The following is a 72,089-nucleotide window of genomic DNA, read 5'->3' as shown; positions in this document are numbered from 1 at the left end:
AACTGAAAAGGGGTCTGTCGTATCTTGCATTCTCTACCAAGAAATGACGCCATAATGCTATTTCAGGCCTCGTATTCAACGTCTGCGTAAGAACGGAAGATGAATGAAGATAAGAATAAATGGGGGGAATAGTAATGAGGGTAAACGAGGGAGAAAGCGGAAGAATTCGAGGTAAGGCGAGCAAGCACGCAATGCATGATGGGACACGTAAGATGCGTGATAATTGTGAATCGCGTGCGACGTGGCAACACTGTACACGTGCGCAAGACAGCCATCGAAACAAATTTCGTGTTGGGTTTTCCAGCTTCATGTCAATGTTGCACTTAGAAAATTATTTCGTTACATTATTAAATTAATGTTGATCCGTATAATTGTTACAAACAGAGTGTGAATATTTTTTTTTATTTTGACAGGGCCGTACTGCTAAAATTTACCCTAAAATTACAGGCGTGCAGACAGGGGCGCAAAAAGGGGCATTGCCCCCTCTAATACTCACACTTACAAATTAGTGCATGGGAATCTCATCACGGTTATAAAAAAAAATATATTATGCTCTTAAACAACATTTAAGCATTTTCAAGCAGACAAAAGTTCCAAGCAACTACGGAAAGGGGAGGGGGGTGCATTATTTCCTATATAATTGAACGTTTTCACTTACTCCTCTAGTAAATTTCTATTTATTAACACTCGCACATACTTTATTCGTTAGCTATGTTACTTCTATGTGTCCGCAGAATAAATTGCCCATACAATGAAAATGAATAAATTATGTGTAGTTGTTTTGAATCAGCACGAAACCATGTATGTTTACATTTAATTACTCTCTGAAACACGGAGAGAGGAAATAAAGTTGGGAGCAGAAAACATTGGTGCCACGGAAGTTGGAATTTTTTTAAAACAGTGATTTGCGATTTGTCCGGACACACTCTACATGCTTCGTGTCCATGAAATATAACAGTCAGATGGAATTAAGTTGTTTTTTTCCCCGACTGAACTTTCATCAAGGCTTTTGACCCCCCCCCCCTTACCCCCTAATCAGAGGGGTCTGCGCACGCCTATGCCTAGAGTTTACACTATTCTACCGTTAAAGTTTAACAGTCTGTGTGTTAATTTATAAAAATGGGACAGAAACCTTTTTTCGTAAGCGAATACGTCACACGCTGTACGGTGGGATGCACAAGTATTGCTCGGCAAATTGTCCATGACTATTTTCATTAATTTTTCTCTTGTACTGTATCCTACAGGCTTTTAAGGAATATATTTTTTAAGTATGCTGGTGTACAGGTTGTCAGAAGATTGCTTGGCATTTTCTTTCAATTCTTTAAGCTGTCACTGGGTAAAACAAAGAGAATAAACATGGATGTGCAATTTGCATCCCACTGTACTATAACTAGAATGAGAAGTAAGCACACACTTATACACGTTATGCATGTAGGCCTACAGTACAGAAGTGTTGGTCTGCAAATTGTCCATGACATTTTTTTTCTGTTGCACAATAAACATGATAATGGACAATTTGCTTGGTAATTGTGATGCATCACACTCTACGGCATTGAGACAAGTAAGGAATTTTAATATTTCATGTTGCATAAGTAGAGATAATGATTATAAATTGCAGTTCTGTGCACCGTAAATATGTTGTTGTTTTCTAAATAAATCATTAAGATTTCTCTAATTGCGGTTAACTATGTAATAGCCGTTAATAATTGTAAAAAGGCCATCGTCATTTATTGAGACGCGAATAAACGCGGCAACAGAACTCAACAGACTCGTTTCCGGCGTCTCACTGGGCGAAAACCGTTAAGGTAACTTGCAGACTTCTGGCACGGAAATTCCCGCCTCGGTTCATCGCGCTTCCCTGTAGTGGACGTTACATCATTTGATTTCAATAGAAGCAGACGACAGAAGTTCTGTTGCTTTCTGTTGCCACGTTTCCCCGCGTCTCAGTGGGCGTCAAGCTTTAGTCCATAATTTCTCGAGCCGCAGATGGCGCAATGGTAACGTCATCTCCTTCTAATCAAGGGGTCCCGGGTTCGATACCTGGTGGAGGCACATTGTAGTGTGGATCCCACTTTAAACTGTAGGTCCAATCCCGATTAGCTTTCCGTGCGTAAAGTGGACAACAAAAATTAGAAAACCCCACATCTCCTCTCCAGTCATTCCTACAGTGTACGTCACTAGTTAATTTGGGGCTAACAAGGTCACTGACCATTTTGTTTACGAGTCACTGTTGTTTGTCCACTTCAAGAACGAAGTCAGTGTAAACAAATATTCGTGGTTTCTGAGCAATCCTATTGGTTGTTCGAATGGCAGTTGTGCAGGAATCTTGCGCGCAGGAATGTAGTGCACGTGATGAAACCATAACTCAAAGGAGTTGCTACTATATTGAAGTGAGATATTATATACGTATATATGTATGTATGTATTATCAGCTGCACAGCTACGATCAATATATTCATGGGCAAAATAACACCAGAATTAACACATACTTTAGCGCAAGGACATGGCCGTAGCTTATGATCTAACTTGGGGAGGGGGGGGAGGGCAGAGTCGAACCTGAAGCGTTAATTTTGGAGGGCAGAATCGAAAAATTGTCCGTCCCATAAAAATAGCAATGCAGGATTATTTGCTGAATAACTGTCACATTTTCGAAATCACAAATATTACTCTTCGTTGCTTTGCCCCCCAAGTCTCATGAGCTTAACAAAAATAAATGTTAACAAACCTGAAAATTTTGGAAAAAGTAAATTCCCCCGATGTCCCCCTAAGTATTGCCTATGCGCCAGGATATTTGTGCGGTTGGAAAATATACGAATCAAATGCTTCCAACAGATATCAACAAGCGACACTAGCGCCACTGCTCGCAGGCAAGAAATACAAACAATGGCGATGGAACTATCTGTCAGAAGTAACGTGCTTTTGAATGAACTGGCGGTGTTGTTAAAATGGATGATGAATCTTTTTGCGAACAAATGTTTCCCGAGCAAGTATCACAAACTCGTGAAGATACGCATGTACGTAGAATTAAAGAAAGAAAGCGTTAAACATTGCAGGCTTGTGATCTCGCGTGTACAGACGCCCTTGCTTTTATTTGCGTCCCGCTCGCCGCTCATAAATTTTGAAACGGATGCTCCATTTCATATTCTGATGAGCCAATGTTTGCATATCTGGGTTCGAGTTGGTAGTGTGCATAAATTTAAAACGCCAACTTGGAGTGTACAGCCATTCAGACATGCTAAAATTACCACCTGTGATATGAGGTCATTTTTTAGGGCACAGGTCAGCTGAAAAAAAGTAACCCTATGCGAAGGCCGTGTTCGTAGATATCAAATATCAGCATCTGAGAAGCTGTAACACATGGTGAAATTACCGTCAACTAGAGCGCCAGTGTGTCACCGTAAAAAACACTAACTGCAAAAACAACAGACACCATAAGCAAAGAGAAAGCAACGCCTCAACGTTCTTCGCCTTTCATTTGTTTGTAATTGGTGCCCTTCAGTAGCAGTAATCTAAACCCTGTTGTTACGTGAATATCAACTTTCATGAACTTTAGAATAAATTATTTGCCAGTTTAGTATCACCCTGTACACGTCAAGACAATAGTGAGTGATTTACAAAAGTTCTAAAATACATTTGAAATTATTTGAAGTCATTTGCGTATACACACGTGCAAGTCTATCTATGGGTGACAAACAATCGAAAATGAATAATCGATATTCATTTAACGTTCGATACTTCGAAAGGAAACTGATACCACGCTGATCGATTTCTCAGAAATTGTTGCAGACGATAAGACAAAATTGTATTAGGCTATCACGTAATCCATTGACATAAAAACCAAACAGACGGACAGTTTGCTCAGGTATCTGTAAGCCATGAACTTTCGATTTGCCACATATGTGTAGTTTAAACCTGTTGCACTAGCGTACATAGGATATTTTCGGAAGGGGTGCTGTAATTGTAAAAGTGTATATCAAATATTTTTCCATTTTTTAATTGTATACAATTAACTGTAAAGAAAAACAATTGACCACTTTAATTAATGTTTAAGTGGAAGAGAAGGCATTAATGGCTTAACTTCGCCATATAAACCAAGTCGTAAATAAATAAATAGCTACGTTCTAGGTACGGGCGGGATAGACAATAAAATATTTCATATACAATTTTTGACCTTCGTTTTAAAAGGTTGTAAAAAATACAAAAATGTAATTGGGGGCCATTTTAAGGAGAGTTTGAATTTACGACTGGTTTTTCCAGAGTTCTTTATTGCATTCTATTGAGAATTTTGTTTTTCTTAAAATTTTGGGAGCGGCTGTTGCCCCATAAGCTCTTCCTTGTTTACGCCAGTGCAGCAGTTGTACAGTACACGCAACCCCGACCTTTTCAACATTTGCATGCCTTGGGCAATTGTGATGTAATCGAACTCTGTGCCGAGTCGTATGGCTTTCTGAGAGAATGACATAATCCAAACTACTGAAGTACAATTAAGTAGTTTGAAAAATGTGATAATCTCGGTCAGTTCGTGTGTTTTTCAGTCTACCAAAAATGCAAACAACTTCTAGTTATCGTCGCATTCCTTTTTTGTCACAATTATACTTCTCTCCTTTTTTAAAATGGTGCGAGGCCTTTCAACAGGCATGACTATTGAATCTAATATCTCTTAATAAAGTTTTATCTCTCTAGCTCCGCTAGTTTTCAAAATATCGATGGTTAACACGGGCAAAACATTGATTAAGAGTCTCGAAAAAAGGTCGCGATATTACAGTCTGTGATACTTTTCACCGAACATTGCACACAGACCTTAGATATCGACCACTTATCAATTCTTAAACAGAATCAAGAAAAGCTTGACGACAAGGTAGATGAGTTACGTAACAGCTTGTCGATGGCATTGAGCTAATTACAAAGGTTTTGCACGTATCCTAGACAACGGAACACTAAAAGAAATCAATTTGAAGCTCGTCTCTAAATGGATTTAACGTGTGCTACTCTGCGTTCGAAAGGTTGAACTGTGGGCATTACTTTTATAACCTGGTCAAATAAGATAGAAAAAGGTTCAATTGACTTCTATTGGTGTTTTGTATTCCAATTCGAATTCCACTACCAAAACGACACACTTATTGAATATCTTAACATATTGGAGCCGTTAATAAACAAACTCTTGAGGATAAATGGTTAAGGTAAAGGTACGCCTGTTTGGGTGTACTGTACGTATGGTTAAACGTCAGTAATGAACTTCCAAACAATATTATTTCTGGAAAAGATGTTTGTATTAATTCTGGAAAACATGTCTGTATACTCTTATTAAATCGAGTTTTACCGAAGTTACCATCACACAATTTTAGAATTTAATAAAAATTCTACCGTGAAAGGGGCAGTAAATTAATTCCTTTAAAACGGGTTCACATTGTTGAAAAATAAAAGATTGCTTGAGATGGTGTTATTGAGCATTAGTTTAAATCTGGTTCAGCTTATTGAAGATGTGGGACAAAAAAAGGTAACCAAAGTCCTGTGTCGTTTCCATGTTTCGGTTACCTTCTTATTTTTGCCCCACTGTGTACTTGTATTCGTGTATTATAATATAGGTCTGGTCGTGTGTATGTGCACAAATACGCGATCAATGTGGAGGCACATTGCATTGTGGTTCGGATCCACTTTAAACTAAATGTCAAGTTCCGATTAGCCTAACTGAACATAAAAGTGGATCCAAAACAAGCGCTGACACACATACATGTAACGTTCTTCTTGGTCTTAACTTCACTTCTAAATTGATAAGGGAGCATTCTCGATGATGTAGTGGCTACGCTGTTGCCTTTTAATCAATACTGGCTCGATACCTGGTGGATCCCATCAGTTCAGTCCCGATTAACCTATCTGTACATAAGTGGACTGAAAGGAATAACATACTACAGTCCCACAGAATTAACTTGAGACAAATGGCTGCCGGCGCCGCTGCAGGAGTACCAACTTTCAACGAACGCTCGACTCTCACACGAATCACGGTCAATCAGCTGACAACGGGAGATGGGAGATTTAAAAAATAATGACATTGTGTAACGGAAATATCACTGTATTAAGAGGACATGCTAAGAAAATTATAAGCATTATAAGTATTCTATCTTACACAATAAATGGATAAACAGTTTATTCTTTACCTTTAATAAAAAATCAGAAAGAAAGCTCTATGCACTGCCACTTCGCTTGCTTCACCAGTCACTGCACGTGAGTCCTTTCAACAGTTGGTAACATTTCGCGCGCCCGAACATTAGAGTTTCCGTTGGCCCGTTACAGCGGGAAGTCCCCCGCTCTAGCCAATTCGAGCGCGGTTGCATCACTCACAGAGCGGTCATTTCTCTCAAGTTAATTCTACGGGACTGTACGTTGCATTTCCTTCCCGGTGGCAAAAACAACACAATGACGCGATTAAAAGAAGTAATACATTTCCTGTACTCTGGCCCTTAGCCGTTGCAAATTCAGACCTCACAGAGGGATACAAAAGTATACGTACTGTTGTTACTAGGAAATAATGTGTAATCGTATACTTATTTTGCAACTCCCTGTATATTATGGGGGTATAACGACACCAGCAATGATATGAATCACTACGAGTAGGTTCAGCCTCCTTAAATAAAATCCTAGGTACACTACTGCCTTGCACAGATCACAGTTATTTTACAAAGAAAGGATAAATGGCCGATAAAATTATGGAATTTGTCGCAGCACATAACATCGATTTGTGAAAAATGCGCTATAAACACAGTTTTACAATTCTGATAGTGTAGCTAGTTGAATATACCAAAATATACCTACGTATAGATAATATTTTAACCTCGTTCGCATAAAATTATCAACACCAGCCAACGGTAGCACGAATAAGATTATATCTTTTAAAAAACCTTGCCAAGTTGGTTGACTTTAAAAGTGATGGGGAAAGTTGGTGTTGTACGACTATTCATATCTCGAATGAAAAACGTGCATGTGAAACTAAGGTCACGGTACGTTGACTATCAAAAACAGATCGAGATTCTTTTTGACGAAGATATTGATCCAATTTCACTGGATTTTTGTGCAAAACCATATTCATTAAGCAAAACTTGGCTTTATAATATGGTTCTTCTTAACTTCAGCCTTACCGAGTCTAATCCTTGTTGTGTGCTCCTACCTGACGCTGGGTGGGCGTTTGTATAGTTTGTTTTGTAGTATTTAAGTGTAAAGTAAACCTCGAGTTTTCGTTTGTAGTTGGAGCCTACTTCCATGCTCCTTCCAGCCGCGTGCGCTTGCAGCAGCCGATGCAATGTTCTTCTGTCTCTTAAGTCATTGGTTGAAGTAGATGCGGCCATCTTACGCAGACAAACTTAAGCTCCGCCCACTGGCTTCAAAAGGAAAGCAAGGAGTGATACGAGACTGCAGGCACCTGGTCAAAACAATCCATGAAATCAGATAAATCAGATTAGTTGCTTAATAAGCACCAGCGTCCTACAAACTCGTAACAAAACGTTATTTTCCTTTGGCGCAGAGTCACGGTCGAGTGTCCGATTTGCCCCAGGGCGGGCTCTAGGCTAAGTGATTCAAGTCAGTGAGAATGAAATAAATTACGTAACGCACAGAACAACCGGCTGGATAATTTGTCACTAGTCCAAAGAATGTAAATGAAAAATGAAAAAATCAGTTCAGAATAATGTAAAGCTAACATTATTTGTTTGTCGGCCAGAAGATGGCAGCTCTGTGTACATTCAAAATCAGAGTTTTCAGTTCAGTAATTATACAAATACTGCTAACCAGTTCAAAAATTTTAATGTAGTTTTCAACGCTTTTATTGGGAACTGGAAATTTCTTGATATGTATTTATACGTATGAAGAAAGAAGAAAACTGAAATCGAACCTCACAGTATAATCGAAAAGTTCAATATTAAAATACACGGAAGGAATATGGAATAATATATTTTAATAATTTTTTCGATCAAATATGAATCGTGGAAAGTAATTCCAAGGAACATGTTGAACAGGTATAGTACTAATGATAATACTAGCGCAAGTTATCAAAAGTTTTCTGCCTTGATAGCTTGTGCTACGGCCGCCATTTTCCATATTTAGAAAAGAAATGGCATGCAAAACAGGTATAAGGAACTCAGAACTTATCGCAAGAATTTTAAATACTGTATGTTGCTTAGCGTCACTAGAACTACTTTCGTTGCTAACTTTCATGTTTCTTTGGGCCTAACTTCCATTTTATGCTGGACCGAGTGCTAAAGGACCACACGTATTTTCTACTCAAGTTGGTAACACTGACGTAAAATCCCTTGTCGCGTTGCGTGCTGGGAGAACCAGGTCACGAGTGTGCTGCCATCTATCTTCGCAATTAGCGTGCAATCTATCCAGAGAACACAGCGTGCGGTGATTCAGCACCCTAGCATTCTCGGATCCACGGAAGTATTATCCGAGCAATCTGTTACGTACAATTTTTCATCTTCTATCTTTGTCTACGTTCTTACCTTTTTTATGTTTCGGGTGCATAGTTATCACAAGACAAAATCTCATTGGAAAAAAAGTGCATGTTGAAAAAAATGCAAATCTCCTAAGCTACAAATCACTGAAGTCATAATTTTTCTTGGAACTGATCCTAGCCGTTGGTCATGGTTCCATTTATGACATTTTGAAAGCCTTGAAAAAGTTTCTTAAAAAAGTTAAAAACTACAGAAAATAGGGACTGGTGTACTTCAGCCATTGGCCGTTTTTTTACTTCGCTTCTTGTGCCACTTTTGGCTAATTTGCGAAGATGTAGATGAGTGAAGATATGATGAAATTGATGAATGGACACTCACAAACATCCATGCCCAGGCCAGGATCTGAACCCGGGACCCCTGGCGTCGTGGCCGTTTAAGTCTTTGGAAATAAAAACCGATGCGCTTTCAAGCAGAGTTGTTAAAGTGTCCAGGAATTTTAAATACATTCAATTCCGGTCCAAGAGAGAAAATCAGCAAGCGTAAATAGGTTCTGGACCGTAAGGAACCTTTTAATGTTTAAACTATTTCAATTCGGTCCAGGAATCTTCTTTCCGGGTGAATTTAAATACGGTCCAGGAACCTTTTTTTCGGATCGATTTGAATATGGTCCAGGAACCTTTTTCCAACGAGAACAAGCAACTAGGACCGAATTTAAATTGTCCGAGAAAAAAGTTCCGGTCCTGTTGCGGAACCCAATAGACCCCATTACAATTTTTGGATTACTGGACCTTAAACAACCCTGCATTCAAGTAAGGCACACAGCCCTGTGAATTTCATACAGTTGAATTGAGATTATTACTATGAAAGATTCAGCAAAAATTGATCTACCACCTAACCTCAACAGACGGGAAAATAGTGCAATAGAGATGGTACCAATGCCGAGACAATTGATTGATTGATTTTATTTTACTTCGCGTTTTGTGCCTCTTGGCTAATTTGCGAAGATGGGGATGAGTGATGAAATTGATGAATGGACATTCACAAACAAACAAGCCCGAGCGGAATTCGAACCCGGGACCCTTGGCGTCGCAGCGCAATGTGCTAACCACTAGGCCACAGGGTCCGGCTCATGCCGAGACAAAAACGAGATCCGATCCGACACTTGGGAGACTTACCGACACGAGACCGAGACTAGGTGCACCAGGCAATCGTCCCTCTTTCAACACTAAATCATTTTTTTTCTTTATTATCCGACTTCTCGAGACATAATATGCTATTAGTTATGCTATTGTGCATAAGTTAGCTATTCGCAACGAAATAGCGGCAATTCCGAATGAAATGCTCGTGAGGGCGACGTCCAACTTAAAAGTAAGGCTACATGAATGTGTAAGGAATAGAGGTCATCATTTATCGGACACAATTTTCAAAACAAAGAAAAATTAATGTAAGCACTGAAAATGGCAATTATTTTTGTAGCAATTTTGATTATTAAACCTTGCATTATATTAATTGTTTTCTTTATAAACACATTTCAAAACCGTCAGCTTTTTCTGCCGGTCCCTGTATATTCAGGTTAAAATTTCGTATTTGGAAGTCTCGTGTCGTCGAAACGTGGCGTCAAATAGATTATTATCATGGAAAGTTGTTTGTATTAATCATCTCTATACGCTGTGAACATTTGTGAGTTGACATGCTGTGCATTGTGTTTGTACAAGATGTTTCAAAAAAGGTAATTGAACATAGTTTGAGTGTTGAGTTTGTTACCTTTTTTCTAAATCACCCTGTATTATACTATTAGAGACTCGAGCCTAGACCGAGATTTACCCTTCGAGATGAAGACGATGCAGAGAACGAGAGAGGCACTCGAGACGAGACGGACACATAGCTAAATCTCGTCTCATCTCGACTCAGTATCATCCAAAGCAATAAATGAGTTCACAACAAAAACTGCGTTGAATTAAAGAGAAGATTTATAAAAATACCACACAAGGAAGTCATAAAACTATTTAATATCTGTTATTTAGCGTCGCTTTTCTGACACTTCTGGCTAATAGCGACGATGGGGATGAATGATGATTTTCCCCTCACCTCTCCAAGAGTATTAAAGTGAAACCTGTGGTAAACGGGCACTTTATCAAACTGACATCTGCTTAATTTTAAATAGTTCCATGTCCAGTGACTTAGAGTTGAAAAACATGTTAATTTCTCTGAATTAAACAGAAACTGTCTAACGCGGAAACGAAAATCAAAAGAAGACTTTATAGGAAAATTTCCAATGTTCCGCAACGCACTCTTCAGAAAAATGTATCTCTGTTTTTTCCAGTTTCCGAGTTAATGATCTGTCCATTACCTACAAAATTCAGGTCAGGTGTCTCGCATATGGAGGTCACCTGAATTAACCAGTCAGCTGCACCTGTGTTGAAATTCAGCTTCAAATCAATTGCTTTTCCTATCTGGAAATTTTACTCAAGAAGGAAGCTGGGCCTACATTTTTGTGCATACTCTAGACCGGCAGTTGAAATAATGGCTACGAAGACAGGAGTTGTGCTCTGTCACAAGAGTAAAAGTGATTCATGTGAATGAGCGAGGCAAATTCTGTTAAACAGATCGTTAAAACTCAAGTGTACGATTATAAAGAAAACGGAAATTTTGAAACTGTATGAAAACTGTGCTAATGTAAAAATTAAAAAGAGAACGCAAACGACAACATTATGGGAGTGGTTTGTCTGTGACAGGGCGAAAAATCACCGCTTGTCGGATTCTGTTGCAGGAATATGCTCAAAATGTCGCTCAAAACCTGGCGAAGATTGAATTCAAAGCATCTAACGGATAACTGGAGAGTTTAAGTAATGGCTTACTTAACTACCCTCCATAACGGTACGTATTTAATTTCAGCTCAATTTTTATACATTGTACCTGCATTAAACGGAAACATGGCTTAAGCGAAGAAATGTCTTGGTCCCTTCCAATTCCGTTAAAGGCAGGTTTCACTGTACGTTTATTTTCCATAATTAATTTACTGTACGACAGATATAAATTGCATGTTACTACCCCTCTTGCAACGTTTATATTATTCATGACAATTAGCGCCATCATGCCGTCTAGTATGTAATTACAAGGTAATCATTGTAGTTCAACGTGCAGCTTTACGTAACGGAATATCTATTCATAATCCAACAATAAACTCGATGCTTTAATTATAAAAATAATTGTGAGCACCTAAAGTTGAGTTGCAATTCGTTAGTACTAATAAATATCTTGGTTTAAACAGATAACAAATGATTATTAATAGGGCAAGCTACGGGCAGGGACATTTGAAAGCATCCATCCACCCCGCGTGGCAATCAGACGCCTTACCGACTGGACCATCGCGGCTGTCTTAAAGCTGCATAACGAGACAAAATACGTATATTCTCCGTAAGGAGACAACAGAGTTTTGTTGTAGAGGAACGAACGCACGTTAGACAAAACCGATGTAATTCTTTACTGTGGTTGCACTGCAGTTTGTTTGCCTGCGAGTATTAAAAACAGGGCTAAAATAGGAGAAAAGCAACGCTTGCGCCAATCGGTGAAGGGGATCCGATAGAGGGTTTCCTACAATTTTGCGATAATATAAATACTCCATTTAAGGACAAAGCGTGTGGCAATCAGGTATCTTCCGTTCTCATTGTGACTCGTACTAATGTACAGCCTCAAATGTGCATTAATTGAAAATTCAAGCACTTTACATTGAAAACCACAGATTACCAACAACTTTCTCCTCTTTCCAGTTTTCACTACAGAACTAATAAAGTTTTCCTATGATGCTTGACTTTTGGATCACCCTGTATATACACTAGTCACAAAAAGTTTGGAATATTGTTACATTAGGTTGATTGGTTGATTTGGTGTTTTAAGTTCACTTTATGCACAGTAAGGCTAATCGGGACTGGACCTACAGTTTAAAGTGGTATCCGAGGATCCGAACCTCTATGTGCCTCCACCGGGTATCGAACCCGGGACCCCTTGATTACAAAGCGACGACGCTAATACTGCGCCATCGGGGAGACGTCTGTTACATTAGGCACAACACGTTTAGAATATTATTATATTAGGCACGGTCGCATATGTCGGCGAAAAGACGACAACATCCACCAGACAGATACCATGTGTTGTTGAATTCCAAGGCCGTGTCTAGCACCTATTGTCTAAGGTAACAATATTCCAAACTTTTTGTGAGGAGTGTATATATTCTAGCTAACATAATTATCACCCATTTTCGGGATGGCGATATTTGTGTAGAAGCATTGGGGGCGATTGGGTTCCAAAACTGGGAGGGGGGGACAAAGTGCCAAAACTGGGGTGGCAAGTAAAGTTAACTTCCCATTGGTAGATGAGGTTTAGCATAGTGCTGGGGCAAAAGTGGCAAAAAGTAGGGGTCTGCCCCCCTCGCCCCCCCTAATCGCTGCCACTGTGTAGAGGAATAAATGAAAATGGGGGGTAGCGAGAGATTTAAATCACAGAACCACTGGTACGCCTATCCGTTCTCAAGATGCATACCTGTTTTTGTTGCGGAAGTAAGTTGTGATTACTCAACACTTCAAACAAAATTGACTACATTACAATCTTTTCAGATCGGTTTAGGTGCTTAGTTTACAAATTGCAGTACATGTCAATTCAGATCCGACTGTCTAGGCTGGTGCTTTTCCACCCGGATGAGGCAAGTAATGGAATTCGTAACGTTTGCATTCCAATCGAATGAGAATCCTGTCTCTTTCATATGCCCCTCGTTTCGTACCTGCCTCGTATAATCACCGATCATTCAGCAATATGAAATATATTGATTGTATTATGACTAATATTACATAATCATTTTTATATCAACGACCTGGCCCCTACTGCAAAATTTTCTGGTCTAAAAGGGGAATTCTAATTGAGAAGAACAATTATTGCCTCTCCCCCAAAAAAACTTAGCTATCTACTATGTTCAATGAAAATGACGCCAGGAAGACTATCGATCTTTACTCTTAGGAAAGTACACTATTTACATTGTGTTACTACTCCACAATGTTGTAGGAAGATGCATTGTGATTGTTTAGTGTCCCATAGTCAATTGTGCATTTTAGTTGAAGTCATAGGCATCGATTTAAGGGGGAGGGGGGTAAGGCACTTTATGTTTCGCAAAATTTCTCAAGAAGGCTGTGTGCCTGTGTGTGTGCGATGGCAATCTCGCACCTCCCTCATCAGCGCTACGATGACAGGGGTATCGGGTTCGAATCCCTACCTGGTCATTAGTGTTCTTTGTGAGTGTCCCTTCATCAAATTCATCCGATCATCACTCATCCTAATTGTCGCGATTAGCGAAAAGTGAATAAGCGATACTAAATATCAAAAAGCAAATTAAATCGCACCCACGAAATTTATTTACAGCTGCGCTAAGGGTTGGGAACTTCACACGCCATTCAGTCCGAACCCAACTGGCTGGGCCAGTACGCCCCTGAGTCCGTCATTACCAGGAGCCATGAAGTAATCATTGCCATCATCATCAGTGCACCAAGAAATGGATAAATCTGCCTAGACCAAATTTGGGTTTGCATCTTTTATAATGTCGCACGGAGCAACCTGTATGATCTTCTGTTCTGGCCAATGTTTTAAGTCATAAATTAGCCATCGGGCGATGAACATGTGTTCGGCTCATGAATTGAACATGTCGCGTGAATGACCCGGTTACAGTCGTGGTTTTGAGTCTCGGTTCGGCGTTCCAAGACTCGGCGGCAGTGTTGCCAATCGTTTTCTGGAGATATCTCCATGTGCGGCGGAAGAAATTTTGTTCGAGTGCAAGCTGTCTCTTTGCCGCCTCCTTCCTTTCGTGAAGACCGGAAGGTTTATCCTGGGACCCCCGCCACTAGGCGGTCTGTTTTCTGTTGGAAGACCTTGCCAGCCGTCATGTGAGTGGTTCCAACCACTACGAGGCGCGTTGGAGGCTGTAGGCTATAAGGGAAAGGTTTAACGGGCCCTACCCATGCCATTGCTTTAGTAAAATTTTGCAATAGTTATAATATAATAATATCAACAATTAATCATTTCATTATATTACTTGGAAGAACTGAAAAAATATTCACAGTTTTTTTTATAATAGATCGTAACATATTCTTAAATTACAATAATATTATTTTGTTCATAATCTAAGCATGTTTCAGCCGGCCCCCGTGGCGGAATGATTAGCACATCGCGCTACGACGCGAGGGGTCCCGGGTTCGAATACCGGCCTGGACACCCTGTTTGTGAGTGTCCATTTATCAATTTCATCATACCATCTTCACTCATCCCCATCTTCGCAAGGCCGAAAAAAATCCGAATATAGATCACCCCCCCCGAGAATCGAACCCGGGTCTCCCGCGTGAAAACCAGATGTCCTCTTACTAGACTGTTGCTAGTAGTCGGTGGACTTTATAAAATTCCCCCTGTGAAAAGTTATCTTCCTGCAGTTGGAAACACTGCCGGGCAGCCAAGTTTAGTAATCGATGGAGAAAAGGAGGGAGAAATGCAGCAACCGTTGCGGAGCCAGTGACCTGAGAAAGGCGAGAAGGTAAGATAAGGTGCGTGAACACGCATATCTTCCTGTAAGGATAAGGAGAAAGCATTGTGCAATAATTACTTCGCATGGAGTTTAGGCTCGACAAAGATTTACGGCCACCTCATGGGGCTAGCAGATGTGCAAGGGTGCTTTTACCATTTATTGATATATTGGCCCAATTACTGGTTCGGAAACTTCAACAAAAAGAGATGAGGTTTCTTAAAGGTATAGTAAGAAAGGCATGACAAGACATGTAGTATTGACAGAAAAATGGAGGGGAGAGAAAACTTAGAAGACAGAATAGGGAAGGTTGTGGTGGTGTGAATATGTGGGGAGCATGGAGAAGAATAGGTTAAGATGGAGACTATGAAATGAAGATGGAAGGAAGAAATAGTAGAGGAAGATTACGAGCAAGAGGGCATGAACAACTTGTGAAATAAGTGGAAAGGCGTTAAAGGAAAGGAGAAGGAAATGGATAGATGAAGAGAGGAGTGGAAAGAGGAAGAAGAAAGAAGTGAAAATAAAAGAAAAATGGAGTGGGCAGAACAAGAGTGGAAAGAAGAGGAACTGAATGAATAAGAGAAGGAATAAATGTGCAGAAGAGCAAAGTGAAACACGAGGAAGGCAAAAGGAGTGGAAAGAAGGGGAAATGAGTGCGCATATGAGGGAAGGAGCGAATAGAAGAAATTATGGGGAAAGAAGAGGAAAGGGAGGGGAAAAGAGGAAAAGAAATAAATAAAAGAAATGAGTAATGGGGCAAGCACTAAAATGAGTTGAAATTAGTGCAAAGAGAGAAAAGGATGAAAAGGAGAGAAAAGGAATGAAAGTACGAGGAGGTGAGCAAAAAGAATAAGAGAGAGGAGAGGAAAGAAGAGGAATGTAGTCGAACGAAGAGAGAGACTGAGTGGAGAGAAGAAAATGGGTAAAGAGCTGCAGAAAGAATGACAAGAAGAGAGAAAAAAGAGAAGAGGAAGGTAATGGAAAAAGCGAGATTGAGTGTAACGAAGAGAGAAGGAGTGAAAACCATAGGAAAGGAGTAGAAAGATGCAGAAAGAAGTAAAAATATGAGGAAAGTAGTGAATCTTGGAGGACTTTTCTTTTTTGAATGAATGAGAAATTCTGAAAAATGAGTTATTTTTTTCAAATGATTGCAGTCATCTTCAGATGCTTTACACTATGTACAGTGCGTTCGTTTTGGCTCTGGGCCGAGATAGCGCGTGACATGGCGCAAATGCCGGCATTTTCGTCCCGTAACGTCTCGCTTATTTACGCACATATCTTTAGCATGTAGACAATTATATTTATATTGCATAACGAGCACTAACCTGTGTTATTAAGAGTTGTTGAAAGTTGTTCACGCGATATCTCGGCCTAGGCCAAAACGAACGCACTGTAATACCACGCATTGAAAGAATAGGCAAGGAATGTGTATACTTCAACACTTGCACAGTATATTAACGAAGCAATTATTTTATTGTAGGATATCTTCCGTTTCGGATTTGAGCATGAAACTTCTACAAAATTAAGTTGCCACAATTTTTAAGTTTCCACGCAACGTAACTGTCCTAAATTGATAAAATGTAATTCTAAGAATCACGCCGTGGCCTGTAGCTGATTCCCAGCAGGTGCAAATAGGAAGAAACGGACAATGAAAGGGTGTCTACGAAGGACAAACAATGAAAAGGCGGTACGGGTCGTTAGTACATGAACGAAAGTAAATTGGAAGACAGAAAAAAAGTTCAAAGTGACGGAGAAAGTAAAGTAAAAAAAGTGGGGAGGGAATATTTTCGTGTGCCACCAAAACATCGATCTGTGACTAAGAAACCGGAGAGAAAAATCTTGAAGGAACGACCTCGTCGAGGTGAAACGATGGATCGATGTTGAGGCCATAACCAACTCACGCGAGCGGGAAGTCCACGCAATCTCTTGCAAACCAAGGCTCTGCTCTGCCGGCGTTAGATGCCTTTGTCCGAAACGAGCCACGCTAGGCCACAAGCAATGTATTAGTGATAGGGTGCGGATTTATAGGTGCTAAGAGCTTGGATAATACGTATCAAAATAGGTCCTTAAAAAGAGCACTATATGATAGAAAAAGTGAGGCAGTGAACATGAACATGTTATTAATTTTCTGTTTCACACATTGACTTGCACTGCATTTTTTTATATTATATTTTTATTATTTTTGCGTCACTTTGCTGTTCCTTTTGGCTAATCGCGATAAGGATGGCCGGTGATTATCATGGTCGCGCGCGCGCGCGCGCGCGTGTGTGTGTGTGTGTGTGTGTGTGTATACACACAGTGCTTTTCTTTCTAGCTGAACGCAACAGTACGCCGTACTAACACCTTTTTATAGGCGAGAATAACAAGTAATGTTTTATTTTAACGAAAGATATGTGTGTATGTGTGCGTGCGAGCGATGGTACGCGTGTAACTACATGGATGCACGATAATTTATGAACATACCACAATATTTTGAGTGACTCTTGAATGGGCGCACGCAGAAAATATTCCCAGTGGGTGTCAAAATCGAAAACCTGCATCTTAAGTTCGATATATTGACATCATGTTTACATGTCGCCATAAGAAAGAAGTATACGGGAGATAGATAAAAAGAGATGAAATATTCTGCAAATAATAAGAGAAAGGAAAGGAGCCAGACAGAAAGAGAGAGGGGATGAGGAAAGGAAAGAGAATAGGAGCATGAGTAAGATACAGATAAAGAAGCAAGACAACAAGAATCCTGTAAACTGTTCTTTCCTCTTCCATTCGTGCCGCTTGGCATGCCCATCTAAGTCTTCCCGATATAATTATTTTAATAATACCTCGACAGGAATACAAATTGTGTAGTGTGTGTGTGTATAGCATACAGAAATAATGGGTGGGGGTCAATTTAGCAGCCCATAATAGTTATAACTATAATTCAGTTATAACTATTTATTATTAATAAATATTGAATTACAACCAATAACATTTTCTCCGTAAACAAGTTGGATCTAAATATTTGCTTGGCTATGTACCTATATTAATGATAACAATACGAGAAATTTCATATTTTAAAAAATCCTACGTGCGCGTGTGTGTCATATTCATATAAATTTCATAACCATTTGAACCAATTTTTGAATAATTTTGAGATATCGTTTCTTTGATTATACAATCAGTGCAAAATGTTTACTAAAGCAAAGGGAGGGGGCTGGACCCGTCAAACCCTCCCCTTACATACGGGCATGGTGGTTAGATTAAATTGTTGAAGAAACACTCTCAAAACAACAGATTACGTTCTATAGTGTACTGTTAAGAGGTAATGTAGTGAAAGAAAACAGGAATATGTAAACCAAATTAACGTGCTTAACGGTAATTTTTGCTCCAAAAGATAGTTTATATATATATTTTGACGAATTTAGAAGCGCGTACGGATAGTTTCTTGATGCATTGAAGTTAGGAGATAAACACAAACTAGGTAGAGTCGGCCAGTCCGAGCCTACCTGAATTCTAAGCCTGCTTATATACCTATGTATACAAATTCTGTCATCTTGTCCACCACCCAAATTACTTGGAAGTGAACTCCACTGATCACTACGTCTTAAGTTCACCTCTAGATGCTTGCCTGTGATAAGCATTCAAATTACCCTTTGTCGTGCTTGATTCCACCATCAGATTAAAGAACGGAGGACGAGGGTGGGTCCATTGGGGGGTAGAACCAATAATAAAATATGCAAATACAGTATGGCTTGTGATGACCTTCGATTTTCTTATTGTTCTTTTGCGGTCATATGAAAGTAAAAGCAATTTGATACCTAGAATAATATCATATCTTTCTAGGATATCTGAAAGGTTAAAGAAATACCAAGCAACCATTTGGAAACGAGCTATGAAGAAGATCTCAGGTTGAGGACTTGGACACATGTTTTCTAACGTGGGATTTAAAAATTCCTGGATTCATAAATAAAGAATATTTGAAAATATAATATCGTTAGGAAAATATTTGGACCTAAAAGGGATGAGGAGACAGGTGAGTGGAAAAGGTTACATAATTTAAAACTACACAATTTGTATTGCTGTCCAGATATTATTAAAATAATTATATCAGGAAGACTTAGATGGGCAGGCCAAGCAGCACGAATGGAAGAGGAAAGAAGAGTTTACGGGATTCTTGTTGGGAAACCTGATGGTAAGAGACCTGTAGGAAGGCCAATACAAAGATGGAGGGAAAACGTTGGGATAAATCTAAAGGAAAACGGTAAGGATGGAAAAGATTGGATTTTTTTGCCCAGGATAGGGACAGATGAAAGGTTTGTGTGGCTGCAGCCATAAACATTAGGGTTTAAAAAGGCTAGAATTAGTTAGTCATACAAACCTCGCGAGGGAACGCAGAAAAAAATGAACTAAAAAAAATGTTCATATATTTGAGTTGACGCGTGGTCTTCTCCCGTTTAACATTCCAAACTTGAATTCAAGAACGCGAATTCCAAACTGGTGAAGGTGTATGGTAGAGTTCACTTATTTTCGCAACATCTCCAGCGGGTTACACGAGATTAGCTAGCGACCCTACCAATAGTGTACAGAGCGAGCAAGAAGGTTAGTGATAGGTGCTGCCTTGAAATGACGTCAGCGGATCGTTTGTTGATTGGATGCTTCGGGGTTGTGATTCGCTTCGAAGGAGCATATCTTCCAAAACAGGAGCGCAAAAACTTGTTCTTGTGCATGGTCAGTGATCTGACTGAAAGATCGGTCGCGAGCCATTTTACATTTTACGCTAAAGGTAATGCCTGAAAATAAAATTAGAAGCTTTCTATTGATAACGCGGGGTAAATAGAACACCTTGGCGGACCTCATGTTCACCCTTGAGCCTGCCCGAAAAGAAAAAAATAACTGGTGGTGCCACTGCAAAGTGTATTTTCCGAAATCTGTTTATTGTAGAGTTAACGCCCTGCGGTGTGGCCGTCAGGAACAGGAGCGGTGAAAAAATACATTTTGTTCGTTGCGCTGTGTACGTTGGAAAAGTGCCTTTTCAAACAATTCTAAATAAAGCCTTCTCTCAATTTCGAAGTATAATATTACTTGTCTCCCTGGGAAAGTGATGCTAGTCCGTCTGGAAAAGGTTCTGCTACGCCCGTGGGAGGGATTTTGAGACTGACTAATTCACGGTGGGGTAGAACCAACACTCACCCACCCCGACGAGACTTGCAACAACTGGTGGACGGATGATTGATTAACCACAACAACAACAACAACAAGAACAACAACAAGAAGAAGAACAAGAACAACAACAAAAACACTTGTGTGAATACAAATTCACAAAAAAATCCCCAAGGTCACTACCAGACATCAAAAGCTTTGTTTACAGTCTCGTCAGAAACGTGGCTTTGCCGTTACACACTTTGCGTGATAAGTCGTAGCATTCGATTGGATAACGCGACTCACGTGACATAATTTGACACAAGTGACGTCAGTAGTGACATCGTGGAACGTTCGTGAGCTTATTTATGTTATTGTGACAGTCGATGTCTGTCGATATGTTAGGAGGAGTAAGAAAAATGTCAATAAAACAGCACGGACAGAAAGGAATGGCTCAATACTTTCTTTCTTCAGCATTTTCTGTTTGGTAGTGGTTACTGCTAGAACTGTTTCAAGCATTGCTATTGGCTGGTAACTTTTTGGGGTAGTAAATAATCTGTGGCGGTTAGGTTAGGCTAGTTGCGTTTGGTTCTCTAAGAAGAAGAAGAAAACGAAAAATTGTTATAGCAGCAATACCGACCTTTCTGTTTATTTACGTTGCAAATTCCAACTGCTATGTCACTCAGTAAAGGATCAGAATTGCTTCATCATTTGCAGTGTGAGAAATCCGACAAAGGTGCAACTTCAAAAAAAATTAAGTAATTTCTACGTATGGAATCTTCTTGTGCAATAACATAAAGAAATAATTCAGTGATATTGAATTCTTGGACTTAGCTTATGAATTTCAAAAAGCGTGGTTTCTCATTTCTCATTTATGGGGAAGTACTCACAAGGAGTGTTCCAGGACTCTGGGGAACTAGATAAACATAAACAATACCGCATGACTGCTGAAGTTGAAAACATGTAAATGTAATCACTGCATGAGCACTGGCGTACGCAGGGGAGAGCTGATGGGGCTACAGCCCCACCCGAAATTTTTAGAAAATAAAAAAACAAAACAAAAAAAAGTAGTAAAGATACCTCGCTCTCCCCCACTCCCCCAATACACACACACACACACACACACACACACACACACACACACACACACACACACACACACACACAGGGTGAGTCGCAAGTGGGAGTTTGTAGGGGTCATTCCCTTCTCCATTGGACCCAAGATTCCTAAGAAATTGTCAAATGCAAGAAAAGATGACAAAATATAGAGCTGACATTAAAAGTTATAACTCTCCAGTTACAGTCGTATCCCCTTTCAAAAATCCTGGGCACGGCACGCTCTCTCTTTTTTTTGCAGGCTTGGTGACCAAGTGCACTAAGTTAGCTACCGCAGGAAGCCCGAGTTCGAGTCCAGGCCTGGCCATGTGTTTATCTTCATCAATATCATCTTATCATTATTCACCATTATAACTAATCCTACAAAGTGTAACAGATTTTATTTATTTAATAAGCATAGTAAGTTTAATGTGACTTTTGCAGAAATACTTTCTATTGCGAGTGAACCGGGCAATTTTTTTTTTACTAAATCTATTTCTTTACAAATTGGCAAAAATATTAATTTGACAGAACGCCTAATACTTCCCAAGCACTTTTATTGCTGGTTTTTGTCCAATTTTTTCTTCGTTGTTCGTTCAGTGCCCTCTTGTCTCAGCGTCAGAGGCTACTGTCAACGAGTGTAGAAGAAATAGAGGGGAGTAAAGTCGAACGTCTTTTGTTGAGGCGGATTGAACACGAAGTGTTGCCTTATTATTTCTGTTACTGGCCAGTGAAAGAGTCAACTTTCAGCTGCGTAACGAGATCACGTGATTCCATCCACGCCACTATAGGGGCTATCCACGAGTAAACAAAAACATATCGAACGGCACAATCGATTGTGGAACTGTAGCACAACAACTTCCGGTTCACGGCGGCCGGGTAATTCAAGCGTGTACTTGTGGCCTTTCTTCTTGTTTTGTATACCGGATGAAATGGATCATATAAAAGCACTTGACGACGAGGAGAATAAGAGATATCAGGGCAAAGTAGAGGCCTTTGCATATCAATTGGATGAACATATAGGAAGTAATACGGCATTATTCCAGGATGAGATCCATTTGCTAATCGTCGTTGCATTGGCGATATTTGTAGCCTACATATTTAATAGAAAGTAATTTTTCCTACAGAGCGAGAGCGCTTAAAGCATGTAAATCTTTGGATGCATACATTTATATTTTAAGTGAAAAAGTGTGAGATGTACGGGCATATAAAAAACAGGAAAAGGAGCTTTTTTTCTTCTTTCTTCAGTCAGGGCGAGTCAGAGGGATGCGGTTTCGTTCCCGTTTGAACGCAGAAATACAAAACGCTCATTGTTATTTTAAGTCAATTTTCTGCTATTTGTGTTAAACATGACGATGAAGGTGAATAATAAACTGGAAAAATTACTGATGGGACAAACACAATGACACACCATTGCCTGACCATGGTGTTCAAACCTAGGACCTCTTCTCTATCAATGTTGAAAATATTTCCATTGCAAAAGACGAAAATTAATAATAGTACCGGCACTTAATTTTCTGGTTACAAAAAAAATATATTTCCTCTGGTTACACACACAAAAAAAATCTGGTTACACAAAAATTTAGTACAGTTCGTGTGTACTTCAAGAACGTAACGTGTAACCTATCTGACCATGACCGAGCATTTTTTGAAAGGAAAAGTAATATTTTTGCTCTTATCACTAGAGAGAAAATCGAGATTTAAAAATTTCTCTTCTACCTTTAATGAAGGGCAAGCGGTGTGGGACGCAAAATTTTTGGTTGGGAATGGAACAGGACGGGGTATTTTTTAAAGTCCTAACGTTCAAAACTGGAAAAATAATGTTATTTCCCGACTAAATTGGGAGATTATAGGAGCGGAAAATATTCAACATTACCCGATACTAAAAAAATATTAATTATACACACAATTTCACTCTCGGGTGATGATTTATTTTGCATTTCTGGAATAAAAAAACTGCTAATTTCAATAAGTTTCGGACATTTAGTACAAAAAAAAATATGTAGGGAATAAACTACTTTTAAACTCTTATCATTTTTTCCGAAATCTTGATCGGACCGGGATTTTTTTTTCAGGTTCCGACTTTTTCGTTTCCTGAACATCCGTTGTTATTACTGGGGAGTCTACTCCTTGCTAATGGACTTCCAATTTTCACGCCTGACAGCTTGAATGCAATAATTTTGGCGCCTAGATCTCGAGGAAATTGATGAAGAAAGATCCGTGAAAGATTATTCAGCCCTGATCGTAGTTTACATCCTCCTTGTACACACCCATTCGTTCCTTTCATACATGACACAATCTCAGCCCCCTTTAGCTGCATGTTATGAGCCTACGAACCGGAAGTTGTTGTGCTACAAGTATGGCGTCCGCGCGAAGGCACTTCCTTCCGGTGGATAGCCCCTATAGGTGCCTCCTTGACGGCCGATAGTAAGTCACAACTTCTCGCTCAATTTGCTTCGGGCTAGAGCAAGTTCCAGTCACTCTAGAACTTCTACTTCGTTTCCCGCGTCAAGCAATTTAAATTCCATCCAGCAGAAATAAGCTGACAAAAGATTCAACAAAGCCTTATGAGGATGAGGGTAAATTGTGTCGAGAACATATAAACATGATTTTAAATATGGCGTAAGTCCATTGTGCGAATTAAGCTTCTTGGTTTGGGGGGATGCCCACTCAGTGGCGTATTTGTGATTTCATTTAGGGAGGGAGGGTTTCTTTGGGGTATGCAAATTTGTATATGTTACTAGTTAGTAAAATAAACTATTGCCTGCGGTTCTAAGTACCTTGGAGCATTGATTCTAAAATAGACCATTATATCTTATGATAACATTTACACGTAATTTAGAAACACTTAGTATATTTACAGTCTAAGAAAAACCAAACTCATACATAAAAAGAGATATCGAACTAATAATACCGTAAACTTGACCAAATTTATATTGCCAAATTCAAACTAAATGCCCATCTAACTTTACTACAAGTGTCCTATGAACACTTCAATGCATGTAAAATATCAGCACTATGCCATGAAAACTTAAGTGAAATACAGCCTGCTGTTGTCTCGACCTGGTAAGGCTAGTCAGTTTCAGAATTGCGTCCTTTAATCCACAAGGCTGCATACTTTTCGGCAGGGAAGGAAATCTTTGATAACTGGACCATTAATGGACAGGAATGGTTTTTCAATTGTGTTCGTTACATAGTTAAGAAATGGTATAATATATGTTTCAATGTATTTTCTTTGTGGGGGATAAAATTAATTTTATTTTGCCGGGGATAAAATAATGTTGTGGGGGGGATCCCCGGCATCCCTCCCGTTAATTCGCACATTGCGTAAGTCTCTATATGCTAGTAAAAATGTTAAAGGAAATGCTTCTGCCTAAAGCGGGCCTAAGCCCTATGCAATACTCGTTGGTGGAGGTTAAAGACACTACGAGTGAACACCAACAATGACTTTTAAGATGAATTCTACTTTTTTGTTCAACACATAAATGCTTAGTTACTATTTTCCTCTTTCCAGATTCTTAACTTTATTATGTTTGCACTGATTCGCTTGTTACAGCACTTTAGCCTCACCTAGAGGCAATTAAAGTCATACTCTCTGCAGTTAATCTCTTCCAATGTGTACCTTTGGCAATAAGGCACTGGAAGTTATGTCTGGAAATGATACTTAAACTGTTTGTTTCTCCTAATTGTCCCCCACAAACAAGCATCGTTAGTTCCAGCAAAGTACACCAGATGGAGCGCAGATTGTTATGTCTTTCTAAAGGCTCTTTTGGACAACATGCCGGAATTGCAAGTAGCTCAATTTTTCCAACAACTCTTGTTCCTAACGAACCATAAAACTATGTTCATTGTCTCTTCCGCTGCGAAGTCCACTGACTTCGAAAAACGTTTGTAAACATAGTTTTAGTATACTTTATGTATAAACCGATACCATACCGACCGCATCATTACGACGCTACTCTAGAAAGAAAAATATTGTTGATTGCTCCATCCACAATACCACATCAAGTTTATAGCTATTACTTATAAAAAGTTCCTTTACATGATTTGTTAATGATATTATGCATTGCAGTTCCTTCTAAATGAAACTGGTTAACCCCAGTTACAAAGTTTAAAAATTGAGTAAAAGTTCGAAAGTTTTGTTTATGTCCATTTTGCGCTGACACAGGCTAATCAGAACCGGATTTATGGTTTAAAGTGGAATTCAAACCACTGAAATATGTGCAGCCTGGGAATCGAACCTAAGACGAATGGGAAACCAAGACTGTAGCCTTTAAAGTCAAAGTTTATTTGAAGTACACGTTGATTACAAGGTGACAGCAATATAGTCGGGGAGGTCCGAATATATTTTTACCTGCCCACTGACGAAACTCCTTCTCCACAAGCGTGATGCCACCCCCCACCCCCTTTCCTTCTTTACTCCCATTGCTATCTACAAGTGGGTGGCCAAACCCCATTTGTACTGAAGATTTCTATCAGTGAACATCTATTAGTAGGTCACGAAAGCAAAAATGGTAATTCGAATTGCAACACCCACCACAAGAAAGCAAGATTGTTTTCTTCTTGTCGTGACTAAAAAATGAGACACGTTTTTCACTTCTTGTGCTCGAGGACCTTTCGGGCCCACACATGGGCTCTACGTCCGGAGGTTCTGTTATCGAATCCCGACGCACGCGAACCTTCCCACGTGCGCTGACGAAGTAACACGAACGCTTTACTTACGACCTTCAGGTTCCCGATGCAAGATTTATCAGCAACCTTTTAATTTCCTGTCCGAACTTGTTTCGTTCCGTTTTAGACCTAATTGCGTCACGAATTCCCAAAATACGTGTTGGATAGAAAAGGTACAAGATTTTTGTTTCGTTCCCAGAACAACAGCGTTGCCACCCTCGGTCCAATGCTAAGCAAGACAATACACCAAAAAAATGCATATCGTTATGAAATTTTATAGAAATTTCAACAACTGTTGACTAGAAACTCGCACCTGAAATGTAAAACATTTAAAAATAAAAGATTACTTTTGTATAAGGAAGAAGCATGTTTCTTGTTATTATGAGAGGGATAATGTTTTGTTTTTTGTGTGTTTTAGTTAGATTCGTGATGTGTCGTGAGGGGTTCTGAGCTGAACATACGGGTAAATAAAACTGACAGGTGGAATGGAGTGAAGAATCGTAGCTATAGAACCTCTCGAGACGCTATCCTACTTAGCTCTAGAGTGTCTTCATCTCCTCTCAAGATAGTGAGCCTATTAGAAAAAAGTGAAAAAATAGATAAAAATATCAAATTTGATGGGTTTCCCATCGTCAAAATGCCTGGAAATGAATATTACACACTTCACTATTAATAAAAGAAGAAGAAATATCTTCTTTGGGATTGAACCTACGGGTCTCTGATGAAAGCCCGATACGATAACCAAGAATCTACCAACACTATTATATTCTCGACTATACAATCAGTCTATTGGCTTGCTCAATCCCTGGACTCTTGAATATTTCATTATCTATTAAGGCAAATTACGTATGTACAAAATACGTATATAGATATCACTGTGAAACATCCCGTTTTGCATGTGTTCTCCAACTAAGGTTTCGTGTGCGTGGTGAGAAAGAATGGGGGACAAGTGGTGTGGTATTGTTGTAAAATTTAGAGTTTGCACTAATGCAAAGAGAAAAATATGAAGCAATATCATCAGGTTCGTTCCTAAATAAACAACCATCTCGATGAACCGAGCATTACTCTACACCAAGAACATGAGACATTACGTCCAGCAATTATTCATCTCGTATTTCTCTTTGTCATCACCACGAGATGTACATCCGTGATTGGTATACAAGCCGCAAAATCGCAGTACTGGTTGGGTAGTCTACACGCAAGGCGCTTGGTCAGTCATGGAGGGTTTACTTGAATTACTCTTGAAATAGAGTAGTTTACAACCCAGCTTAGTCTGTACATGCTATCCTTTTCAGAATGGTCATATGTGTTGTCATAGCTTGCATTGATGGCACTTCAAAGCATGAAATGATATTTGTATCCCGAACAAGTTTCATTTAAAAATATGAAAATAGTTGCGTTACTGTATTAAATTTAGTCAGCATCCCTGGTAGAGATGAAAATGTTCCTCTTTTGCTAAGGGCTTGGGTCCAGTGTTGACGTCATCTATTTTTACTTATGCCAATGAATATGGTAAATTGCTCTTCCTTACTGATTCATTTTTACTTATTGCAATAAATGTGGTAAATAGATCTTGCTTACCGATCCATTTTATTTATTCCAATAAATACGGAAAATTAATGTTACTTTGTGATCCATTTTTTACTTGTTCCAATCAATATGATTTTATTTAACGTACGTACACTCAATGACAATAAAAACGGGACACCTAGATCCTGAAATTCTCGCTTCACTGCAAGGCGTTAAGTGTGTTGCCTAACTACGGGGGTCACTTATCACCGTAGAGTTAGGCAACACACATAACACCTTGCAGGGAAGCGAGTATTTTCTACGTGTCCCATTTTATTGCCGGTAACTGTACATACGTTTATTTGAACTCCAGATGCACTAATTTTATAGTAGTACCAAAAATAAAATTGACGAACTTTAACGGAACAACCCATTCAGTATTAACACTGTCGGCTTGTAAACAAGGGGCTCCGGGTCCGATGCACTTTGCACAGTAATTCAAATTCCGCTTTATACTGTACGTCCTATCTCGATTAGCTTAGCCGAACATAAATTAAACTGCAAACAAACAAGCAAAAAAAAAGTGTTGCCTATTCAGTGTACATGCACAGAATGAAGATAAAAACACAAATAACTGATTCTCCTGTACAACAAGGACACCTTTTGCATGTTGAGGTGTCTACTATCTCAAATCTTTCTCCCATACCCCTCTTCGAAATGCTCACACAGCTCGATTTTCATGAATTATTATCACGTGATCGATGTCGTAATAGCGTCGCAATAACCACGTCAATGCCACTTGTCGTCCCTTAGAGGAACATAATAACTAATGCCCTATCTAGCTTGCAATGCAGCCCGTTTGCAATATATTTGAAGTCGTGTTTGCCGAAGAGGAAGGTTTTGAAATAAAGTGCTATCGACATATTGGTAGCATCGAAAGGTTTGGAAGTTGCACTGCGACGATGGTGAAATAGCTGCATGTACATTGGAAGGTTTTTTTCCCTTCATTAACGTCATATAAGGTGGGGACAGGGGGGGGGGGGGCAAGATATATGGTTGCCCCTTACCCACTGCGGACCTCCAGTTTCCGAAAAGAAATCATGTTGAAAACAGTGTAATGACAACCTGAAAAATGTTTTAATCGTATACGTCTTTCGCAATCATTGTTGAACTTGCGGGAAAATTTCGCAACAAAGCTTCGAACTGACAAGATGCAGTTGAAGTAGATGGAGTGTGTTTGTGTTTGTGTGTGTGTGTGTGTGTGTGTGTGTGTGTGTGTGTGTCCTTTTCTGCTCCCTTTTAGCTAATCGCGGCGACGATGAGAGAGTGTGATTACATCAAATTGACGAAGGGACAATCACAGAGAACAGCCATGTCCAGACCGGGAATCGAACCTGGGAACTTCGGTGGCGAGTTCGAAATTCGACCATATAACGTGCTTGTGTGTGTGTGTGTGTGATTGTAAGTGCAAACGACGATTAATTTCCTTTCTTAGATGTTTCTGTTGGTTTCCTCTAATAACAAGGAATATTTTATACGTAAAGTTGTTGGTAGGGGCATTCGCAGAATTGTTTACTGCAATTATTGCACCCTCGCACTATCTAGTACATTTCTAGTCTCGGCTCCAAGGGGGAAGATAGAGATGACTGTCCTAGCGCTGTCGCCGTTTTAAAATTGAATTTAGAGTGGACAAAGTAGGGCATAGACCTGCAAGTCTTCGCGGTGCATTGATATACACTATGTGGAAGAAAGTCATTGGACACCCCGGTTTCAACACTGAAACAAACTCCTCATGGAAAAAAGAGTACAGACGGGTATACATACGGCAGCAGGAGGCTTCTCAGATCATTCGCTGATAAAATAATGGACAGGAAAAAGCTCAACATGATTGAAAGAGGGATTATAGTAGGCTGCTCCATTGGAGGCATGAGTAAACGTAGCATAGCTGATGTCCGACAGGTTCCTAAATCAACTGTAGCCTTTGTCATCAAGAAGTGGAAGGAAAAGGGACACTGCAGCAATGCACCACGAAGTGAAAGACCCACGAAATTGGACGATCGGGACAGGAGAGCGCTGAAGAGGGAGATTCGGAAAAACAGGACCCGTCCAATGCATTCGATTGCAAAAGAGTTTCAAAGTGCGAACAATTTGACTGTTTCGACCAAGACACTTCGCAAGGAGGCCCATGCGCTCGGTTATCATGGTCGAGCCGCTGCCCACAAACCCCTGATAACAAGAAACAATAAACGGCAGAGACTATGCTGGTGTAAAGATCGGAGGAACTGGACATGAATCACGCTTCACACTGTTTCGACCAGATGGGAGAGTGTGGGTATGGCGATTACCCGGAGAACGTCTGTTACCCGAGTGTGTAGTGCCCACAGTGAAATATGGTGGTGGGGCATCATGTTCTGGGGTTGTTTCAGCTGGCATGGCATGGGTCCACTGGTAGCGGTGTATGGCCACATGACGTCTGCATCCTAGCGAGATATTCTCGACAACTCCATGCTCCCCATGTTGTGGCGTTTCTATGGAAACGAAGAATGTGCATTCCAGGACGATAATGCGACTTGGTCATGTTTCTAGGGCTACCACGGAGTGGTTGCAGAAAATAATGTCACCCGACTGGATTGGCCTGCTGAGAGCCCTGACCTCAACCATATCGAACATCTATGGGACGAACTGGAGTGCCGATTGAGGTCTCGATCGCCTCGCCCTTCTACACTTCCAGAGTTGGTGACTGTACTGCAGGAGGAATTGCGGAATATCCCATTCTGTGTACTACACGACCTTGTGCCAGTTTACCACGACGAGTGGCTGCTGTTATCGCTGCCAAAGGCGGACCGATCTCCTATTGATTGCAAGAAAACTGATGGTATCCGCTGACATGTGGTGTCCAATGACTTTCTTCCACATAGTGTGTGTGTATATATATATATATATATCTGTGTATGTGTACCTTTTACCTTTACACACACACAAACAAACAAAGGGCCACTTTCTCTGAGGATACTCAAATATCAACCTCTCTTCCACGCAGTACTACTCTGGGTTGCATATTTTGCAGGCTGGCGAGGCACTGGTGCCTGGAGCCACAGCTAGAATAATACTCTGTGAGAATTGAGCTGCGTATTACATCCATCATCCACATCATCTTATCCCTATCGTCGCGATTAGCCAAAAGTTGCAATAAAGCGATGTAAGATAAACCAGATCAATAACAACAACAATAAACGAACACACATACGTACAAAGCCGACAAACTTTCTCATCATTAAGATAATATCTAGTTTTCTTATTAGCGGTTCAGGCCTCGTTTCGACGCTCGAGCTCTCAAAACGACACTTTTTCCTGATTGTATGCAGCCACGCGGCGCAGATTCATCGTTGCCAATGACGTTCATTTTTTCTGTCTGAAAACGAAAAAAATATTTAGCTCGCCACTGACAGCCTGTATGACAAATCAGACGACATATGGAATGTGACTTCTAGACAAAACATTGAAGACGCTTATACGATAATGTAAAAGCATAAATTTGGACGCAGGACATAGTTTTTCGTCTTGTTACCCTCTACACGCTGTACATGTATATTTATACTTTTGTAAGTTTACGTCGCTTTATGCCACTTTTAGCTAATTGCGATGATGAGGACGAGTGATAATTAGATTAATTGGTGAATGGATTTCACGAAGAATAACAGGCACGGACTTGAACCCTGAATTTCCATGGTGAGATCGAAAGTTGATTACTCAAACCTCTCGGCCACCGAGCCGAGTATACGTATATAGCTAACTAACTAACTCCCTAGCCTTCTTAAACCCGAAGGTTCATGGTTGCAGCAATACAGGCCTTCCATCTTTCCCTACCTTGAGCAAGTTCTATATACTCTTTTCCATCTCTATCGATTTCCCTTAGGTCCATCTCAACGTTGTCCCTCCATCTTCGTCTTGGCCTTCCTACAGGTCTCTTACCATCAGGTTTCCCAACAAGAATCCTGTAAACTCCTCTTTCCTCTCCCATTCGTGCCACATGGCCTGCCCACCTAAGTCTTCTTGATTTAATTATTCTAATAATATCTGGACATGAATACAAATTATGTAGTTCTAAATTATGTAACCTTCTCCACTCACCTGTCTCCTCATCCGTTTTAGGTCCAAAGATTTTCCTAAGGATCTTATTTTCAAATACTCTCAATTTATGTTCCTCTTTCAATGTAAGGGACCAAGTTTCACATCCATATAATACTACAGGCAAAATTACGGTTTTGTATATTTTAACTTTTAGTTTCTTAGATATTAAACGAGAAGACAAAAGTTTATGAAGAGAGAAGTAACATGCATTTCCTGAACTAAGCCTATTTTATTTCCTCTTTAATATAATTTTCATTTGTTAATTCTACTCCTAAGTATTTGAATTTGGAAACTGGTTCAAACGAGTTGTTATCAATAATTAGATTTTGATTATTACCTAACACTTGGTTTCGGCCTGTAAGCATATATTTAGTTTTCTCTTTGTTAACTTCCAAACCTATCTCTTTAGCAGTTTTGAAAAATATTTTAGCATTATTCTTAATTGTATTCACATCATCCCCCAGTAAGTCTACATCATCTGCATATGCTAACAACTGAGTCACACCATTTAATTTTAGTCCTTCTTTAGTTTCTTTTATCTTCCTAACAGCATATTCTAAGGCAAAATTAAAGAGCAATGGAGATAATGCATCTCCTTGTTTTAACCCATCCTGAATTGTTAATTTGTCAGACATATTAATACCCACACGAATTTTACATCCTGTTTCACTGGTGCATATTTTTATCATACTAACAAGCTTCTTAGGTATTCCAAACTCTACTAATATATTATATAATTTATCTCTTTTGACCGAATCATATGCTTTTTTGAAATCAATGAATAGCTGATGGACATTTTGATTATATTCCCACTTTTTTTCAAGTGTCTGCCTGATGTGAAAAATTTGACCTGTAGTTGATCTGTTACGTTTAAATCCACATTGATAATCACCTATAATTTCATTAGCATATGGGGTTAGTCTTGTTAAAAGAATGTTAGATAATATTTTATATGTTGTTGAGAGTAGAGAAATTCCACGGTAATTATTGCAGTTCATTTTATCACCTTTTTTAAACGCAGTATACGTAAATAGGTTATTACTAAATGCTAAAATGACAATAAATGAGAACTTACAAAGTGTGTGTGTACGTGAAAGTGTATGTTGACTGATTGTTTTATTTTACGTTGCTTTTCTTCCAATTTTCGCTAATCGCGAAGTGATGAGTGGTGATATGAAGAAATATGAAGGGACACTAACAAAGATCACCTATGTCCAGACCGGGACTCGAAGCCGGGACCCTTGGCGTCGTAGTGTGCTGTGCTAACTACTCTGCCATAGACTTCGGCTGTGTGTGTGTGAGAAAGAGTATATGTATTTACCTACCCATATATACTACGAACGCACTGGTAATGGTGTTAGAAACAAGGAGTCTGGCTTTAGGGTTTGTCTTTGTATACAAATATGACGTGACTCTCAAACGTATAGTTATTTCGCATGTATTATCGGTCACATTCTAGTATCTTGTATGCCAGATATTTTTCATTTTGCGACTGTTTACAAAGCCTTTTCTCTATTCAAATGGAATCACCTTTGTAGGTGGAGGGCAGTGGCTGAATTTCTCCAAATCCTTCTAATTCCGGATCTGTGCCTAATGTAATAAACCTTCTTTGTAGTTTAGCTACTTCTTCTAAAGTGCAAACAACATCATGGTATGGAGTTTTAAACGAGCTTATTTCTTTAAACATTAAATGTTTTACACGTGCCCAAAGGAACAAGTAAAATTATGAATGAACAAGACATAGATATTCTGAAAGTAAGTGCGTGATTCGTTAGAGATACAACAGTGTGCAGAAGAAGTGCATGTAGGAGAAGATGCTCACCCTGTCCTTCAGGTCGTCCAGAACACTCTGGTCGACAATCCCTAGTTCCTGCCAACTCTTTGCCTGAAGAGCGTTCTCCTTCTCTTCTTGGGTCTCCACCTGTTTCTTCTGCTGTACGGATCCCAGACCGCTCTCAGAGCTGCTACTTAGAGAATCTCCACCGTCCAGGCTTGGAATGGGGGACTCCGAGTTGTCAGAGACTTTAGCACAGAACACTTCCTCAGACTTTTGCGCTCTGTCCAAGATGCGTCTTGAATGCTGCGTGTCTCCGTTCCTAAGTGACGAGGATTCTGAGTGATTACTTCTGTACGTGAGAGGGTTCCTTGCTCTTTGTCTGGCGTCCAGGGGAACGGGGATGTGACTCATCATTGGTTTCTTCTGGGTTTGGGTGGATGATGTGTCCGAACCGTTCTTCGTCTCTGAGTCTTTTCTTCTTTCGCTAGACGTTTCTTCCTCGCTTTCCTCTTCATCGTCCTCGTTGCTCTCCGCTGCATTGTCCTTTTCTTCGTCCCTAGGGGAGACCTCGTATTGGTCAAAGCTATCCTCTCTGGGAGAATCCTTGTCCTGGTCGAAGCTGTCATCGACTCTTGGAGTGTCCTCCTCCTCTATCTCGCTCGCAAATCTGACTCTTCTGCTTTCGTGATCTTTGTCGGAGTCATCGTCGAGGACCTTGATGACATAGTCGCTCTCCGATTCCTCTTCTCCGCCGTCATCGTCATCGCTGTTGCTGGCGCTTCCCGAGCCTGCGGTGTCGAAGCTCTGTCCTTTGGGTTTCTTGGCTGAGTCAAGGTCGGAGAAGTCTTCACTCTCCTCCTCCAGGATTGTCATTGTGATTGCTCTCTCCTGGTCGAAACGTATGTCTCTCTCGTACACTTTCTCCACCTGTCTTTGAGTTTCACGCTTATCAGTTTGTTCTTTCTCATCGTCGTCAAGAGTCTTGTCTTCATCTTCTACGTCCGTACTCTCCTCCTCTTCATCATCGTTTACTTCGCTCCGAGAAGCTGAAACCTCAACTGTCGTTTCGTCATCTTCGTCTTCATCTTCTTCTTTAGCCTCGTCGCCTTCTTCTTCTTCCTCCTCCTCCTCTACCTCTTCTTCTCGACGATCTTCGTTCTTCTGTCCGTCTTCATTAGCATTTTCTGCCTTGTCCTCCTCCTTCTCTTGCTGCTTTTCACTCTCGTCTTCGTTCCGGGCTGACTCTGGTACTTCGCGTGGTGTAAATTCTTCGTCGCTCTTCATAGGATCGCCATTGTCTGTTCGTGGAGAGATGTCGGAGAGAGTCTCATCTGTTAAGATTTTGGAGTCGTCACGAGGGGTGTACGCTGGTGATAGGCTGTCCGGTGTGTTGATTGGTGGTCTTCGGAGCCAATCGTCGAAGTCATAGCTCTTAGCGGGAAAGTCTTCGAAATTTAGCTTGAGGTCAATTCCTGAATCACCAAGAGAACCGGTCACGTCATACACTTGACACAGTATATCGAAGTCTCTCTTGCAGTGCGGATGGAAAGATTCGAGGAACTCGTTGAACTTATTCTCCCCAACGACGTCTTTTATCTTGACGAGGGCCTTCAGGGCTTGTTCTTGGTACGACATGTGGATCAGCTTCTTCGCCAGAGAACTCACAAGGTACACAATGTTGTGCTGGGTGATTTTGGGGGAGATTAAAGTGGGGATTCCGAGAATGGTCCCCATGCAAACGTTCCTGTTCGGATTCTGCAGGCCACAGTGAACGAGTGTTCTCAGCACGTTTGCCACGTCTGCAGTCCTATCGAGATACACGTTCAGAACGTCCATGGCACCTTTTCTCACTGCCGCCGCCTGGTGACCCAGGTTCTCGATAATATTTGGCAACACTTCATTCATGCACTCGTCAAGATCGTCCGTCATCGCTGGAACTAAATCGAAGAGGACCCTTAAGGCATGCTGGCGCACTTCCCATTCCGGGTCTCGAAGCCGGGACGACAGTTCGTGAAACACTTTCTTCTTATCCACGTCCGGGGGTACCGCCTTGTTCTTCAGCACCTGCTCCCACAAGGGAGTGAGTCCAAGAGCCTTCATTCTGTTCGGTTGCACTTTGACCTCCTCGTCCTCCGATTCGCTGTCGTTCATGGGGGAATCCCCGACGACGATGGAAATGCTTTGGATCTCGAAAGCCGGCGAGGCACCTTCACCTGGACGCAGCGTCTTCAAACCTTCCATCGACTCAGACTTTGGTAAAGCATGTGACACAGTTCCATCCGAGTTAGCGTCCTGCCATTCCCCGCTCACATCACCACAGTCCTTCTTCCGCAACCAGGGATTTGCACCCGATCGACCCCACCACATCCGTACCGCGGTTTCGCTTCCCGCATCCTCTTGCAGGGCACACTGGGAACACGCACAGGAGCCACGTTGCTAGGACGACGCTTCGCGCTCACTGAGCATCAACTCCACACCGGCGTCCTCCGCAATCAGAATCCACGCCCATCCGTCGCGACGCGCCAATCAGGAACGAGAACACCGAATCGATCTCGTGCAATTGGCTCGTCACTTCCTCCTGCCGGAAATAAAATGAAGCAAGAAGGCAAAAGAAATGAGAACAAGAGCGGAGAACTCCGGCTAAGAAAATGCATGAAGCCGGGATTAATTAACAAACTAGAAGCATGGAACTCCATATATCACCTCCCGCAAGTAATGCGGAGAAACCACAAACCTGCTCCTTGAAAAACTTCCCAACATCGATTACCTGTCCGTTTCTCAACTTTACTCTTTTACTTGTATCCCTGACACAGTATGTAAATGAACTTCTTCCTAATGCATGAGCACTGAAGCGAAGGAAGTTGCGCCGCACTTGTTGAATTGACCATCCACTTATAACTTTCCGGAAACGTTCAAGTTCCGATCAAACGTCCTCAAGGCAAGGTCGCAGGTAAAAGAATAGGTCAACTGCTTCGAATCCGATCTCACAACGGTTCAAAATAAATTATATACGTACCCCAATTCATATACGTATATACATATATAACAGTTGCTTTACATCGATTTTCCGCAGAATCTCCCCGATGGCGTAGTGGTAACGCTGCCGCCTTGTAATCAAGGAGTCCCAGGTTCGATCTCCAGTGGAGGAACACTGCACAGTTACTGGGATCCACGGGTCCCCATGGTCGAGGGAGTGGGATAATTTAACCCTCTTCTAGAATTTGGGAAAATTGCATTCTTTTTGTTCCCTTCTCTCTTTGGTTTCTATCCCTTTCCCTCATAAAATGGTGGTATAGTTCAATCAATACCTGCCGATCTCTGAGGTGGAGTGGTTAGCACAACGGGCTACGATGCCTGGGGTCCCGGGTTAGATACAAGCCTGGGAATAAGTGTTGCTTCATCAAATTCTTCATATCATCACTCATCCTCGTCGTCGCGATTAGCCAAAAGTGGCAGAAAATCGACCCTAAATAACAAAAATGAAATCAAATCCAATCGATATTTTCCCCCGTTCCTATCTTTTAGATTTTCGCCTTTTATCTTCCTGTTTCAGAATATATTTCTTCCTTATCTCATTCCTTGTTAATTATATAATTAATAATTGTTTCTCCTAAAATCTGTTCTCTGTCGTTTCTTATCTACTTTACTCTCTTTCCCACTCACTTTTAAATCTATTTTTCTTATTCACTCATCCACCCTTTCTATCTTTCTCTTGCTTCCTTTGTTTCAATTCCTTTCTCTCACTCACTCACTCAATTTTTCTCGCAACCTTTCTATTTCTCGTTCTCTTCTTTTATTTATATTAAACTCTCACTCATTCATCCTCTCTCTTGTTAACCTTTTTGTTATTTCTCTTATTATTCCTCTTTCTCTCTCTCTTTCTCTCTCTCTCTTAAAATATTTCCATCTTATCATAGCCCTGAAATACGATGTCAAATCCTAGTTCGGATTTTTTTTCATATGTATTAACAAGTCTGATTGACATGAAATTATTTGGAATAAGTTTTTGGTGCAGAGTTTTGCTTACTATTTTATTACTTTTTAAGTATTTTTAGTGTGTGAAAACAACGAATGTCATTGTGTTTCCATGTACCCTACCATACGCATTTAACTGCGCAATAAGTCACTACATATCTATCATCTTTACAAATTTCAGTATGTTACTGGCCTTGGCCTTGGGCTCCGTTAAATCTGGCCATGGTAAACTATTTTAGGAAGCTATAGGCAATATACCCCAATATATTTGATTAATGATTACAATGAATTTGTTCCTTCTTTCTCCATTGAATCTCATAACTTTTACCAGGACTTTACAATGACAATTCCTCATAGGCGTAACTTACAGGTTGCAAGGTGGGGCACTTGCCTCCACCCCCCAAAAATCAGGTTTATTAAAATTTGAAAGTTTGTTAACCTCCTGTGACCTGAAGAACAAAAGTAATAAAGAGTAATATTTGTGATTTCTCAAATGTAACAGTTATTTAGAAAATTATCCTGGACGCTATTTTATGGGGGATGTAAAACTTTTCGAATCTGCAACTCCAAAATTAGGTCCCAGGGTATGTCCATGTTCTTTCTTTTGTTCCAATTACATTTGTATTACAAAAATGCGACATACCTGGTATATTTTGAGATTACGGAAATTGTTGCAAAATTCTTGCGGTGCGCAGTAATTGCAGGGGACAATGCATTTCTCCTACTGATGTAGCATATCCACAACACCTTCACAGCATGGGGAGGGGCCACTGGCGTACGCAAAAGAGGAGCTGAAGGGGCTACAGCCCCCCTGAAATGTTTAGAAAATCAAAAATCAAATGATAGCAGTTAAGAAAAAAGTGGCAAAAGGAAACCCACATTAAAATAACCCTCGATAACAATTTTTTGTCTTTGAATAACATTTGAAACGAAGACTTAATATGGTAATTGGAGCTCATATCTTAGCAAAACAATGGGGTATCACCGAAATTGATTTATGGCGCTGCATTCTATGATCCAAGCAAAGATTTAATAGAGTGGTAAACAATATTGTTACATGGGACGTCTAGTGTTAGTACAATTGGTGCCTTTGAAAAAGTTCCAACAATGTCTTATTAATGTTAAAAGAAGAAAGCGTAATCGATGATTATGCTTACAATACAATAGTGTCTTTGCAGCTAAAGAGAGAATGTACTTTGTTTCTTTGCATAGCGAAAGTACAAATACTGAAGTTAGTTGCTTCATTGTATAGCTATAGCGTATGGAAATGAAGGAGATAGGCTTGGCTGTAAGTTGGGACCTAACATATCCAGTGCATTCTAAAACTGTTGTAACTCTAAATGATTTCTCCGACCAGTAAAGGTTAGATTCATGGCACTGCACCCGCGTTTACATTCAGCTGTAGATATTGGTACAATTTCGATTGAATTCACATAATATTTGAGTGAGCTGGGAAAAATATGTTTTGGATTTTATTTGTAAATGTGAAAATCTTTAAATACTGCAGCACACATGCTTTCGCTTACATTAAAGTTCACCTGACAATGAGCCGCAAAACACACGTTCACGATCATCTAAATGCCATATGTGTATTTAATAGGACTACATGCAAAGAGAAACATAAGTCTTCAAACCGGCTATTCCTATTATCGAGATTGAAAAAAATCTTTCGAACGTATGTTCTTTTCTAAAACTCCTGAACAGTGAATCAATCGTTTTCAATTTTTCAAGAGTAGTCATGTCAATTTCTTGCTGTGCTCTAAGTACTTAAGATTTTCGGTTTTGCATACAATTATAGTACTTTCAGTACTTGTATGGCGTCGTAAAGTATAACAATTGTAAATAACTACTTTGTTTTACCAATCTTTCAAGCTTGGACCTCTCGCAAGTCGATATAGGACCATCTCGACTTAAGTTTTTCAAGACACAACAAAACGATATAGATCTCAACAAGCGCCTGAACAGGATTAACACGACCCAACCAGTGGCGGCGATTTGGTTCCAAAACTAGGGGGCAAGGACAGTTTACTTAGTTTACTTGGCACATAAGGTTTAGAATAGTGGGACAAAAGTGGCAAAAAGTGCGGGGCAATTCTCTCCCTAATCGCCGCCACTGGACCCAACATATGTCAAAAACACCCCAAATTTTAGTATTCAATAGAAAAATGCTTGTGAAACGCCAGAAGTCTGAGAAAATAATACATGGCATCTAAGAGAGACTAGATATGGTACACATTTGGTTAAGTAAATTTTTGTACGTAGCTATGGGGATGTAAACATAATTGAACTGAACTGGAACACTATAAGTATGACATATTTAATAATATAGTAGTTTACATATCAAGTAGGTTGGAAATAATCATCCCTGGTTGAGATGTGTCATTCATAGCCAGAGGTTTGATGGTTGAAGACAGAGGGGATAATTCTCATATCCCCCTTCAAATCGCACCTGCATTAAAATGAATAGATGCATGTTTGTTCGCTAATTTCAGAACGAGGTTTTTAACCTGATTTCAAAATAACCATAAATTCTCAAAAATAAAGAAATAAAATTTATTTTTGTAAACTTCACATTAAAAACCAGGAAATCCGTGTGCGGTACTCTAAAATTGAATTTCCCATACCCCCACTTATACATATACATCCATAGGGTAGCCCGGGGCTATATCAATCGACGAAAGAATATTCGATCCTAACGCATTGGTAATGCTCTGGTTGGCAAACTGCCTGGCATCAGTGTAGGAGAACCTACACGGTTGAGATGCGCACGAAACTGCTGCTGTTTGTAAATTAATGTGCCTGCAAAAAATTGGTTTTGGAAACAAGGTGTGTACTCTGCATGTGCATTTTCGCATAGTTAAACAGATAAGTTTTAGAACGTAAGCTGTACCAGCCACATTATTATGAGTAAGTGAGTAATTATATATGTAACAATGGGGTAGGTATATTAGTTGTTAATCAAACACGTTCGTAGCGCCAAAGTTGTATAGCGCAGTGTAGCCAACTAATGAAAGAAATATCGGCTTTTGGGGCTTTTATAATCATTACGATCCTCTTCCACTTCACCATTCTCTGAAATAATCCTATCTCCCACCACACAGCCAGAAAAGGCAAAACGATGTAGAAGAAAAGTGGGAGCATGCCATTTAATTTCTGACGAGCATACGCCAGTACGGAAGAAAATGAAAAAAAACGACAGCAAACTAAGAATGTCGGTAACGATGTAGACAATATCCTTTGCGGTTTTTACGGTCAGTTGTACTACTCCAACGAAAGTGCTGTTAAAGGTGAAACTTGGTTTCATGAAATATGTGTCGGGTCCTTTGAAAAAAAAAAAATCATTTGTAGAAAATGTATCTAGACAAGTGATTTTGCAAGTGGTCAGAATAGCCCCGTCAATGATCAGAATTACCCCGTAGTTTTGAAAAATCTTGCAATATGTAGTGTTTCAGTTTTTCCATTTTTACAACTATTAGAAATATAAACATATAATTTTAAATTGTGCACATTTGTATCCAAAAGAATGGTGTTTCAGAATAAATTAACAGTTTTGGCAGGAAAAGTTTTTCCATTTTTTATATACTGTTCAATGTGAAATGATCGATATAGGACCGGGCTACCCTATATATACAGAGCATTCCCTTACATTCGCTACGAGACTCGGCGGCAAGCGGCCCGGTGTCAGCGCTTGTCTTTCCCGGTGAATGGGGTCCGCGACAGTCGCGCGCTGTATGTGAGTGTGTGTGTGTGTGTGTTTGTGTGTGTATATATATATATATATATATGTTGAATTTTGCCCTCCCACAAATGGAAAACTTTACGCCACTGAACACAGCTATGCACTATCGAATTTTGAAAAGTCCAGCCCCCTCCGATAAAAAAAATCTGCGTATGGCAGTGGGAGGGGCGGTAATTCAGAATTGGGCTAGTAATGCCGACATCTAAATCTGTTCGTGGCGATTGGTATGAAGGGTTAGATTGATTGATTGACCGATTTAGTGTTTAAGTCCACTTTATGCACAGTAAGGCTAATCGGGACTGGACCTACAGTTTAAAGTGGAATCCGAACCACTATGTGCCTCCACCGGGTATCGAACCCGGGACCCCTTGATTACAAGTCAACGACGCTACCACTGCGCCATCGGGGAGGCCATATAAAGGGATAGAGAACCGACAAGTACAACAACAACATCAACCACAATAATAATAATAATAATAATAATAATAGATATAACAACAACAAGAACTCAATTCAGGTTATACTCTATGATAGAGCTTAAACGATCTTTTTTACCTTAGGGCCTCTCCAACAATTATATATGGATATCTGTTGTCAAAAATGAAGGAAATTCAATTGTGTGGATAAATCTACAAAAAAAAAAAAAAGGGTCAAAGCCCTCCGTGACAGGAATAAGCCTTTGTCATCAGCGACCTTGGACTGATGCTGACAACAATAGAAGCATGAACACACAATTTCAGGTACACAGATGGCAATAGGAGGGGATGGATAATACGTGTTGGAATTCACTCTCACCCAACAGAGTTTAAGTTATAATTCAATTTAGTGCTGTTTACAGGTTATACGTAGTTTGAAAACAAAATCGATATGTCGATTCTTCAATTGTTGCACCTCGTTACTACAACATTGGTCGAGGGCTGATAGCAGACAGGCTAATAGCCTCATCAGTGCAGGAATCTTAGCGTCGTGAAAGCTTGTAATCAAATTTTTTGTTTGATAAGCATGAATCACGAGTTTGCACCGCAACAGTTCACAGAGTAAACAAGATCGGCAAAATATCAGGTAGGAGAGTTTGAAATTTAATTAAATTCATGAACAATTGGTAGTACTTTTAGAGTTCTTTGTTTGTTCGTAGTTGTATTTGAACTTGTATTTTTCGTCCCCTTTATGCATCTTGCACATTGAAAATTTCTTTCTTGGATTCGCGCATATTGTGTCGGGTTTCCCTTATCGCACACCGCTAGAGCAACCTTCCGTTCTGACGTCACCGCGGAATGCTTCCATTGTTACGTTAAATACCTAAGTTGTTGGGTTAGGCATGTTAGGTTTAGTTCTCTTAGCAGCAATAATACATGGTGTCCCAAAAGTCTCCATACATATGGAAATATGCAATTGATGTTTCTTTTGTTGCAAGTGAACCAGAGAAATGCCATTGACTTGTGAAAACCTTATCGAGATAATCCTCCTGGCTGGATCAGGTAACAGCAGGCATGTGGCAGAGTTCAACAGGAGACATGGCTTTGAGAAGAGAATAACTTATGATACTGAGAAAATCAGGGATATGCTTCATCTGAAAGCTCGCATCATCGACGCCTGCCCTCATGTGACGCCAGACATCTTGCTACTGGCAACACTGGCGCTTACGCGTTGATCTGTGTCCGAGACTTGATGGCCACTACATTGAGAACATTCTGTAACAGAACTGAGCGAAGTAGTTTTTCCCTATGTATGGAGTTTCTTGGGACACTTTGTATATTTTCTGTGTATTTATGCTAAGGGAACTAGTAAACCTAGCAGACCAACCTAACAACGTAGGCATTCCTCGTATGACGTCAGAACGCAAAGTTGGTCTAGCGTAGTGCAATAAAGAAGACTCATATTGTGTTAGGGTCAGTAGAGTGCAATGCATAAGTAGTACCAAGCAAATTGTCCGTCACCATGTTTATTCTCTTCGTTTTACTCAATGAGAGCTTCAAGAATTGAAACAAAACGCCAAACAAGCTGTTCACAACCTCTGCACCAGAACATGTAAAATCCAATTCCTTAAAAACACTTAGGATGCTAGAGAAAAATTGATGAAAATAGTCATGAACAATTTATATAGCAATATCTGTGCATTCCACCACTACCATTTGAAAAGAGTGGACTTTCTGTAGTGGATCCATCAGGGATATTCAACGAATGTGCTAATATGACGTCACTACGTGGCGGCCACTGACTCTTTCCGGAGAATAATTGTTTCATATTTTCAATCGTCTGCTGTAATATGTTTTGTATTTTCTATCATTTGATGTAATAAGTTTTCTGCGTTTGCGTTAACATTTGTTAAAATATCCTTGGAGAGCCTTATAATGCCATCCCAGAACAGCCGCTTTTGTGCAAATTTGCGATGTTCCGTAACGTACGTCACACGAATTTTAAGGAATGTTTTCTGATATGGTGCTACCTCTGTCCAAACACAAGTTGAATTCAATTATGGAATTATTGTGATGAATCTGTACTATTCTCACTCGTAATTTTCAGGTAACCTGTAATAGTTAATGAAAGATATTACCGTTAAACTGAAATTACATGCATGATTTGTGTGATTTCTGCCATTCACTTTATTAATATAAATTGAATATAGTTATTAATTGGATGTGTGTACAACATATCCTCCTCCTCCTTTCCCATGGTAGGAGGAAAAAAATATCTCGCTTGGCCGAATTAACAATCGTGGCGTCGCCACCGAGTGGACGAGTGTGGGCTCAAGCCGCTTCAAAAAGTCTAAGTCACTTCCAGCAGAAATTTGCAGATTTATTTATGGCAGATTGAGAATCACACATACACACACAGTGACGAAAACTTAATATATGGGGTTGGTGGTCTGGGGAATGGATTGTCAGTTGTTATTGAACACTTTCGTCAACACAGCGAGTGAAAAGCGAAAGGCAAAGAAAGAGTCATACCTACATACATGCTTGAAACATGAAGGTGTGGGTGGACGTGTTGTAGCCCCCGCTACTCCTCTTTCCAAGGGAGTGCTCGCCACTGCATACATTATACACACATACATTCGCGCGCGCACACACACACACAGATAGAGAGAAAGTGTGAAGAAACTTGTAGAAAAAATGGAATTTATAGAAAAGAGAAAGTAAAGTAGAAACAGAAGAAGGACAAGGAAGAAGAGAGAAACCACGAAACAGAGGAAGAAAGAAAATCAAGAGGAGGTGGAGAAACAACGGAAGACAGGAGGAGTTAGAGAAACAGAGAGTACGAGAAAGCTAGATAAAGAAACATACGTAGACAGAGAAAGGGGCAGAAAAATAGATAGAGAAACAAAAGAAAGAGAAAATGGGACATGACCACCGCAGCAGAACCCACTCGAACGAAAATCTCAGGCGGCGTCACTATCACCTCCCCCACACCCCTACTCGGCTCCTTCATGTGTAAAACTATAGTGAGTGATGACGGCTATTAAAATAATCATCCGCCCTCTACAGAAAAAAAGTAAAAAAAGTCGTCAGTCCGCCACTGTGCGAGATGTTCTTTGCTTTTAAAGAAAGACTACTTTAGACCACAATCACGTACGCTTTGTCCTTGAACGTAAACATTCTGGTGTGATTTTTTTTTTACCGGCCTGAGCTCCATTTATAAATGAACGATGCTTTCCCCCACGAACAGACAAAAGAAAAAATAGTATGCATTTCTTTGTATTTAATAATAATCTACACACTATGATTACAACTAAGTGACAAGACCGGCAACAAAACATGTCTTGTGGTTGCCAGATTTAACAAACGAGAAATGGGCAATTTCAATTAGTTTTCCTTTTATCTTTTATCTCTGCAACTTCTGCCAGCCCTCTTCACTTTGTCAATAGGTACACAGCCTCTACAGGTAAAGCATCAGGTGTTACACAATCTCAGACTTTTTTTTCTCGTGATACCGTTATGTGCTTGAGGGCGTTATCGGGTCGTCTACACTTCGATGCGCACAGCTTAAGACACAAGCCACGTCACATACAGTGAGTCGGTGAAGGATACCATAGCATCGTCGTACTGTGTGGAATGTGAAGCTTCTTATTTCGCTGGACATAGCTTAGCCCTTGAGGCTAAGAACAGCTAGAATCGAATCCTAAAGTCTCGACAGCATGGAGTGAAGTGGCTGGTTGGAATCTCGTGGCGCTGCAGGTACGTTTCGCGATTGTGTTTTTTCTTTGCTGAGAATTTTATTGCGCTGCATTTTCGAATGAGTTGTTAAAGTCTGGGAGTACCTGGATTTGCGGCACGCGATGTGACTTATGATGTTATCGTATTTAAATTACACGAGAATTGCACGTTGACATTTAGAACAGAGGAAACGTCTCAGACCAGGAATAAATCTCTAAAGTGCTCTAAAAAGTGGGATACATAGGGGCGCTCTCCCAGGTCCAGCGCGTCACAGATTAGCAGCGCGTCAAGGGGTGCACCGCGTTACGTTAGTCGCATACAGACAGAGAAAAACAAGTCTATTTATAGTTCAACTTTAACATTTTAAATTGGAACGTTAGATCTGTGAAGTATTTTTGCACATTTAAAATAATATAGACCACTCTAAGCAAAATCCTACACTTAAAACTCACTCTACTCGTAAATGCCAGGGTCTCTCCAATGGCGTACAGTCCCCATAAGGCCCGTAGTAGCCAGGATTTTATTTCGGGAGGGGCTCATCCCTTATAATCAGCCGTCATGTAAAGGGGAAAAAAGTTGGTGGTAGAAGCCCTGAAGATGAATTTCTCAGTATAGTACACATTATTATACACCGTGTTTAATCCTGCTAAGGAAGTAAAATTAAATACCACTATACACTATTTAAATTAGATATTTGTAGAATTTCGGAAGGGTTTCAGCCCCTTAGCCCTCCCCCTGGCTACGTGCCTGGTTCCGATTAGCCTTTCTGTGCATAAAGTAGACTTGGAACCAAACTCAACAACAACTACCGGCAAATATTCAAATATTATTGAAAAATATGTGTTTTACATTTAATTACAAGCCATGTAAGTTTATTGGCAAATAAAAGGTCCCTCCACTGCAGTGTCTTGATTGATTCTTGAAATTAGCAGGGCAATTAGTAACTACACTTCAGGCAATACATTGTATACTAATTATACGTCGCAGTTAGCGAAAAGTGGCAGAAAAGCAAAGTAAAATATACTAGATCAACTAATAAATTGTTTATTACTTATGTAGGTTGTAGGGCATGTGTCAATAACGGGGAGAAACCATTTCCGACTATTCCAGAGCTCTTGAATTTATTTTAATCTTTTTTAGATAAATAGATCCTCCTCATAGTATATGCTGCAAGTCTGGCGGGTCTGTGTTTCGTCAAAGCGCAGGGATGATTAAGAATTTTATTCCTCGTGGCATTTTTTACTTAATTCTCTGAGTGCTCGTGAGTAGGAATGACCCGTAAAATAAAACCCATAACAGCTCTTTAACTCTGGATAAAACTTTATATTCATCGTTACGGCGGTTACGTGCTTGGAACTTTCTTTTCACTTGACAGTTGAACTGTTGTTTCCATCTTTTTTTCTTGGGAAATCGAACATTAATCAGTCATCTGACTCGCCTGATTTTAAAACCTCAAGTAGATTAATAATGTTTGTACCATGTAGAACTGTAAGGTATGCAGTTAGGTTTGTAAGGTTTACGGTTTGCGAACGAAAGCTTTACAAAACACTCATTACCTGAGATGTTACGAAAACTGCTTAAGAATAAAAGTACGAGACGTGAGTGAACAGCACTGACTACATTTTCCATTTATCAACAAGATAGACTATTTTTATCCAAGGAGAGATGAAATCAATATTGAAAAGGCAGTGGCACAGGAACGTGGGGTACATTGTACCACCTACATTTTTGGAGTGGGGGCAGAGTATCCCCTAAATGACACCCTCCGCGTCCCTCCACGAGAGCTCTGCGTGTCTGAATAAGTCGCAGAGTAAAGCAAATTTGGCTTAGGTAACTCAAATATCAAACCAAGACAAAAAGAACATTGAATGAAATATAGTCGTTTCTTTCAAAAGTCGAACGAGACCAATAACTCGGACGCTAAGTCTCGGTCTCGCCTCGGTAAGGGGTGGTTGCTTAATTTTAGATGCCGGATGGGGTGATCACCTTTTTAGACATCTCTGGGAGGAAAACTCTTGCCAGGTAATCAACACGATATTGCTATAATTGAATTAATGCCACATTGTTTCCTTTTTTTGAAAACGGTACATATCCCGTTTGTAAAACAGAGTTACAACTGCACTTGCAGTGGGAAACGGGCCTTCATTTTATCACACCAGCCTACATGACCTCGACTGGAGTGGTGGTTGTTGTTCAGTCACTGATAACATCTCAGCGTGTGAAAAAAGCCTTCATGTTTCCGATTCCGGTACCACGCCTCTCAAATGAATGTGTGAAAACCTAACAGCATGCTATGCTTTACCGTTGAAAGTGTTGTTACATTTTTAAGAGCCGCCTGTAAACAGTGGCGCTAGTGCCGAATGTTTAAATCACAGGGAAGGCTGTAGTTCGCATATTTTCTGAGGGTGTATACATCTCGGGGTCGCCCCAGGACCGTGGCGACATAATAAAATCAATGTTATTATCATTTTGCCAAGAAATAGACATAACAATTTTCATGTCCGCAATAACAAGTTTGGGCGGGGTACCGAATTCGATGGATGAGGCACCAAATTCGATACTCACCTCAAAAGGTATATACCTCAACATTCCCCGAATTTTTTCACAAAGGCCAAATTTATGGTCATTTTGGCTCTAGGCAGGACCGTAGCAAAGGTTGCAAGGGGGGCTGAAGCCTAGGACGCCGTTCAAAGCTGTTTTTTAATTTATTTATTTTTATTTATTAAGACAACCAAGTCAGAATATGCGACGGAGAAATTTACACTTGGCAGAGGTAAGGGGAAAAGGAAACCATACAAGGTGTTACTCGACCACTGAAGATTTTCAAGTGATGAAGTGACTCCTAGATACTTCATTTAGGGAGTCACCACGTTAAAATAGATGTCACCATTCAACTCAATACATATTGTTCCCTGTTTGAAACATATTTTGTAAATTTTACTCAGAATAATGTGTAATTCATTATTTTATAACGATGTTATTTTTTCAAGCAGAGTTGAATAATTTCAAATTACAATTTTTTCTACTGATACATCTACTGTACACTGTATTATTTAGTTTTATTAGTATTCTTAAGCTTTCTTCTTTCTTTTGCTTGTATGCTTACATTCTGATAACACAAGCTGAAATGTTCTGTTTGTCACAATAGTAGTAATAGTACGGTTTTCGAAGTGTTTTTCAGACACTAAGACATAACTGAAATATTCGTAAATATGCCAAACTTCTTTTAAATCAGTAATGCAAACAAAGAATATTTAAATACTCGTATAATCCAGTGACGTGCACTGAGGAGTAGCTAGTCTAGCAGAGATAGATCAATCAATCTCAAAAGTAATTATTTTCAAATCACAATATATATTGTTTTGTTGAAGCCACAGTTCATATGCAACACTTTTTTTCACGCACTTCTCGTCCCGCGGTGCGTTCAGCGGCCTAGCTCGCTCTTTCTCCGCCTCACAGTTCCAGGTAGAAACGGGTTTTCGAAGGGAAAGGGAAGATTTCTGCCTCTACCTCCCTTGCCCCCTCGCCCCCGCTCCAATGGTTGAAATCCCGTGCTTTCAGGTCCTCCAGTCTATCTCCTATAGGACAGATAGGGGATTGGATTCCCTTCGCTTCCTTTGTAAATCCTCTAAAGAACTAAAGGGAAATTTTTCTGCAGTACTTCTGTCCTCTGTATTTACACTACTTTTTACACGTTGTACAATATGTATGTATAATATGGGATGTACTTTTATCATTTATGCAAATGGAACGTCTTATGTGCAGACAAAATTTTATGCTTTCTTAAAAATATGGAATATATAATGATTAAATAACAAATATTTGCTCACGCTCTCTCTTGCTCTCGTTTTAGTAGTGTTTTATTTAAATATACTAATCTCTTGGCCTCCAATAAAAAAAATGGATAGCTAAGCTAAACAATCATAAATACGGATGTATTTATTTGGGCAAGTGAACGCACGTTCTAATTCTTGTTGTTGGTTTGGTTTATTTTACTTCGCTTTTCTGCCACATTTGGTTATCGCGAAAATGAGGATGAGTGACGATATAATGAAACTGATGAAGGGACCTCATATGAACAATCCAGGCCGGGATTCGTGACAAGCGTGCATTCTTGTTCTTATGTGTTGTACTCTGCCTGCAGTAAATAATGAGATAATTAGAAATGAAAAATGTATCCCAGAACTCAAAAAGCCAAATGATTATCATTGAAGAAAGTAGAAAAATGGTTTGTTTAAAGTTGTGTTTTGTTACCCATCGCTTTTTCTAGCTGTATAGATTTAATCGGAATAAGTAGCTAAGAGCTTGGAAAGTCGTGAGGGACAATCATAAACAGAGAATTCTAGGCTCCTGATTTCACAGTGCACTGCAGATGCACTGGGAGGAAATTATTTGTATTTTCTTCTCTCTTCCATCGCTTTACCTAATTTCTGCCATGACGATGAACGTTGATTAAATTAAACGGGTGAAGAGTGGTTGCAAAAAAACACTCATGCAAAGGCCAAGGCTAGAGCCCGGATCCTTCAGTAACGAGATCGTGAGATGGGGAAATTATGGAAATCAAGCAATGCAAAATTTTTGAAAAAACGTTAATCATATATAAAGATGGTATTTCAAAAATTCAATTGAAAATTACTACTCAGGAGGAATGCAGTTTGCTTTACCCACGTATCCGAATGGTTAGCGCCTTCTTCTCATGTTTGTTGTCGGCCGACCTCTGTGGGGGAGTGGAAGTGGTCCCGGATCTGTACCCGATGGAGGCATATAGTGGTTCGGATCCCACATTAAACTATAGGTCTAGTCCCGATTAGCCTTTCTGTGTATAAAGTGGACTTAAAACGTCAAATCAACCATCAAATCAACCAACCGTGGGGGATTGGTTACCACAGCGCGCTACAACACCAGGAGTTCCGGGTTCGAACCCCTACCTGGACATGGGTGTTCTTTGTGTTTGTCCCTTCATTAATTTTGTCGTATCGTCTTCGCGATTAACCAGGTATAAAAAGCGAATCAAATAAAATCATTCATTGATTGATTGTATGATTTGGTTTATTTTACTTCGCTTTCCGCCATATTTGGCTAATCGCGAAGACGATATGATAAAATTGATGAAGGACAAGGGACACACAAAGATCACCCATTGCCAAGCCGAGATTCAAACCCGGCATCTCTGGCTCAGTAGTCAAATCAAATCGTTTTTGATTTTCGAAAGTGGGTGGAAATTATGTGTACAATTTTTTGTAGTCATTCCTAACTTTGCAATTTTTCCTGTATTTGACGTTCTTCTTTTAGGAATACTGGGCCCTAAAAGGGAAGAGGGGATTATGACCCGTTGGACACGCCACTCATTGCTACCCCAAGTGTCGACGTCACCGCACGTCACTGGTATAACCTACTATATTATATTTTAATGAGTTTTTCTTTGTTTCCTCATTTCAAAGTTCGTAGGATGTAAATATCACAAACCATGCCACAAGATGAAAATATGGAAGGACGCACATAAAATGTCTGTGTTTAGTAATGCAAAGGGGGGGGGGAAACCACAATCCTGTCTACGACGCCAAAATATCTAGCTACGGCGCTGGCTTTATAGGTTTACTTTTACAACCCTCAGATAGAAAATTCTGGGAAAAAAGCCCTGCCCCGAATGTCCTTGAACCCCTCCCCCACCACATACAAAAAAATATTGTTTATTAGCACTTGGACTTTGCAAAATCTTATATTGTACAGTCACTGACATTTCTGGGTTGTAATAAACACATTGAAGTCAACGAGGTTATTACAATCCAGAAGTGTCCGTGACTACAATACTATATTACTATGACTATTAGTAGGGACATTGAATTTTCGCGATGCGCGAAATCGCGAAATGTGAAAATAAGATGCAATTTTGAACATTCTGCACGTAACTACACCCCCAATGATGAAATATGCATGAGTCTTATTCGCGAAATAACCGTGAAATATCATCAAATTAAGTAGAAAACACGCAAAAACCGGCAATCGAGGTTGTGCGCGCAAACTGTCGATTTGTAACGAAACGTTTGCCTAAAGTTTCCTACCACTTGCAGCTGAAGAACGTTTTATCTTTGATCACATCACATATGGCCTCTAAATACTAAGCCTTGTCTAGCAAGAAAAGTAAACTATCCTTGCCCCACCCAATCGCCGCAACTGGCAATTACAGTTGAAATCTAAGTACTTGTGTATGTGTACAGTATATAAAAATGAAGTAGTTTATCAATTTATAGCTCTTTTGTATGTTGTTTCCTCTCATGATGAAAAAGTGTGTGCCTCAGTTTTTATTTACCATAAATTTGTCTCCCTAACTATTAGGAAGCCGATTTTTGCTTATTTGCCTTCTTATTCCTTTGTAGTAAAACATCTTCAATATTTTAATTTCCTTTATGTTGTTTTGAGCCCGATAACGCATTTTGTAGTGCCTGTAAACACATGTTTTGATCTTTAGTGCCTATTTTGCATAATCGTGCCTATAATTGCTTCTTTTATGCTTGTTTCCGCTATCTTTCGCTACCAAGTTCTCTCCACAATTGTGCGAGTCTCTCTTCATCAGTTCCATCTAACGACCGTTCATCATCGTCTTCTCAATTAGCCAAAAGTAACAGAAAGGCGACGCAAAAACACATATTCGCGATTAGTCAGAAGTTTTGATTTTTTAATTAGATTTGCTTTATTTTACTTCGCTTTTTGTGCCACTTTTGGCTAATTTGCGAAGATGGGGATGAGTGATGATATGATGAAATTGATGAATGGACACTCACAAATATCCATGCCCAGGCCAGGATTCTAACCCGGGACCCCTAGCGTCGTAGCGCGATGTGCTAACCACTCCGCTACAGGGGCCGGCGATTAGTCAGAAGTAACAGAAAGCGAAGTTAAAGGAAGCAAATCAATCAATTGTAGGCGCGCGCCGTGAAACTGTATTGCGTGGTTGCATACACACAGGCCACAAAATTGTTTTTCTTTATTTAACGTCCAAACGAGGTTTAAAGAAGATAAGGCGTGGAATGCTTTTAATCTCTCTATTGATCTACTCGTCTATCTGTCAATGGGTATAAAAAATGTCAACAATCGGTATTATAGGGACATCCGTAACAAATCAGATAGTATATATATTTTTATAGTTATCTCGATTTAGCTATTTAGGAAACTGCGAATACTACAAAGATAACATTTTGTGTCATAGGCGCCGACTCCATAGGGCTTGGGGGGTGCTCGAGCCCCCACAATGTTAATAATGTTGGGGCAGAGCCCCTAAAATAATTTTGCTTAAGAGGATCTAATGTATTATTTTGCTTCTCTTTTAAAGTTTACTCTGTATTGTGCCACTTGAACTTAACTTTAAATACATATTTGAAATGTTCTAGACCATCAAATTTGGGGGGCTGAGACCGCTAAACCATCAACTTTGGGGGAAGGGGGCTATGACCGGAGACAGCAAAACACATGACTTATTACTATATACTAAGTATATAATTATGAGTATTGTTAACATTTTTACTAATAAGAGTCAGTGGCGTAGCATGGACATTTCGGGTGGCAACGCCAAGTCCGAAGGAAGGGTCGGCCCTTTCTTGCTTAATAATTTACTTATGGTATTAGTCGCCACTGGAATTGTTTATTTGCCTGAAGTCAGCTGGGTTTTCAATAAAATATCATCCACGCATGTTTTAGCTAGAAAATTAAATGCCTCACTATGCTACAAATGTTTTGAACTCTGGTGTTTTATACCTTTTTTTATACCTTTCTGCATGACGCAAGTCATTAAAAACCTACCTGAATCATAAGTGCCTCTGCACAACAGTAGACGTCATTGTTGTGGATGATCCAACTACTGATTGATTTGGTTTATTTTACTTCGCTTTTCTACCACTTTTGGTTAATTGCGAATATGAATATGAGTGATGATATTGATGAAGGGACACTGACAAAGAACACCCGTGCTCACGCCGGGATTCGAACCAGGGACCTCTGTCGTCTTGGCGCACTGTGCAAAGAACTCTGACACGAAGGTGGGTGGATGATTCAAATATCGTACACTCTACTGACGTAACAGTGCCGATTAGTAATCCAGACCACTGTTTATTACATCTTGAGAATGCTGATAAACATTTAAAAATAATTTTGTCCAGAGACAATTCGATGTTAAGAGTTTTCAAATGAATGGTAAACATTTCCATTGACACAATATTAAGCAGTTAGATAATAACGAAAAAATAATAACAATAAAAAAAATAATAGTTTTGCGGGTTAAGTGGTAGAGCAGCCACAGGCTGAATTTCTACCACGAGGACTTCACCAACTTATTTGAGAAAAACTGTGTTGATCTCTTAGTTTCTAATGCAGATCGCTGTTCGTGGGATAAATTATACAATGCAGTGGCCATTAAGAAGTGGTATATTTGAGATTGGTAAAGTTACGCCAGTCAATATTGCGTATTGTAGCATCACATAGCACGAGTTGCATGAGCGCGAAGAACCAGGTAGGAATTCTACCGCTGTCGTCTGCTTCAGAAGACAGGAAGGGTCACATGAACCAATCACGGTAGACCTCTGCTGCTCCGTCCGCTGGCGTATGAGAGAGCATTTACGCGCGTGCTGTAGACATCGAAGCTTTCCCTCCAGAAAGGCAGCAAGGAATATAGAGTCTTTTTCGCCGAACCTGCTCGGCATCCGGCCAGGAAAGGCATTGAAAAAAAGATGCTAGAACGAGTGTTGAGAGTGGAGCGTTGCAAGCAGATCGCGAAAAATAGCTATTATAATGCCATGAAGGTCAAACATATATCGAATTAGTCAAGTTTTACTTTATATTCACAGCATTTACGCATTTTTGAAATTTTAAATCTGGGAACGCCGGGCGTACGGGCGTAAAATAACGCTACGCCACTGATAAGAGTGTCAAAATAACGAGGTGATATGACAATTATACCAGTATGATTGTTGTTTAGTGAATTCTGAACAATTTGAGGTCGTAAACACGACTTTCAGGTAATATTCATATGTACGATATTTAGTTATCCTCGAAATCTCTTCCTCTAGTCCAAAGAATAAGGGGAAAATAATTCTAAAGTCTTTGAGTTTATTTCACACTGGCTTGCAGTAAAGTACACAATGAAAGCTTATGAAATGTCTGTATTGCGAAAGCGGGAACGGCTATGATCAAATGCATTATTGCTAAAGCAGGTCATGCTGTGTGTTTTATTATTGCAAAATTAAATAAAAAAAGTAAAATATTGTAGCAAGAACAAAAAAGTAAAACTATTTTCCTGCGATTTGTGTTCGAATATGTAAATAATTCAATAAAACGGTTAAATATTGTAAATATTCGTTTTTTTTTATGGGTACGTCAACACTAAGGTTATTTGCACCTGTCACATGTCCTTTCTTTACAAGTTTGTTGCGGACATTAACCCTCCTTAACCCGCGCGGCGGCACTCTGCCGCTTTTTCTAAAATTTTGAATTATTCTCCTTATCAGTGCAAGAATGGTCTGGAAAGCACTAGGAAACTTATCTACACTATTTCCAGGAAAGCATAGAGGCGTTCCAACCTTTTTTCTGGCGTTTTTTCAGTTGTTTGCATGCCTCAAAAGGTTTCCTATCTTAAATCATAGCACTCCAGCCATGAATTTGGCGGATATAAGAAAAATACAACGACGGTACGTTGTTCGGAATGCAAATTAATTGTATGCAGACACCATTGCAGTACCCATACGAAATGTCGGAGTTGTCAAAATGTACTGAAAAGTCACAATATTGGGTCCGTTTTGTTTTGAGTTTGTACATCTCTTTTCACGTATATCTTGTAAAACAAGAAGAAACATTGAGATTTGAAAATTTTAATATTTTGTAAGTATCTTCGAGTTGTATTTTACTCATTTGATTGCTTTTTCAGCTAGTCAGCAAGATTTTGACTGAGAATTTTGGAACAAATTGTTCCTTTCTAAGCCCATATAAGTTGTATGATTTCAATTCGTTTTAAAAAATATGTTGAACGTTCTTGAAAACTACGTTGAAAATTTTGTGAATGATGAGTTCATTTTTTAGTTCCTTTATTATATGGCAAAATTTTAATTACGCGTACTTTGAGAATAATATTTTGGTGCATTTACTTCAAGAGTCAAGCGTGTACTTCTGTGTCATTTCCTCTAATGTTTTTAGTTTATGTCGTTTTAGTTTTAGTTTTAGTTTAGCTAATAAAAATGTCCGAAATGGACTGTTTGTGTTCATATATATACGAGTATCGTCTGATTTCCAGTAAGCGCTAGGGTAATTCAACATCAATTTGCATCAATAGTTCATCTAAATAAAGTTGGTTTTGATAGGGCGGCACTGAGTGCCGCGCGCGGGACATTTGTGCTACTATGAGGGCGCGGATGACGGAGGGTTAAAACACACCCAATGCCCTCGTCGGGACTCGAACCCGAGACCTCCGGATCAAAGCTAGTTGAGTTGACCACCCAACACGCTTGGCTACCGAGGCGGGCATAAAACTGTTAGGTTGGGCTATTAATGTACATACATAGCCTACTTTTCAATAAAAATGTTAATTGCTAACTAAAAAACAAATGAGCAGACACAAAAGACATAAAGAGACTTTGAAACATTTTCTAAACGTTTCTCATGTTGCATTTCATTTGCATGAGGAATATAATAACTGCTTAAAAACTTCTATACGAAGACGCAATTTTTGTAAAAAAAGGGAGGGAGGGAGTCATTCATTCATTTATTTCAGTGATCAGAGCCCCCCCAATAATTTTGACAAGTCGGCGCCCCTGTTTCGTGTAATGAAGTCGGATTCAAATATCAATTAACTAAAATATTCATAACACTAGTCAGCAATTTTTAAAACAACTATGACCAATCAATAAACCCACTGGTATGTATATACCAGTGTTCTGATTAGAAGAGCGCGATTATTTTCGAAAAGGCTCTTGCCGTTCTGCATCTTCAGCTTGGGAGCGAGTTACAGCTTCTAAAGTCTCCAATCACCTGCCGCGGGTACTGGTAACTCGGTGATGTCATCTTATCCCAACCTAACGGCAGCGCTCTACATTGTTGGTAGGCTCACTGGCCAGACCCCTGTAGTCGGCTGGAGAAGCAAATCGCGGTTGCCTCACAATTATTCAATTATTTGGATCTGTGCAAGATCATGAGGTTTTTAGATATTCTTTCTTTCCGCTTAGGAAATGCGCCTGTGCAGACGGAATGCACGCTCCCTGATCATTGGCATCGTCATCACTGGGCTTCTTCTTGTCTATCTCCACACAACTTTTCCAGTACACGAACCAGCATTCTTGGAAGAGAGCCACAGGAACAATGAGTTATCCAATGAACAAACCAGGAAGCTAATAGTAAGTATTAGTTCAAGAACAAGGTTTGTGGCCGATCTCCGTGGCGGAGTGGTTACCACAGCGCACTGCAACGCCAGGGGTTTCAGGTTTGAATCCCTGCCTGGGTGTTATTTGTGAGTGTGTCTTCATCAATTTCTTCACATCATCGTTCATCCTCATCTTCGTGATTAGCCAAAAGTAGCAGAAAAACGAAGTAAAATAAACCAAACCAATCAACTAGATTTATGATCTGAAATCAGTGACGTGCTTGCACCTATAACCACTTACTGTAGACTACTTTCTGAAACTCAAAACTGTAACTCAGTTACTTTTTCGGGTATGGAGTAACAAAATTAATAGTTGCTTTCTGTAAGTTTTAACAGTAATGAATAAAATTATGGTTTGCTAACAAAATATTATTTAATAAAATTCATATTTATATTTGTTCCAAGCAAGTGTTTGACATCAAATACTTTCTTTTAAGTACAATGGTTTGATTTGAATTTTCTTACCTCTATATTTTCATATTTAAAAATGTATATTATCATAATTTAATGAAAATTAGTGTTACTATTAGATCACCATCAGTAAAGAAGAGAAGAACCTGCTTGCAGTTCATACATGGAATATGTTTTATGAGAGTAACTGTGAAAATAACTTAGTTGCTTTTGAAAGTAATGGTAGCCATGACCAAGTTGCATTTCAAATGGAGTAACTCTAGCTCGGTTATTTTTTAAAAGTAACTTTCCAAAATTGCCAATTGTGAATATACACTACGAAACCAAAAAATCCATAATGATTTTAAAAGTTCTGATACAAGAGTATGTTTTGTAAACTATTGAACATTATTATTTCTTCCAGGATGAAGCTGAGGCTTCAAATGCCCAAAGACTGCACCACATTCAAGAAGTGTGCCGGAAATACAACCTCGGCCTGTTCAAACATTCAGCAGATGCATCACCCTTTAAGCACCCACCCACACCACAATACAGTGTTTTCTACATAGACCAGTAAGTGGTAATCTGTGCCTACACATGAGAATTGGTACTGTAATCAGTGTTGAAGTGGGGGAATGTGGGGATGCTATTCCTCCCACCCCATTATTAAAAAAAAATGAAAGGCATCCTCCAGCCTACTTCATTGTCTCCATGTTGAATCATACAAGCATCCCACCCACCAAACCCAAATTCAACCAGGAATTTTCACTTCGAGCATTCAATGTAATTTTCTAAATGTTGTGGGATCCATAGAAAATTTTTGCAATTGTGTATGCTAACACATCATCACATGCTAATGTTAGCACATATGTGACAAATGAACCTTACTAACCATATCTTAAACCAATGGCAATGGTGGATGCATGGACGTCCGCAGGATTTTTTCCAGGGAGGGGCAAGGAAGGTATTTTTTTCCGGGAGGGGGGACAAACAAGGCACATTTTCTCCAAAAATAGTACTGTTCCCTAAAAAAACATTGCTTAAATTTGAATTTATGGTGATCATGCAATAATTAACACATATTATTGTGGCTAAAATGAAATTATGTGTGTGAAATACACAATTTTTGGTTGACTTTCATTTTTCAGGGGGGCCACAACCCCCTTGCCCCACCTTCCGGATGCCCATGGGTGGATGTAAAGGACCCTCTCAAATGGTTCGTTTCATACCAGCCATTTTTAATGACAAACTGTTCTAATAATTTTTAAGTTTGTCACATTTGAAAGATGTGATATTTTCAAATCACATTGTTTAAAAATGTGACAAAAGTTTACGTAAAGAGATGAGACTTTCACATACAGAATACAAAATTCCCTCCACAAAAATTAGATGAAACATCACTAACACAGTAATTGAAGAAATCATTCATTAAGGATTGTTAAATATATCTCTAAGTTTTTCCATTGATATTCTCATTGCATTTTTATTAATGGTGACCAAAGTAGCACCATATCCAGTAATATAAGTTGTCAAAGATGTAGGGAGAGTTGATCTCAATATTCATTTTCCATTTCTTTCCTCAGGAAACACAAATTATCTTACTGCCCCATCTACAAATCAGGATCTACTACATGGCTGTACCATTTCTGCATCCTCGGTGGGCAGACCGAAGAGTTTCTTCGAAATACGAAAAAACAGCTTAGTGAAGTAGCTAGAAAAATGTACCCATCTCCTGATAATGCAGAAGCAGAACAGGTATTTAAAAAACCTACTTTTCATTGTTGTTATTTTTGCATTGAGTTCCGTGTCTTGAAATTTCATTGTTTTTTTCATTATCCTAGATTGAACAGAGCACAATCTTATAAAACTTTCTCATATGTAACATTTGCTCACATTTTTAACTTTTTACATTTTGGTGCCTTGCAAAATTGCAAAATCGAGGTTTCACTGTGAACTTATTTTGCATGATTAGTAAAGCTGAAAAGTACACAAAAAAATGGAGCAGTTTCAAAGTTAATGAACATTTATTTCTCACCTTACACAGGCACAACATACTCTATCAGTGGCGGCAACTGTCCAAGTTTGTCATACGCTACCAACAGTTAGGTTCTCATGCTTACTGCAGGACCACGGGGCCACTTTTAAAGATGGTGTTGCAGCAAGATAAAGGCTTTCTAGATAAGTGCTCAGATCTGTGATTACAGTGCAGCATGAATTTCGTGCACGGTTTAAAAGACGCATCACAAGAATAACATAACCAGCTGGAACCAACTGTTTGAGAAAACTGGATGATTGTGTAAAGGCAAAAGTCCTGGTTGGGCCTTGTGTGTCTGATGACAACATTGATAGAGTGCATGAGATGTTTCAGTGAAGTCCTTGCAAGTCTGTGGCTAGAGTAAGCAGGGAATTAAGCATGCCAAAAATGATGGTGTGGACGGTGTTGCTTAAGTGGCTATGTCTTAAAGATGCGATTGATGCAGCTTGTTACACCAACATACAAAGTGAAAAGGCATTAATTTTGTGAGGAGATGGAGTTGAAAATGGAGGAAGATGCTTTCGTAGGACTGATCTTCTCCGATGAAGCTACATTCCACATCAGTGGCAAGGTGAAAAAGACACAATGTCCGCATCAAGGAACCAAGCAACTACATGCACAGGTAGAGTACCAGCATGACTCTCCAAAAGTCGACATTTTCTGTGCGGTCCTCCGCGAGAAAGTGCATGGCCCATTTTTCTTTACTGAAGGAACGGTGACTGGTTGTTACACAAAGTGAATACCAATCACGATGATTACATTCTACATCTGGACGGTGCAGGAATATTCGAGTGTTTCTCAATAGTGTTCTTCCGCAGCACTCAATTGGACATGCTACAAATGGAGACAACAACACTGTTTGCCGGACCTTACACTATGCAATTTCTTTCTTTTGGGGGTTTGTTAAAAACAGCATGTATATACCCTACTGTCCATGTCCATCTATGAACTTCATGATCGGATAATGTATGCATTGCAAGCCATTACAGAGGGGATGCTACACCGAGTCTGGGATGAGTTTGATTACCATGTGGATATGTGTCGTGTGACCAAGTGTGCATGCATTGAAGGATTGTAATTAACGAATGAGAAACTTGAACAGTTGCTGCCGCTGACAATGTATGTTGTGCCCGTGTAAGGTGAGGAATTAATTTTCTATTAACTTTTGAAACTGCTCAATTCTTTTGTGTATGCCCTGCATGTTACATTGTTACATTAGGTGTGGATCTCGGAAGCAGGGGGAGGGCAGGTGGATCATTATCCGTATTGTATTACACAAAAGAATGTAATATTTCTCATATTAGCTAAGGAATTATCTAGCACAAGTCAACATTGCCCTTAGAAAATTAAAAGGAAAGATCAATAGTGGTCCACTTGGGCCAAAACAAAATTTTGGGAGGTGGTTGTAATAACATGAGATAACTTTGGACACAGTTAAGGAGAACAATCATGATCTTATTTTTATCATATTATGAAAGATTTTCTTGGAATTTAGTTTGTGAATGTAGAATGTGTCCAACCCTGAAGGACCAAAAATGAACGATGAATCCAGTCCGTAGAGGACCAAAAATGAATGCGGAACCTGGCCCGTTGATGACCAAAAATATACGATGATCCGGACCGGCAGGATCTAAATATAAGCGTATTTGTAGGTTAACACTTACATCCCTCTGGAATGGATTATTTCACTATAGAGCTAAGTTCACTGCGATCTTCTTGGAAGTGTAAAGAAAATACAGGCACGTATTTTAATATATACACACAACACGTAATTACACTTCCCTGCACTCCTGCTTAGGGACACTGTTTACACGAGGTTTGCAGCTGGTGTTACAATAACACGACAGTAGTTCTTGAATGAATGCTATCGAGCACTGTAATGTTGTTGTGATGATCAATTGTTGTTGTGATGATCAATTAGATATCACTGCACTTCACTGAAATGCCACAAATGAAACATAGCCACGTTAGGCTTACGGTATCCATAATTGTTCGCGACTGTTTTCAGCTGTTGCCCGAGTGGCTTCTCCACGAACACTGAAACTGCAAAGTGCAAAGACGTGGCGGTAACGAGACACCGCACTCAGAATGAATTAACCATTGCGAGTGCAGGTTTCTTAAAGCATTTGATATACACAAATAAACAATTGAAGTTATACAGAAACAAATGAATAGCAAAATGAGCAACAGAGAGGTTCTGTTATATGCGAATATATAAAGAAAGAATAATCATGGTTGGTTTTTTAGAGATAAATCTCCAACATACTCCCCCCCCCGTTGGAATGTTCACATCCAACTTAACACTAGGGGATACTTTAAATCATAGATCTTCTTGCTCCCAGTGTGGTAAAGGCACAATGTTACTTAACGCTCTTTTGTAGTCTGTCCCTAGTATGCACTGTGGCTACGTGCACTAGGTTGTCCTTTCCTGAAAACACTTCTTGGATGATGCCAACTCTCCACGAGAGTTGTGGAAGATTGTCGTCCTTCAATAGCACTAGTGTGACAGGCTTCAGATTGGATTGAACAGTTGTCCACTTCTGCCACTGCTGCAGACTGTGTAGGTAGTCCTGAGACAATTTGCTCCATACCTGCTGCTAGAACTGCTGAATACGTTGCCATCTGGACAACCTGTTGGCAGCCAGATCTGAAATGTTTGGTTCGAGAAATGATGTGTGTGTGTGTGGGGGGGGGGGGGGGGGGGGCAGTAAGAAAATGACCACGGACAATGTAAGTGGATTCATCAAGAGAATCAGGGAGTGTGGAAAGAGGACGGGAGTTGAGGCAGGCCTCTATTTGACATAGCAGAGTCACTAGCTCTTCGTATGTTAGCACAGCATTTCCTGCTACACTGCAAAGATGTTATTTCATTGACTTAACTGCACTTTCAAAAATCCCTCTTCTGCTGCAAATCTGTTGAATTCTTGTGATTGAAAGAGTTTACGCAATTCTTGCAGTTCATTTTTAGCACCATGGAAGGTTGTTGCATTGTCACTAAAAATGCTTGCACACTTTCATCTTCTCGCCATGAAGTGTAGTAGAGCTGCGATGAAGGCTTATGATGTTAAATCCGAGACAATCTCAAGATGAATTGCCCTTGTGAAGACAAGTAAAACTGCAATGTAGCATTTTCTTGTTGATCTTCTTCTTGCGGATCCAATCTTAATGTGGTATGGTCCTGCATAATCATGCCTACGTGATAGAATGCCTTGCTGGGTCTTACTCTACTGGAAGGTAACTGCCCCATCAGTTGTTGGGCAACTGAAACATTCAAACGAAAACATACAGCACATTCAGTTTAGCCTGAGCTCTGGCATGCACAAAGCAGGAAAGGTTTGTCATCTGCAGAGGACGTCACGTGACTCAAAGGAGCAGTGTTGCAATTCGCGGAAGTTACAATTCTACCAGACATGAAACTCAAAAGGCTATATGCTGTCTCATTAAAAAAGAAAAAAAAATACTTACGAATCATAAGTAGGACTCTCTCCTTCATGATCATGAAATTCGTCAATTGTTCTATGAATAACACACTTGTCAAATTCATCCACATCACTTTAAATTTCCTTCTTCTGCGTGGTTTGCTAGGTGTTACTAATCTCTTCCCAGTTACTTCGTTGCGATCATTTTCGTTTTAGATGCATTTCGAAGTACTTAATGAAACGTCAGTAGCAGCGGAAACATGCTTGTGCACTTGTTTAGCATTCAACGCAAAAGCACTGTCAGCTTCTTTCTTCATAAACTTATGCACGTTGAGATAATTTCTCTACTCTGACTGTGAATCACTTTGCATTCTCCAATATTTTTTCCAGTTTTCACCCCTGCAACACAGGTCAAAAATTACCTTATAGCAATAATAGGATCTGCCCCCCCCCCCCCCCCGGAGAGGAAGAGGGGGAGGGATTGCCTCTTTCGCCGAGGAAGCAATGGGGGTTTCACTGACAAAAATAATCCTCTGTCATTCTTTTCCTTGGATTATCACCTTCTCAAACTGTCACTTTAAAAAAAGAAACTAAATGCAAGTACCGAACACCCCTAGCAATAAGCTCTGAAGTCAGATTATGGATGTAGGTAATTGTTAAGGTGGTTAGCAACTCTGCTCTCAGTGGAACTCTCGCATCATCGTGCTGACAGTAGGCTTCTGTGCAGCTGAAGGTCAGAGCTCAAGCTAAACCGAATGGCCTGTACGTTGCATTGGTGAATGATCTGCTTGACCACTTGACGTATGCGAGGTATCCAGTATTGCTCACAAAGTGATGATATGAGAAGCTTGTGTTCTGATGCTATCAGACTTTTCGTGAAATGACTCTTCGGATGAAGAATAATTTGATATTTGCTTTGAAATTCCAGTTCACTGTTTTCCAATCTTCCTCCGACACAAATGACTTGTCCATTGTGAAGAAATGGATGAAGGTTCTTTAAAATGCTTTTGTTGCATGCTTGCTGCTTGTCAGTCAAATCTTTGATATCTTGATAGAAAAATGCACATTGTATTATTTTGATACAGGGAAATGTTGCATCTTGAATTTCAAAAGTGATAAGATCTTGAGTCCTTTTATTACTTGAATTTCTGCAATTGTTGATGAATCTCTTGTAAAGTGCCACTACTCTGAGTAGCCAAGATAAACTGGAAAATCTGATTATGATTTCTTCTGTAGCTGTCAAATGAGTGACCAATGTGGTAGCTGATACCTTACGCTGCTCTGGAATAGTGTTGTCGTCTGGACTGAATGTTAAACTGGAGGATGGCCACTGTGCCTCGTTTTCTTGAAGTCAGCTGGGTACATGCCACCAAATTTCAAGTGATGTGATTGATTGCTTTAGCATTGATTCCTCTTGATATCAGAATCTGCAGGGTTGTCCTTCGATGAAATATGTTTCCAATCACTGACTTGTGAGAGTTCCTGTACTATTGCCATTCAGTTGGCAACAAAAGGTTTCCATTTACTGGCTGGTGAGGCCAGCCAAGCTAGGACGATTTTGAAATTGGTCCATAGGTGAATGCTGTCTATGCTTAGATGCAGTGTGGGCAATGCTTTACATACTAGTTTGACTAGTAGAACTGCCGCACATAGTTCCAAACGTGGAAGACTGATTCTCTTCACTGGAGCCACTTGTGACTTTGAACATATAAGTTCACACTTATATGACCTTCTGAATCAATTGACCTTACAAACAGAACACTGCCGTAGTTTCTTTCTGATGCATCAGAGAAACCGTGAATTTGAACGGTGCGTATGTCTCCTGGAGCCAAAACAAATCTTGGAATTTGTACTTCATTAATATATGCGAGTTGCGAATGAAGATGATGTCATGTTTTCTGCAAATCTTCAGGAAGTGGATCATCCCATCCTAGATTGTGGAGCCATTACTGCAGCAAGAATGACTTGTATGTGATTACAACTGGTGATATGAGTCCGATTGGATTGAACACTTGTGCGATTATGCTGGCAACTTGGAGCTTTGTGAACATTTTTCAACGAGCCTATATCCACTGATGTGGCGACTTTACTGTCCATAATAAACTTGCCTGTGGATGGGGGCCATGAAATGCCTAGCATCTTCGTGCCTTCTGTGTTGAATTGCACCAGATCTTTTACTGCCTTCAATTCTTCTGGAATTGATTCTAACTCCACTTTGCTATTGGAGCACCATTTGCGCAAATTGAATCCTCCCTTCTGGAGCAATTCGGTGAGACTTTCACAAGTTGCACCTTCAATGCAATAATTTCCTCCCATAAAATCGTCGACGTAGAAATCATGTGTCAAGACATGAGCCGCTTCTGTGAAATTTGATGATTGATCCTCTGCCAACTATTTGAGGCACCTTGTAGCTAGGAATGAACTTGAAGTTAATCCGTACGTGACGGTGTTCAAACTGTAAATATGGATCGGTTCGTCACGTGATGCTCTCCATAAAATGCATTGGAGTTTTCTGTCTTCAGAATGCATGTTTACTTGTCTGTACATTTTACCCGTGGCTGCTGACAATGCTACCTTGTGAGTGTGAAATCTGAGCAAGATCGAAAACAATTCATCTTGTATCATGGGACCAGTCATCTGAATATTGTTCAATGATTCTCTTCAAATTGTAGGCAAGCTCACATCAAAAACCACTCTCAAATGCGAAGTACTGCTTGATTCTTAATCACACAGTGATGATTAAAATAGTATCTTGTCTCCTTGTCTCTGGATAGATCTTCCAATTGGTTTCATGTGTTTGAGTTCTTCATACTTTACCATGAAGTCTGTGCACTCTATTTTCAAATCTATATCGCGATCAAGTCTTCTTTCTAACTGATCAAATCTTGAAATAGCAAGGGCAACTTGACTGTGAAACGACCTTCTCTATCACGAGATGTAGTTTCCTGAAAGTGCTTTTCACAAGCGATTTCTTCTGGCAAAGGCAACTTGTCAGAGTTCCACCAACTGCCAGAAACGTAATTGGAAGTTCACTGTATTTTCTGTACGAACAAAAAAATGACTTTGAAGGTCCGTTGGGAGATGGTGCATTAGGAATCCTTCCTGCAACGATCCACCCAAATTCTGTATTTTGCAACACTGGACAGTTTCCTGTGCTCAAAAGCTTCTCGGGTTTGATGACTGTGTAAAACACATCCGCAGCCAAAAGAAGATCAATGTTGCCTGGCGTGTGGAAACTATGATCTGCTAAAATGTCATTCGGAATTCCCCATGTGGAAGTCTCAATGTTTGGCACAATGGACCAGGATATGTTCATGGTAAATCAACTTATGCTGGATTTAATCTGAGTCTCCACAGCATGAAAAGCTTGCACTGTAGCTTCATTTCTCCCTTGGATAGGTATTCAGCATTTTTGTTTCTTTATTTGTAGCTGCTGGGCTAGATGCTCGGTCATAATATTACTTTGTGAGGCCCCATCCAAAAGTGCATGACATGGAAGCCAATTGCTGTATGCGTTCTTTATTCTTATAACTACTGTGGCAAGGATAATTTGAGAAGTTTATCTTTTCTTGAATGAACAGTATGCTGCTTTAGTCTGGACATCATTATCCTGAAAACGAGTATCATCGCCTACTGCCCATTTGCTTGCGGGTTGACTGTGCTGCTTCTGCGTTTGGCATTCTCCACTGTCCTTATCTTCATGATGAAGGGTGTTGTGTTTGGCATCACAGCATTTCCACGATCCTTTCTTGCATTGAGAAGATTGGTGATTTGATTGCAGAAGACAATTAAAACAGATCTTGTTTTCTCGAAGAAACTTGTACTTCTGAGCTGTTGTAGCTGCTTTAAAAGAAACGCAAGCAAAAAGTGGATGCTTATTATTAATACCTCTATCTCTACAGTACTGACATGAAGGAGATACAGTAGAAATATAAGATCTTGAAGGAGAAGGATGTGTAGGTTTGTGACCTTGTTGTTTGTTGTTGCCACTAAACTGTCTGAATGCTGATTTTTCATTGCAAATTGGTTTGAATTTCTCTAAAGCTTTGGTTCTATGCTCTAGAAATTGAAACAAATTGTCAAGAGTTGTGAATTCAGAATTATTTATTTCTAACTCAAACGCTTTTCACGTAGTGGCATCAAGCTGAGAAGTAAGATGCTGAACTAACACTATATTTGATAGTGAGCTATCTCCTGCTATTAATTTCAAAGCTGAGATGGAACTGATAGCCATGTTTGTGAATGTTCGTAACTCTTCTGCATTCTCTTTCACTACTGGTTTTATATGCAAAATATCATTGACATATGAAGCGGCGACGAGACGTTTTTTATCAAATCGCTCTTGAAGCTGTTTCAACGCAACAGCGTAGTTGGATGCTGTAATTGGTATACTTTGAATGATTTGCAATGCCTCACTTTAAAGCAACGTGCAAGTACTGATATTTCTGAATGTCCGATATTTCAGGATTGTCATGTATAAGTTAGGAAAAAGTGTCCTTGAATGGCACCCATTCTGTATAGTTCCCACTGAAATGCGGAAGCTCTATTAATGGCAATTTAACTTGAGACTTGCACGAAGCCCTGTGTTCACTTGCTCTTCCTCAGTCAATGCTAACATTTGAAACTTAAGATCGAAATACATGAGTTCGATTGTCTCTCGAACCGCCGTGTGTTCATCATCTGTGCCCTCAAATTCAATACTGAATTTGTTCTAGCTTGGGCCACAATGTGTTCAGTTGCTCTAGCCGAACATTAATTTGCTGAATGTTCGATGCTTCGGGGTCAATATTGCTAACATATGATTGTAATCTTGTTATTTGCCCTCTGTAGGCAGCACATTGCCTGAGAAGATGTGTTAAGTCTGCCATGCCTCAAGGTGGGAAAGAGTAATTGTTTTGAAAAGAAAGGAGAGAATGAGGTAGTATGAATCAAACAATGTACGTACTTACCGATTTGGCATTATCTGGGCATCTGTAGCATTTGTTAGGCTGCAGCAATACTGGTCGCCATCGATTCTGTGCTGATCAATGCTCAAACAGCTGATCCTTTGTTGCTACAGTGATGGTTTGTCCATACTTCTATGCAACTCGAAAATATGCATTCTTCAACAATCAACAATTCCTTTCTGTACACTAAATTCTTACTTTTCATAACGAAATAATAAGAAAAGTCTTCCTTTGCAGGAAACGAAAAACAATGCTAGTCCAAAAATAACTCAACGCATCAACAATAATGGATGATACTTTTCGCCTGACGAATGTTCCTTGCGTTGCTTGAGATTTCTGGAATGTGAAATGAGCAAATGTCACTGACAAAACACTAACACCGTGCGTTCGGTGTTTCCACAAGTATGATGACCTTGAGCACGACAATGCAGCCACGAGGAGATTTCCCACGTTTGTAACTAATTACGTAATGGCTTCAATAAATGTAATAACTGTACTTCAAAATAATGTTTCCACACACAGCACAATGTCACTAATATCACTGAATGGTGGTGCACCTTATGTTCAATACAAAGGAGATCACGGAGGACTAAAAATGAATGTAGAATATATCCGGCCCTGAAGGACCAAAAATTAACAATTAATCTGGTCCGTAGAGGACCAAAAATGAATGCGGAACCTGGCCCGTTGATGACCAAAAATATACGATGATCCGGACCGGTAGGATCTAAATATAAGCATATTTGTAGGTTAACACTTGCATCCCTCTGGAATGGATTATATCACTATAGAGCTAAGTTCACCACAATCTTCTTGGGAATTGTAAAGAAAATACAGGCACGTATTTTAATATATACACACAACACGTAATTACACTTTCCTGCACTCCTGCCTGGGGAAACTGTTTACACGAGGTTTGCAGCTGGTGTTACAATAACACGCCACTAGTTCTTGAATGAATGCTATCGAGCACTGTAATGTTGTTGTGATGATCAATTAGATATCACTGTACTTCACTGAAATGCCACAAATGAAACATAGCCACGTTAGGCTTACGGTATCCATAATTGTCCGCGACTGTTTTCGGCTGTTGCCCAAGTGGCTTCTCCACGAACACTGAAACTGCAGAGTGCAAGGATATGGTGGTAACAAGACACCGCAATCAGAATGAATTAACCAATGCGAGTGCAGGTTTCTTAAAGCATTTGATTTATGCAAATAAACAATTGAAGTTATACTGAAACAAGTGAATAGCGAAATGAGCAACCGAAAGGTTCTGTTATATGCGAATATAAAAATATATAAAGAAAGAATAATCGTGGTTAGTTCTTTAGAGATAAATCTTCAACAGTTTGCTTTAAGCATACAATTGTGAAAAAGAAAAAAATATTAATGTAAACTCCTCACTATAGTGGAATCACAAGCAAATCAAGCTGCTCAGACCCATGACTCCTGTGCACCATACTCCCGCGAGGAGGGGACGCGGAGAGTGGACTATGCTTCCTTATGGCCCGAGCTGAACGGAAGGGAAAGCTGCACGGGGACTTTTCGTTCAAGGTTTTTTCCTTGTGGTCGCTCTATAGTGAATTCTTGTCCCTTTCTCGCATCCTGGCATATCCCATGGCATTTCTCAAGGATAGAATCGGTCCTGTTTTCATAGCATAACCAATCAGAAGCGACATCTAGGTCATGAGTGTAGATGTAATGGAGGCCGAGTGAGATGTAAACAAAGTATAACCTTACATTTTTCAAAGCCAATAACTATTCAACAGAAAGGAATAACGTTTCATATGAAAAGGTTTTAGGTACAAAGCAATGGCACTGCTTAAAAACATACTTTATAATGTACACAGTACACATATGGAAGAATATATTAGTTGTTTCATTTATAAACATTGTGCACTCACAACAAATGATGTATCTCGACGTGCCATTCCTGCTGTATAAATTATACCTTGTAATCGTGAAGCTAACCTAAATGTTACATGAAATGCTTCTGTGTAAAATACTAGGTCATTCAAATATGATCGGGACTGATTTCTTTTCAAACAACCTGACATGCACAGCATTTGTGCGTCCTTGGGAAAATAGCCACAACCCCCACTCTCCCTCCCATGCAGGTTAGAACCTGCTCAGTCATGTCTGAGTGCTGCTAGAGTGAGGAGCGATCAGAAGGTGCCACGGAGTGTGGAACAACGCATTGTGATCAAATTTCTCGGAGAAAACGTCCAGCCATGTGAAATTTTGCAGAGACTCAAACAACAGTATGGGGAAGTGTGTCTCTCACGAACCCGTGTGTTTGAGTGGTGTAAGTACTTCAGAGAGGAAAAAGAGCGCATGGAGAATGAACTGCATGATCGTCGGCCGAGAACATCCATCACCCAGACCCAAGAAAGTGTAGAGGTCCCGTTCGGTAGGAAAAGTGATGGCAACGTTTTTTTGGGACTGGCAGGGGGTTATCCATGTAGACTTTCTTACAGATGCCAGAACAGTAACTGTAGCTTATTACTCAGAACTCCTGACAACACAAGTGAAGGAAAAGATCCGATCCAAGCGGAAGAGATGTGGAAAGCAGGTAGCCTTCCTTCAAGACAATGCACTGCCTCATACAGCCAAAAAAACTATGGCAACCCTCAGCAAATTAAAATGGGACCTTCTTCCACACCTGCCATACAGTCCTGATTTGGCCCAAAGTGATTTCTACCTGTTTGTAAGGCTTAAATCAGACTTGGAAAGCATGCGGTTTGCGGAAAACGACGCCGTCATCGGCAGTGTTCGGGAGTGGATACGCAGCCGACCAAAACACTTTTATGAAAAGGGCATTAAGATGCTTTCAGAACGTTGGAACAAATGTATGGACTCTGGAGGGGAGTACTTTGAAGGGTGACATGTGCAAATAAGTATTTGACAATAAAGTATTTCAATCCTGGTCATATTTGAATGACCTAGTACTTTCCACTATAAGATATTTGAAAGCATTTACGTAGCATTTATGCTAGTAAAAATGTTAAAGGAAATGCTTACATCTAAAGAGGGCCTTAAAAACCTCTACAATTCATCGAATGATCCCCCATTAGCATGGTCCAAAATTCCAAAAGGTGAGAATTTAGCAAGTCATCCTCCAGTTGAGTGCCAATGGACCTAAATACACTCCACACAAAGTTTGGGACCAATGTGACATTTTCCAGCCTTGCTCCATGTGATTTTATTCGTTCCACAAGGATTGCACACCTAGAATGTACACATCCCCACTGAACGTTTTATTTTCTGGTTTCCAGTTTGAAAAATATAGATCATGTAAACTCCAGCAAAAAATTGAATCACTTAACCTGACGATTTTGTCTTTTTCCAGGCATTCTTGAATACACTGAAGTTCATGATTGTAAGACATCCATTCGAACGCTTGTTGTCAGCATACAGAGATAAACTTGAGAACATCAACATTGGACTAGAACATGGAGTGGAACATTTCTACACGAAATATGGCAAAAAAATAGTCCAGAAATATAGGAAGAGTAACATAACTAACAGAGAAAGCCACTACATGCAAGAACCAGGACTACCACCACCGAAGGGTATTGAACCAACATTCCCCGAATTCGTCACTTACCTATTGAACACCGATATTGTTCTTTATTCAGACGATCACTGGATTCCATATTACTTGTTTTGTACACCGTGTTTGCTTAATTACGATGTTGTTGCTAAAGTTGAAACTCTTCACAGGGACCAAGTGTATATTATCTGGTTGGCTGGTTTGCAGGAAACGATCAAACCTCGTTGGCAACATCTGACAAAAGGGAGAAAGACTCATGATGTTGCCGAAAGATATTTCTCACAACTTACAAAGGAACAGGTACATAAACTTTACAAGAAATATCGCTTAGATTTTGAACTGTTTGACTACAGTCCGGATGAGTATATACAATACGCCAAGGCATAAAATAACATGTTTGGTGATAATGAAGATATGCACTGTGATAAAATCTGGAGTAATAATTTAATGAAGAAAGGAATATTGACTTTTGCAGATATGTGAATTATTAGATTTGATTCTCTCACTTTAACTTAAACAACAAAAAAAAACTCCACTGGGGAACAACACTATTATTAGACAATATCCCCATCTACAATATCTGGCATATTGTAATTGTATTCTTATTTATGTCACTTTTCTGGTACATGGGAATCACTACCTCCATGTATTGCGAAACTCAAAGTATTTTTGAGCCTTACTTCCAAACTCTATACAGCTCTTATGAGCAGGAGATACTAGTAACTTAAAAATTAAAATTGTTATTATATAACATTATTAGTTTCCCAGGAAATTTAAAGGAGAAAAAAAAATATTTCATTACTCATCATATTGATGGGAGTATATTATGTTTAAAAATAGTAATTTTACCCCCACACCCCCATACGCCTTCATAGCGTCGTGCTAAGCACAGAGGAGCACTTTACCTTTACCTTTAATTTTCATCAGACTAGAAAAAGCAAGAATCTTGAAAATGTATTCATAAATCTGCAAAAGTTACCAACTTTTATGCGGGTTAATGTTATGCACTTTCTGTACGTTCATTGTTTATACGAGTAGTATAAGGAACATGTAATAATTGAACAAACTAGTTTGTAATATAAATTAAGAAATATACTATTTAAAATATAGTTTGAGTGCTAATATATGTGAAGATTCCATAAAAATCCCTAATATTTGCAAACATAATCAAGGAGG

The 72,089-nt window shown here is 39.7% G+C and overlaps 2 protein-coding genes across 4 annotated transcripts in view; one reads left to right on the top strand and one right to left on the bottom strand.

Moving 5' to 3' along the window:
• Positions 1-35,748, bottom strand: part of LOC145987797 (TOG array regulator of axonemal microtubules protein 1-like) — a 257,466-nt gene extending 221,718 nt beyond the window's left edge. For both annotated transcript variants that reach the window (XM_083122501.1, XM_083122502.1), the window contains exon 1: positions 33,347-35,748. In XM_083122501.1, coding sequence (XP_082978627.1) covers positions 33,347-35,668 — 2,322 coding nt within the window. In that variant the 5' untranslated portion in view covers positions 35,669-35,748. The remainder of the gene's footprint in view (positions 1-33,346) is intronic.
• Positions 35,749-42,024: 6,276 nt separating this feature from the next.
• On the top strand, positions 42,025-71,759 carry LOC145988352 (carbohydrate sulfotransferase 11-like). 2 transcript variants are annotated; one of them, XM_083123227.1, is made up of 5 exons: positions 42,025-42,077; positions 56,374-56,541; positions 57,382-57,530; positions 58,541-58,712; positions 70,710-71,759. In XM_083123227.1, the coding sequence occupies exons 2-5, from the start codon at positions 56,377-56,379 to the stop codon at positions 71,298-71,300; spliced, it is 1,077 nt and encodes a 358-aa protein (XP_082979353.1). In that variant the 5' UTR covers positions 42,025-42,077; positions 56,374-56,376; the 3' UTR covers positions 71,301-71,759. The 2 variants fall into 2 exon arrangements, with proteins under 2 accessions (XP_082979353.1, XP_082979352.1); XM_083123226.1 differs by lacking the exon at positions 42,025-42,077 and adding an exon at positions 45,011-45,190.
• The last annotated feature ends 330 nt before the right edge of the window (positions 71,760-72,089 follow it).

Source organism: Lepisma saccharinum, chromosome 5, assembly GCF_977018435.1.
Source record: "Lepisma saccharinum chromosome 5, izLepSacc3.1, whole genome shotgun sequence".
In the NCBI taxonomy this organism is placed as follows: domain Eukaryota; kingdom Metazoa; phylum Arthropoda; class Insecta; order Zygentoma; family Lepismatidae; genus Lepisma; species Lepisma saccharinum.
This window is presented reverse-complemented; position numbering and strand designations above follow the sequence as displayed.

Coding starts and splice junctions, on each gene's coding strand:
- LOC145988352 (XM_083123227.1), top strand. CDS start 56,377: ATGCGCCTGTGCAGACGGAATGCACGCTCCCTGATCATTGGCATCGTC. Junction 56,542..57,381: donor AACAAACCAGGAAGCTAATA/GTAAGTATTAGT, acceptor TATTTCTTCCAG/GATGAAGCTGAGGCTTCAAA. Junction 57,531..58,540: donor AGTGTTTTCTACATAGACCA/GTAAGTGGTAAT, acceptor TTCTTTCCTCAG/GAAACACAAATTATCTTACT.